Source organism: Haemorhous mexicanus, chromosome 16 (genome assembly GCF_027477595.1).
Source record: "Haemorhous mexicanus isolate bHaeMex1 chromosome 16, bHaeMex1.pri, whole genome shotgun sequence".
NCBI lineage: Eukaryota > Metazoa > Chordata > Aves > Passeriformes > Fringillidae > Haemorhous > Haemorhous mexicanus.
The window spans coordinates 16,863,679-16,924,626 of NC_082356.1; the positions used below are offsets into that span (position 1 = coordinate 16,863,679).

Below are 60,948 nucleotides of genomic sequence, written 5' to 3' on the forward strand. Positions count from 1 at the left end.
CAAATCCCCCCCGGAATTCCCGGGGTTCCCTGTCTTGGTTTGGATAAGACAGGTGCCTGCTAAAGAAGGCAGGAGCTTCCCCTGAAATGGAGAATGCAAACCCTCCCCACCCCTCCAAATTGCTATGAATTTTAAATTAAGGGGCTCTCAGGCAAAAAAAATACGGGAGCAGGAAATAACAGTTCTTTAATAGGGAAGGGGGGAAAAACCATAAAATGATAAAATAAAAACAATGCAGTACACTAAAATGACAGAGTCAGAACTCAACCTGACACCCTGTTGGTCAGGGTGCTGGCAGCAGTCCAGTTGGAAAAGTGGCTGCAGTCCTCCTGAGGTGTCAGGTGTGGTTCTGTTGGAGCAGGGGGTCCTGTAGAAAAAGGGTGATTCTTCCTCCGCAGATCCGTGGAAGAAGAAGCAGCTGCTGTTCCTCTGGTGAATCCAGTGGAGAAGCTGTGCTGGTGTGTCAGAATCTCCTGATTATATCTGGATAGCAATGCTCGGCTCCTCCCTCTGGGCGGAGCATCTCACAATGGGATGTTACAGTTCTTATCAGCCATGCAGTGACATTCAATAGCCTCTTATCACGGGATGCCCCCTGCTGAGGGAGGAGTGATTGTGATCTCGCAGGGAGAGAGATAAGGGGAAATTGCCCACTTAACACCTAGACAACTGCCATACAGATGGTAATAGAATACATCCTGCCTTGCAATCCAGAACATAATCCACCCCTTATTCTATTTCCATCTGCATCACAATGAATCCTTACACACAGTTCTCACTTAAGACTAGGTTTCCCTGTGGTACACAACGGCTTTCTCCATCTTTCTGCATTACCCACCAAGTGTAACCAGGTCCTTGAGCAAAAACAATTCCACGGATGGGTTTGTCTTTGCCTGAGGTGGGAGTAATCCAAACAGTCTTTCCTAAAATACCTTTCATGTGTACAACAGGGACTTTATCTCCATCTACAGTGTGCAGGGGTTCAGACTGGGCAGGACCAGCTCGATTGATAGACCCTCTGGTGTTGACCATCCAGGTGGCCTTTGCTAAGTTCATCTCCCAATTTCTAAAAGTCCCCCCACCAAGTGCCTTCAGGGTAGTCTTGAGTAGTCCATTGCACCGTTCAACTTTCCCGGCAGCTGGTGCATGGTAGGGGATATGGTATATCCATTCAATACCATGTTCCCTGGCCCAGGTGTTGATAAGGCCGTTCTTGAAATGGGTCCCATTGTCCGACTCAATTCTCTCAGGGGTTCCATGTCTCCACAGCACTTGCTTTTCCAGGCCCAGGATGGTGTTCCGGGCAGTGGCGTGAGGCACAGGGTGGGTCTCCAACCATCCCGTGGTGGCTTCCACCATGGTCAGCACGTAGCGCTTGCCTTGGCGTGTCTGGGGCAGTGTGATGTAGTCGATCTGCCAGGCCTCCCCATACTTGTACTTGGACCACCGCCCACCATACCACAGGGGCTTCACTCTCTTGGCGTGCTTGATGGCAGCACACGTTTCACAGTCATGGATAACCTGAGAAATACTGTCTTTGGTTAAATCTACTCCTCGGTCTCGTGCCCACCTATAGGTGGCATCTCTACCTTGATGACCTGAGGCATCGTGGGCCCATCGAGCTAGGAACAACTCCCCCTTATGTTGCCAATCTAAGTCTATCTTCGACACCTCTATTTTTGCTGCCTGATCTACCTGTTCGTTGTTTCGATGTTCCTCATTAGCCCGGCTCTTGGGGATGTGGGCATCTACGTGGCGGACTTTCACAGGTAGGTTCTCCAACCGAGCGGCAATTTCTTTCCATTCCTCAGCAGCCCAGATTGGTTTTCCCTTACGCTGCCAGTTGGCCTTTTTCCACCTTTCCAGCCAGCCCCACAGAGCATTGGCTACCATCCACGAATCAGTATAAAGATAGAGCCTTGGCCATTTCTCTCTCTCAGCAATGTCCAGGGCTAGCTGAACAGCTTTGAGTTCAGCAAGTTGACTTGATCCACCTTCTCCTTCGATAGCCTGAGCAACCTGTCGTGTGGGACTCCATACGGCTGCTTTCCACTTCCGGTTCAACCCTACGATGCGACAGGAACCGTCAGTGAAAAGAGCGTAGCGTGTTTCCTCTGCTGGGAGTTGGTTGTATGGTGGAGCTTCTTCGGCACGTGTTACTTGCTCTTGTTCCTCTTCATCAGAAAGACCAAAATCTTCACCTTCCGGCCAGTTTGTAATTATCTCTAAAATCCCAGGGCGATTCAGGTTTCCAATACGGGTGCGCTGTGTGATGAGGGCAATCCATTTACTCCATGTAGCATCAGTGGCATGGTGGGTGGTGGGAGCCTTTCCTTTGAACATCCACCCCAGCACCGGTAGTCGGGGTGCCAGGAGGAGTTGTGCTTCCGTGCCAATCACCTCTGAGGCAGCTTGAACTCCTTCGTAGGCAGCCAAGATTTCCTTTTCTGTGGGAGTGTAATTGGCTTCGGACCCTCTGAAGCTTCGACTCCAGAATCCCAGTGGTCGGCCTCGAGTCTCCCCAGGCACCTTCTGCCAAAGGCTCCAGGACAAACCATGGTTCCCGGCTGCAGAGTAGAGTACGTTCTTTACCTCTGGTCCCATCCTGACTGGGCCAAGGGCAACAGCATGAGCAATTTCTTGCTTAATCTGGGCAAAAGCTTGTTGCTGCTCAGGGCCCCAGTGGAACTCGTTCTTCTTGCGGGTGACCAGGTAAAGAGGGCTCACGATCTGACTGTACTCGGGAATGTGCATCCTCCAAAAGCCTATGGCACCCAGGAAAGCTTGTGTTTCCTTCTTGCTAGTTGGTGGGGACATCGCGGTGATCTTGTTGATGACCTCAATGGGAATCTGACGCCGTCCATCTTGCCACTTTACTCCCAGGAACTGGATCTCTCGAGCAGGTCCCTTGACTTTGTTCTTCTTGATGGCGCAACCGGCTTCTAGCAGAATCTGGATGATTTTCTTTCCTTTCTCAAATACTTCCACTGCCGTGTTCCCCCACACAATGATGTCATCGATGTATTGCAGATGTTCTGGGGCCTCACCCTTTTCCAGTGCAGTCTGGATCAGTCCATGGCAGATGGTGGGGCTGTGCTTCCACCCCTGGGGCAGTCGGTTCCAGGTGTACTGCACGCCCCTCCAGGTGAAAGCAAACTGAGGCCTGCACTCTGCTGCCAGAGGAATGGAGAAAAACGCGTTAGCAATGTCAATGGTGGCATACCACTTTGCTGCCTTGGACTCCAGCTCGTACTGGAGTTCCAGCATGTCTGGCACAGCAGCGCTCAGTGGTGGAGTCACTTCATTCAAGCCACGATAGTCCACAGTCAATCTCCATTCTTTGTCAGACTTGCGCACAGGCCAGATGGGACTGTTAAAGGGTGAGTGAGTCTTGCTAACCACCCCTTGGCTCTCCAGCTCACGGATCATTTTGTGGATGGGGATCACGGCGTCTCGATTCGTCCGATACTGCCGGCGGTGCACCGTCGAGGTGGCGATTGGCACTCGTTGCTCTTCCACATTCAAGAGTCCTACTGCGGATGGGTTTTCTGACAGTCCAGGCAAGGTGTTCAACTGCTTAATGTTCTCTGCCTCTACAGCAGCTATGCCAAAAGCCCATCTGAGTCCTTTTGGGTCTTTGTAATAGCCATTCCGGAGGAAGTCTATGCCTAGAATACATGGGGCCTCTGGGCCAGTCACAATAGGATGTTTCTTCCAGTCTTTCCCAGTCAGGCTCATCTCAGCTTCCAAAAGGGTCAATTGCTGTGATCCCCCCGTCACCCCGGCAATGGAAACAGGTTCGGCCCCCACATGTCCCGATGGTATCAGGGTACACTGTGCACCAGTATCCACTAAAGCATCGTACCTTTGTGGTTCTGATGTGCCAGGCCATCGGATCCACACCGTCCAGAAAATCCGATTTTCCCGTGCCTCTCCCTGGCTAGAGGCAGGGCCCCCCTAACCCTGGTTATTATTTCTTCCCTGGGCATACATGGTAGAGGTACCCTCAAGGGGATCTGACGGATCATACTCAGCAGCTCGGTCATGGGAGGTTGAGGCTACCTTCACTTTACTGGAGTTCTCTCGGTTAGTGTTTCCCTCCTTGAGTTGACGCACCCTTGCTGCCAGGACTGAAGTGGGTTTTCCATCCCACTTTCCCATGTCTTCCCCATGGTCCCTCAGAAAGAACCACAAGTCAGCCCGTGGGGTGTACCCTCTCTCTCTAGGTGGAAAATGTTGGGCTCTAACTCTGGGGCCTGTGACTCGCACTGGTGCAATATGGGAATTGTTCCTTCTCACCGCCTCCCTCATCTCCCTCATCTCCTCTCTGAGTTCTTGGACCACGGCAGAGACATGAGCTTGCATGGGGCCATTGATCATACTTTCATAATTTCTAAGTTTGTTTGCCACAGAACCCACTGTCTCTCGGTTGGTATCAGCATTGATCGTTGCAATGAAAGTGGTGTATTGAGATGGCCCCAGATTTGCCAGACTCCACAGCATCTGCCCTGTGCACCTGACCTGGTCGGGGTCATTATCATGCTGTCCATCTCTCCCAAAGAGTACCTCCAATACTGCCACTTCCCTCAGCTGTTGGATCCCTTCCTCAAGAGTCTTCCAGCGCATTCTGTGGTGCTGCTCCTGCATTCTTTCCCTGTGGACAAATCTCTCTCTGACACTTGTTAAAAGCCGCTCCCAGAGGGAAAGGGACCCTGGCTCCCTTACAAAAATCTGATTGATACCGGAGTCCTGAGTTAAGGGTCCCAGATTCCTTGCCTCACCACCATCCAGTTGCACACCTGTACCCATAAGGTCCCAGACCCGAAGTAGCCAGGTTGTATAAGCCTCACGTCCCCGTCGTACAATGTCTTTGTGTAGATTACGGAGACTTTCGTAAGTCAGGGACTCGGTGATGATTGCAACCTCTGGCTCCCCTGTGGGTTGTGAGGGCCCTCCCCTATCTGGGTGCTCTGCTTTTGTTTTAGATCTCCTTGTTTCTACAGGGGCAACTGCTGCTGGCTGTGACTGCCTCTGCAGTTCAGCTGGAACCTGGACAGTTGTAACATCTGTGGGTTCTGCTGCTGCACTATTAGATTCTCTCTCTTCAAAGCAGGGGGAGGGCTCTGCACCAGCTGGGGAAGTGTACTCCTTCAGGATCTGGCCTATCTCACGCATCTCCTTCACCAGACCCCCCACCCAATCTGGGTAGTTCACATCTGGCACGGGCTGTGGGGTAGGAGTAGGCTCTGGGGCAACAGCATCCCTGGACTCTGGTGGCGTGTTAGGTTCTGATGCAGGTGTCAGGGTAGTTATCCAGGTTAGTCTCTCTCTCTCTCTAAATGCTAAATAGAACAGGCCTATCAGCAACACCAGCCACTGTATGATATCATTAATGTTTAGATTGGATCTGAACCCTTCAAAAACTGGTGGGGTGGACCCAAAGAGGTGATTAAAGGGTTGGGAGAAAATTTCCCCTGGTGTAATTTCCTTACAGCAGGTGCCATTATTAAAGTAACCCCAAAAACACATAGTTAAGGTGTGATAGCTGTGAATCCATGTGCCTGCCTTCCAGAGGAAGTTAAAAATCCATGAATTCCTCACCTTATTCACCCATAAAACAAACCGGATAATAGCCACAGTAGCCTTGGTTATAGGACCCATGTTAAGATAAGGGCCTACAAATGGGAGAAATACAGCCATGATCACGTGCCACCCAAACCAGGGTAAACTGGACCACATGGTGTCACTTGATGAGGTTTGTATAGCCACACAAAAATTAGATTACTCAAGAACTGTTATTCCCTTTTTGTTTATTTGCCCTCGAGCCCCACGTTGGGCGCCAAAAATCTGTCTTGGTTTGGATAAGACAGGTGCCTGCTAAAGAAGGCAGGAGCTTCCCCTGAAATGGAGAATGCAAACCCTCCCCACCCCTCCAAATTGCTATGAATTTTAAATTAAGGGGCTCTCAGGCAAAAAAAATACGGGAGCAGGAAATAACAGTTCTTTAATAGGGAAGGGGGGAAAAACCATAAAATGATAAAATAAAAACAATGCAGTACACTAAAATGACAGAGTCAGAACTCAACCTGACACCCTGTTGGTCAGGGTGCTGGCAGCAGTCCAGTTGGAAAAGTGGCTGCAGTCCTCCTGAGGTGTCAGGTGTGGTTCTGTTGGAGCAGGGGGTCCTGTAGAAAAAGGGTGATTCTTCCTCCGCAGATCCGTGGAAGAAGAAGCAGCTGCTGTTCCTCTGGTGAATCCAGTGGAGAAGCTGTGCTGGTGTGTCAGAATCTCCTGATTATATCTGGATAGCAATGCTCGGCTCCTCCCTCTGGGCGGAGCATCTCACAATGGGATGTTACAGTTCTTATCAGCCATGCAGTGACATTCAATAGCCTCTTATCACGGGATGCCCCCTGCTGAGGGAGGAGTGATTGTGATCTCGCAGGGAGAGAGATAAGGGGAAATTGCCCACTTAACACCTAGACAACTGCCATACAGATGGTAATAGAATACATCCTGCCTTGCAATCCAGAACATAATCCACCCCTTATTCTATTTCCATCTGCATCACAATGAATCCTTACACACAGTTCTCACTTAAGACTAGGTTTCCCTGTGGTACACAACGGCTTTCTCCATCTTTCTGCATTACCCACCAAGTGTAACCAGGTCCTTGAGCAAAAACAATTCCACGGATGGGTTTGTCTTTGCCTGAGGTGGGAGTAATCCAAACAGTCTTTCCTAAAATACCTTTCATGTGTACAACAGGGACTTTATCTCCATCTACAGTGTGCAGGGGTTCAGACTGGGCAGGACCAGCTCGATTGATAGACCCTCTGGTGTTGACCATCCAGGTGGCCTTTGCTAAGTTCATCTCCCAATTTCTAAAAGTCCCCCCACCAAGTGCCTTCAGGGTAGTCTTGAGTAGTCCATTGCACCGTTCAACTTTCCCGGCAGCTGGTGCATGGTAGGGGATATGGTATATCCATTCAATACCATGTTCCCTGGCCCAGGTGTTGATAAGGCCGTTCTTGAAATGGGTCCCATTGTCCGACTCAATTCTCTCAGGGGTTCCATGTCTCCACAGCACTTGCTTTTCCAGGCCCAGGATGGTGTTCCGGGCAGTGGCGTGAGGCACAGGGTGGGTCTCCAACCATCCCGTGGTGGCTTCCACCATGGTCAGCACGTAGCGCTTGCCTTGGCGTGTCTGGGGCAGTGTGATGTAGTCGATCTGCCAGGCCTCCCCATACTTGTACTTGGACCACCGCCCACCATACCACAGGGGCTTCACTCTCTTGGCGTGCTTGATGGCAGCACACGTTTCACAGTCATGGATAACCTGAGAAATACTGTCTTTGGTTAAATCTACTCCTCGGTCTCGTGCCCACCTATAGGTGGCATCTCTACCTTGATGACCTGAGGCATCGTGGGCCCATCGAGCTAGGAACAACTCCCCCTTATGTTGCCAATCTAAGTCTATCTTCGACACCTCTATTTTTGCTGCCTGATCTACCTGTTCGTTGTTTCGATGTTCCTCATTAGCCCGGCTCTTGGGGATGTGGGCATCTACGTGGCGGACTTTCACAGGTAGGTTCTCCAACCGAGCGGCAATTTCTTTCCATTCCTCAGCAGCCCAGATTGGTTTTCCCTTACGCTGCCAGTTGGCCTTTTTCCACCTTTCCAGCCAGCCCCACAGAGCATTGGCTACCATCCACGAATCAGTATAAAGATAGAGCCTTGGCCATTTCTCTCTCTCAGCAATGTCCAGGGCTAGCTGAACAGCTTTGAGTTCAGCAAGTTGACTTGATCCACCTTCTCCTTCGATAGCCTGAGCAACCTGTCGTGTGGGACTCCATACGGCTGCTTTCCACTTCCGGTTCAACCCTACGATGCGACAGGAACCGTCAGTGAAAAGAGCGTAGCGTGTTTCCTCTGCTGGGAGTTGGTTGTATGGTGGAGCTTCTTCGGCACGTGTTACTTGCTCTTGTTCCTCTTCATCAGAAAGACCAAAATCTTCACCTTCCGGCCAGTTTGTAATTATCTCTAAAATCCCAGGGCGATTCAGGTTTCCAATACGGGTGCGCTGTGTGATGAGGGCAATCCATTTACTCCATGTAGCATCAGTGGCATGGTGGGTGGTGGGAGCCTTTCCTTTGAACATCCACCCCAGCACCGGTAGTCGGGGTGCCAGGAGGAGTTGTGCTTCCGTGCCAATCACCTCTGAGGCAGCTTGAACTCCTTCGTAGGCAGCCAAGATTTCCTTTTCTGTGGGAGTGTAATTGGCTTCGGACCCTCTGAAGCTTCGACTCCAGAATCCCAGTGGTCGGCCTCGAGTCTCCCCAGGCACCTTCTGCCAAAGGCTCCAGGACAAACCATGGTTCCCGGCTGCAGAGTAGAGTACGTTCTTTACCTCTGGTCCCATCCTGACTGGGCCAAGGGCAACAGCATGAGCAATTTCTTGCTTAATCTGGGCAAAAGCTTGTTGCTGCTCAGGGCCCCAGTGGAACTCGTTCTTCTTGCGGGTGACCAGGTAAAGAGGGCTCACGATCTGACTGTACTCGGGAATGTGCATCCTCCAAAAGCCTATGGCACCCAGGAAAGCTTGTGTTTCCTTCTTGCTAGTTGGTGGGGACATCGCGGTGATCTTGTTGATGACCTCAATGGGAATCTGACGCCGTCCATCTTGCCACTTTACTCCCAGGAACTGGATCTCTCGAGCAGGTCCCTTGACTTTGTTCTTCTTGATGGCGCAACCGGCTTCTAGCAGAATCTGGATGATTTTCTTTCCTTTCTCAAATACTTCCACTGCCGTGTTCCCCCACACAATGATGTCATCGATGTATTGCAGATGTTCTGGGGCCTCACCCTTTTCCAGTGCAGTCTGGATCAGTCCATGGCAGATGGTGGGGCTGTGCTTCCACCCCTGGGGCAGTCGGTTCCAGGTGTACTGCACGCCCCTCCAGGTGAAAGCAAACTGAGGCCTGCACTCTGCTGCCAGAGGAATGGAGAAAAACGCGTTAGCAATGTCAATGGTGGCATACCACTTTGCTGCCTTGGACTCCAGCTCGTACTGGAGTTCCAGCATGTCTGGCACAGCAGCGCTCAGTGGTGGAGTCACTTCATTCAAGCCACGATAGTCCACAGTCAATCTCCATTCTTTGTCAGACTTGCGCACAGGCCAGATGGGACTGTTAAAGGGTGAGTGAGTCTTGCTAACCACCCCTTGGCTCTCCAGCTCACGGATCATTTTGTGGATGGGGATCACGGCGTCTCGATTCGTCCGATACTGCCGGCGGTGCACCGTCGAGGTGGCGATTGGCACTCGTTGCTCTTCCACATTCAAGAGTCCTACTGCGGATGGGTTTTCTGACAGTCCAGGCAAGGTGTTCAACTGCTTAATGTTCTCTGCCTCTACAGCAGCTATGCCAAAAGCCCATCTGAGTCCTTTTGGGTCTTTGTAATAGCCATTCCGGAGGAAGTCTATGCCTAGAATACATGGGGCCTCTGGGCCAGTCACAATAGGATGTTTCTTCCAGTCTTTCCCAGTCAGGCTCATCTCAGCTTCCAAAAGGGTCAATTGCTGTGATCCCCCCGTCACCCCGGCAATGGAAACAGGTTCGGCCCCCACATGTCCCGATGGTATCAGGGTACACTGTGCACCAGTATCCACTAAAGCATCGTACCTTTGTGGTTCTGATGTGCCAGGCCATCGGATCCACACCGTCCAGAAAATCCGATTTTCCCGTGCCTCTCCCTGGCTAGAGGCAGGGCCCCCCTAACCCTGGTTATTATTTCTTCCCTGGGCATACATGGTAGAGGTACCCTCAAGGGGATCTGACGGATCATACTCAGCAGCTCGGTCATGGGAGGTTGAGGCTACCTTCACTTTACTGGAGTTCTCTCGGTTAGTGTTTCCCTCCTTGAGTTGACGCACCCTTGCTGCCAGGACTGAAGTGGGTTTTCCATCCCACTTTCCCATGTCTTCCCCATGGTCCCTCAGAAAGAACCACAAGTCAGCCCGTGGGGTGTACCCTCTCTCTCTAGGTGGAAAATGTTGGGCTCTAACTCTGGGGCCTGTGACTCGCACTGGTGCAATATGGGAATTGTTCCTTCTCACCGCCTCCCTCATCTCCCTCATCTCCTCTCTGAGTTCTTGGACCACGGCAGAGACATGAGCTTGCATGGGGCCATTGATCATACTTTCATAATTTCTAAGTTTGTTTGCCACAGAACCCACTGTCTCTCGGTTGGTATCAGCATTGATCGTTGCAATGAAAGTGGTGTATTGAGATGGCCCCAGATTTGCCAGACTCCACAGCATCTGCCCTGTGCACCTGACCTGGTCGGGGTCATTATCATGCTGTCCATCTCTCCCAAAGAGTACCTCCAATACTGCCACTTCCCTCAGCTGTTGGATCCCTTCCTCAAGAGTCTTCCAGCGCATTCTGTGGTGCTGCTCCTGCATTCTTTCCCTGTGGACAAATCTCTCTCTGACACTTGTTAAAAGCCGCTCCCAGAGGGAAAGGGACCCTGGCTCCCTTACAAAAATCTGATTGATACCGGAGTCCTGAGTTAAGGGTCCCAGATTCCTTGCCTCACCACCATCCAGTTGCACACCTGTACCCATAAGGTCCCAGACCCGAAGTAGCCAGGTTGTATAAGCCTCACGTCCCCGTCGTACAATGTCTTTGTGTAGATTACGGAGACTTTCGTAAGTCAGGGACTCGGTGATGATTGCAACCTCTGGCTCCCCTGTGGGTTGTGAGGGCCCTCCCCTATCTGGGTGCTCTGCTTTTGTTTTAGATCTCCTTGTTTCTACAGGGGCAACTGCTGCTGGCTGTGACTGCCTCTGCAGTTCAGCTGGAACCTGGACAGTTGTAACATCTGTGGGTTCTGCTGCTGCACTATTAGATTCTCTCTCTTCAAAGCAGGGGGAGGGCTCTGCACCAGCTGGGGAAGTGTACTCCTTCAGGATCTGGCCTATCTCACGCATCTCCTTCACCAGACCCCCCACCCAATCTGGGTAGTTCACATCTGGCACGGGCTGTGGGGTAGGAGTAGGCTCTGGGGCAACAGCATCCCTGGACTCTGGTGGCGTGTTAGGTTCTGATGCAGGTGTCAGGGTAGTTATCCAGGTTAGTCTCTCTCTCTCTCTAAATGCTAAATAGAACAGGCCTATCAGCAACACCAGCCACTGTATGATATCATTAATGTTTAGATTGGATCTGAACCCTTCAAAAACTGGTGGGGTGGACCCAAAGAGGTGATTAAAGGGTTGGGAGAAAATTTCCCCTGGTGTAATTTCCTTACAGCAGGTGCCATTATTAAAGTAACCCCAAAAACACATAGTTAAGGTGTGATAGCTGTGAATCCATGTGCCTGCCTTCCAGAGGAAGTTAAAAATCCATGAATTCCTCACCTTATTCACCCATAAAACAAACCGGATAATAGCCACAGTAGCCTTGGTTATAGGACCCATGTTAAGATAAGGGCCTACAAATGGGAGAAATACAGCCATGATCACGTGCCACCCAAACCAGGGTAAACTGGACCACATGGTGTCACTTGATGAGGTTTGTATAGCCACACAAAAATTAGATTACTCAAGAACTGTTATTCCCTTTTTGTTTATTTGCCCTCGAGCCCCACGTTGGGCGCCAAAAATCTGTCTTGGTTTGGATAAGACAGGTGCCTGCTAAAGAAGGCAGGAGCTTCCCCTGAAATGGAGAATGCAAACCCTCCCCACCCCTCCAAATTGCTATGAATTTTAAATTAAGGGGCTCTCAGGCAAAAAAAATACGGGAGCAGGAAATAACAGTTCTTTAATAGGGAAGGGGGGAAAAACCATAAAATGATAAAATAAAAACAATGCAGTACACTAAAATGACAGAGTCAGAACTCAACCTGACACCCTGTTGGTCAGGGTGCTGGCAGCAGTCCAGTTGGAAAAGTGGCTGCAGTCCTCCTGAGGTGTCAGGTGTGGTTCTGTTGGAGCAGGGGGTCCTGTAGAAAAAGGGTGATTCTTCCTCCGCAGATCCGTGGAAGAAGAAGCAGCTGCTGTTCCTCTGGTGAATCCAGTGGAGAAGCTGTGCTGGTGTGTCAGAATCTCCTGATTATATCTGGATAGCAATGCTCGGCTCCTCCCTCTGGGCGGAGCATCTCACAATGGGATGTTACAGTTCTTATCAGCCATGCAGTGACATTCAATAGCCTCTTATCACGGGATGCCCCCTGCTGAGGGAGGAGTGATTGTGATCTCGCAGGGAGAGAGATAAGGGGAAATTGCCCACTTAACACCTAGACAACTGCCATACAGATGGTAATAGAATACATCCTGCCTTGCAATCCAGAACATTCCCCAATCCCGGAATTCCCAGGGTTCCCCAATCCCCAAATCCCCCCCGGAATTCCCGGGGTTCCCCAATCCCCAAATCCCCCCCGCAATTCCCGGGGTTCCCCAATCCCCAAATCCCCCCCGGAATTCCCGGGGTTCCCCAATCCCCAATCCCGGAATTCCCGGGGTTCCCCAATCCCCAATCCCGGAATTCCCGGGGTTCCCCAATCCCGGATTTCCCGGAATTCCCGGGGTTCCCCAATCCCCAATCCCGGAATTCCCGGGGTTCCCCAATCCCCAAATCCCGGAATTCCCGGGGTTCCCCAATCCCGGAATTCCCGGGGTTCCCCAATCCCGGATTTCCCGGGGTTCCCCAATCCCGGAATTCCCGGGGTTCCCCAATCCCCAATCCCGGAATTCCCGGAATTCCCAATTCCTGATCCCCGATCCCGCAGAGGCCGAGGAGCTGCGCCTGGAGCTGGGTGAGAGCCCCGCCCGCTCCTTAATTACCCCCATTAATTAATTAATTACTCATTAGCCCTGCATCAGCCGTTTGCCCTCAGCAATCATTTATTAGCATTCAATTAATTCCTTATTAGCCTCTAATCAATGATTTATTGGCCTCTAATTAGCCCTGAATGAATGATTTATTAGCGTCTAATTAGCCTCTAAATAGCCTCTAAGTAACCCCTAATGAATGATTTATTAGCATCTAATTAGCCCCTAATTAGCCTCTCATTAGCCTCTAAATAGCCTCTAATTAGCCCCTAATGAATGATTTATTAGCATCTATTAGCCTCTCATTAGCCTCTAAATAGCCTCTAATTAGCCCCTAATGAATGATTTATTAGCGTCTAATTAGCCCTGAATGAATGATTTATTGGCCTCTAATTAGCCCGAACGAATGATTTATTAGCCTCTAATTAGCCCCGAATGAATGATTTATTAGCCTCTAATTAGCCCTTCAAGAATGATTTATTAGCCTCTAATTAGCCCTTAATGATTGATTTATTAGCGTCTAATTAGCCCCTCATGAATGATTTATTAGCCTCTAATTAGCCCTTAATGATTGATTTATTAGCGTCTAATTAGCCCCAATGAATGATTTATTAGCGTCTAATTAGCCTCTAAATAGCCTCTAAGTAACCCCTAATGAATGATTTATTAGCATCTAATTAGCCCCTAATTAGCCTCTCATTAGCCTCTAAATAGCCTCTAATTAGCCCCTAATGAATGATTTATTAGCATCTATTAGCCTCTCATTAGCCTCTAAATAGCCTCTAATTAGCCCCTAATGAATGATTTATTAGCATCTAATTAGCATCTCATTAGCCTTTAATAGCCTCCAATTAGCCCCTCATGAATGATTTATTAGCGTCTAATTAGCCTCTCATTAGCTTCTAAATAGCCCATCGTAAATGATTTATTAGCCTCTAATTAGCCTCTCATTATCCTTTAATAGCCTCCAATTAGCCCCTCATGAATGATTTATTAGCCTCTAATTAGCCTCTAAATAGCCTCTAAATAGCCTCTAATTAGTTCCTACTGAATCATTTAATATCCTTTAATTGGCCCCTAATTAATGATTTATTAGCTTCTAATTAGCGCTTATTTAATTCCTTATTATCCTCTAAATAGCCTCTAATTAGCCCTAATGATTGATTTATTAGCTTCTAATCAGCCCCAACTAATGATTTATTAGCCTCTAATTAGTCTGTAATTAGCATCTACTGAATGCTTTATTAGCCTTTAATTACCCTCTAATGATTTGTCTCTAATTAATGATTTATTAGGCTGTAATTAGCCTCTAGTTAGCCCCTTATGAATGATTTATTAGCCTCTCATTAGCCTCTAATTAGCCTCTTATGAATGATTTACCAGCCTCTAATTAACCGCTAATGAATGATTTTTTTAGCCTCTAATTAGCATCAAATAAATGATTTATTAGCCTCTATTAAGCCTCTAATGATTTATTCGCCTCTAATTAGCCTCTACTGAATGATTTATTAGCTTCTAATTAGCTTCTAATTAGCCTCTACGGAATGATTGATTAGCCTCTAATTAGCCTCTAATGAATGATTTAGTAGCCAGTAATTAATGATTGATTAGTCAGAGATTAATTATTTCTTTATTAGGCATAGACTGCTTAATTATTTATTAGTCATAAACTAATTAACAGGGACACTAATTATTAGCCTCCAATGCTTTATTAGCCCTATTCTAATTAATATTTATTTAATTATTAGTAATAATATTAATAGATTATTGCATTAATTAGAATTATAATTTTATCATTAACGATGTTGAAATGGTGAATAATTAATAATAATTATGGAATAATTGGTATTTAATTGTTAATTGTCAATAGAATAATAACGATTAATAATTAAATAATTGTATGAAAATATAACATAATAATTATTAATGATTATTTAATTAATAAAGTAAGTGTAGAAAGGTAATAAGAATAAATTTAAAAGAATCCAGTTATTAATAATTATTAGGACAATAATAATCACTAAAATAATGGCAATAATAATAAAAATTATAATAATAACTAGTATTTTCCCAATATTATTATCATAATAACGATTATTAATTATATTACTATAATTATTAATAAGATTATTGCTATTTTTATTAAGATTATTACTATTAAGAATAATATTAATAATGGTATTATTATTAATGGTATTGTTATTAATGGTATTATTATTAATGGTATTATTATTAATGGTATTATTATTAATGTATTATTATTATTATTATTATTATTATTATTATTATTATTATTATTATTATTATTATTATTATTATTATTATTATTATTATTATTATTATTATTATTATTATTATTTTATGGCCATGCCGGTCATTAATTAGTGCTAATTGCCCATTAATAATTGCCCGTGTTGGCTCTTGCAGAGGAGGTGACCGGGAAGCTCCAGAGGGGTAAACGCTGCTCATTAATGCCCTCATTAATGAATAATTAATTAACCCAGCAATCAGTTATCAGAGGGATAAATCCGGGATTTAAAGAGGAAATTTCCAATTAATTCAAAATTTCTTTGTAGCCTGAATTATTAATTAATTAATTAACATTCAAATATTCATCAACTGTTTTTAATATCGGGTAATTAATTTAATTTCCAAACCCTAATTATGACTAATTGATTGATTGGTGTAATTATCTCTTCATCAAATGAGGCTGATTAAACATTCATTAATTACCCCTCATTAACGACAATTAGCTTCATTTGCTGCTAATCAATTATCGAGAATAAATATTATTATTGACTAACAATAATTATTAGTCACTTGACTAATTATTGATGTTTTATTATTGACTAATTATTGATTTCTAATCTAATCAGTTTTTAATAATAAATGATCAATAATGAAATATTCTTTAATAATTATTAACCTCGAAGAAAATTAAGTTTCTATGAATTAATTAATAATTACGCAGTATTCATTAATAATTATTTCTATAGAATAAACCTACATCTCTAATAATAAATTATTAATGAAATAGCGATTAATAATTCTTCATTTTTAACCATCAATTGATTCTTTTCTAATGAACAATTAATAATAACAAATTTTTCATTAATAATGATTCATTTCTAACAAGAAATATTAAGGTGTTAATTAAACGGTATTAAAAAGTTATTAATAATTGTATTAATATTTTTCTGATAAATCAATAATTCTTTAGAATAATAATTAATAATTAATTCTAACGAATTAATAATTATGCATCATTTATTAGCAAATATAAATTATCAATAATTAATCAAATCATTGAAAACATTTACTGATTGATGTGATTTAATAACGTTTATTAATAATTAATAATCAATTAATTAATAACCCATTTCCTTTCCTGTCCCTGCAGAGAAACTGGAGATGGAGGCGAGACTGGGTGAGGCTGCAATTAACGAGTGATTGATTAGGGACTAATTAGTGATCGATCAGAGACTAATGAGTGATTGATTAGGGACTAATTAGTGATCGATCAGAGACTAATGAGTGATTAATCACGGACTAATTAACGAGATTAGAGACTAAAGATTGATTAGGGACTAATTAGTGATCGATCAGAGACTAATGAGTGATTGATTAGGGGCTAATTAGTGATCGATCAGAGACTAATGAGTGATTCATTAGGGACTAATTAACGATATTAGAGACTAATGAGTGATTAGGGACTAATTAGTGATCGATCAGAGACTAATGAGTGATTAATCACAGACTAATTAACGAGATTAGAGACTAATGAGTGATTAGGGACTAACTAGTGATCGATCACAGACTAATGAGCGATTCATTAGGGACTAATTAATGAGATTAGAGACTAATGAGTGATTGATTAGGGACTAATTAGTGATCGATCAGAGACTAATGAGTGATTAGGGACTAATTAGTGATGGGTTAGATACTAATGAGTGATTAGGGACTAATTAGTGATCGATTAGAGACTAATGAGTGATTAATCACAGACTAATTAATGGGATTAAAGACTAATGATTGATTAGGGACTAATTAGTGATCGATCAGAGGTTAATGAGTGATTGATTAGGGACTCATGAGTGATCGATTAGAGACTAATGAGTGATTGATTAGGGACTCATGAGTGATTAATCACAGACTAATTAGTGATCAATTAGAGACAATTGAGTGATTGATTAGGGACTAATTAGGGATCGATTAGAGACTAACGAGTGATTGATTAGCCAGAGTGTAATTAATGATTGGTGTCACTCAGGTGTCACTCAGGTGTCACAGGTGTCACTCAGGTGTCACTCAGGTGTCACTCAGGTGTCACTCAGGTGTCACTCAGGTGTCACACAGGTGTCACAGAGGTGTCACTCAGGTGTCACTCAGGTGTCACTCAGGTGTCACAGGTGTCACTCAGGTGTCACACAGGTGTCACAGGTGTCACTCAGGTGTCACACAGGTGTCACACAGGTGTCACTCAGGTGTCACAGGTGTCACTCAGGTGTCACTCAGGTGTCACTCAGGTGTCACACAGGTGTCACTCAGGTGTCACTCAGGTGTCACTCAGGTGTCACAGGTGTCACTCAGGTGTCACACAGGTGTCACAGGTGTCACTCAGGTGTCACACAGGTGTCACACAGGTGTCACTCAGGTGTCACAGGTGTCACTCAGGTGTCACAGGTGTCACACAGGTGTCACACAGGTGTCACACAGGTGTCACTCAGGTGTCACAGGTGTCACGCAGGGGTCACAGGTGTCACTCAGGTGTCGCTCAGGTGTCACTCAGGAGTCTCTCAGGTGTCACTCAGGTGTCCCTGAGGTGTCCCTCAGGTGTCACTCAGGTGTCCCTCAGGTGTCCCCACCTGCCCAGGTGTCCCCTCCCCTGAGCCTTTCCCCCGTTTCTGTTCCAGAGCAGCTCCACGCCCGGCTCGGTGAGTGGGACACGCCCCCTGGCGGTATGCAAATGAGGTGCCGCTCATTAGCGATAATCACTGTTCATTAGCGATAATCACCGTTCATTAGCGATAATCACCGTTCATTAGCGGTAATCACCGGTAATTAGCGATAATCACCGGTATTTAGCGATAATTACCGGTAATTAGCGATAATCACCGTTCATTAGCGATAATTACCGGTAATTAGCGATAATCACCGTTCATTAGCTGTAATTACCGGTAATTAGCGATAATCACCGTTCATTAGCTGTAATTACCGGTAATTAGCGATAATCACCGTTCATTAGCGATAATCACCGTTCATTAGCGGTAATTACCGGTAATTAGCGATAATCACCGTTCATTAGCGATAATCACCGTTCATGAGCGGTAATTACCGGTAATTAGCGGTAATCACCGTTCATTAGCTGTAATTACCGGTAATTAGCGATAATCACCGTTCATTAGCTGTAATTACCGGTAATTAGCGATAATCACCGTTCATTAGCGATAATTACCGTTCATTAGCGTTAATCACCGTTCATAAGCGGAAATTACCGGTAATTAGCGATAATCACCGTTCATTAGCGGTAATTACCGGTAATTAGCGATAATCTCCGTTCATTAGCGATAATCACTGTTCATTAGCGATAATTACCGGTAATTAGCGATAATCACCGTTCATTACCGGTAATCACCGTTCATTAGCGATAATTACCGGTAATTAGCGATAATCACCGTTCATTAGCGTTAATTACCGGTAATTACCGGTAATCACCGTTCATTAGCGGTAATTACCAGTAATTAGCGCTGCTTCCCCGCAGAGTTCCTACAGGCTCGGAGCCACGCAGGTGAGTCCGGCCCCAGCCCTGCCTCACCCTCCTCCTCCTCACCCTCCTCCTCCTCTTCCTCTTCCCATTCCTCTTCCTCCTCTTCCTCACCTTCCTCCTCCTCCTCCTCTTTTTCATCCTCCTCTTCCTCGTCCTCTTCCTATTCATCTTCCTCCTCTTCCTCCCCGACATCCCCTTCCTCCTCCTCCTCTTCCTCCTCCTCTTCCTCTTCCTCTTCCCATTCATCTTCCTCCTCTTTCTACTCCTCCTCCTCCTCCTCCTCTTCCTCTTTCCCTTCCTCCTCTTCTTCTTCCTGTTCCCACTCCTGTTCCTCTTCCTCCTCTTCTTCTTCCTTCTTTTCCTCCTCCTCTTCCTCTTTCCACTCATCTTCCTCTTCCTCCTCCTCTTCCTTTTCCTCCTCCTCTTCCTCTTCCCGTTCTCCTTCCTCTTCCCCTTCTCCATCCTCTTCCTCTTCCTGTTCCTCATCCTCATCCTTTTCCTCTTCCTCATCATCTTCCTGTCCCTGTTTCTCTTACTCCTGCTCTTCCTCTTCCTGTTCTCCTTCCTCTTCCCCTTCTTCATCCTCTTCCTCTTCCTGTTCCTGCTCCTCATCCTTTTCCTCTTCCTGTTCTCCTTCCTCTTCGTGTTCCTGCTCCTCTTCCTCTTCCTGTTCTCCTTCCTCTTCCTGTTCCTGCTCCTCATCCTTTTCCTCTTCCTGTTCTCCTTCCTCTTCCCCTTCTTCATCCTCTTCCTCTTCCTGTTCCTGCTCCTCATCCTTTTCCTCTTCCTGTTCTCCTTCCTCTTCCCCTTCTTCATCCTCTTCCTCTTCCTGTTCCTGTTCCTCATCCTTTTCCTCTTCCTGTTCTCCTTCCTCTTCCTGTTCCTGCTCCTCTTCCTCTTCCTGCTCTCCTTCCTCTTCCTGTTCTCCTTCCTCTTCCTCTTCCTGTTCCCGCTCCTCTTCCTTGTCCTCTTGCTCTTCTTCTTCCTGTTCCTCGTCCTCATCTTCTTCCTCATCCTCTTCCTCTTCCTCTTCCTCTTCCTCTTCCTCTTCCTCTTCCTCTTCCTCATCCTTCTCCCCATTTCCTTCTCTAATTTTCCTTTTCCAATTTTCCTTTCCATTTCCATTCCCGCTCCATTTCCCTTTTCCTTTTCCCCTTTTCCTTTTCTTTTCCTGTTCCCTTCTCCCTTCCCCCTGTCCTCCCAAAAGACATCACAGATATCAAATGATATCAAATAATATCAAACTAAATAAAATGATATCACACGAAATCAAATGATATCAAACTATATAAAATGATATCACACGATATCAAATGACATCACACGATATCAAATAATATCAAACTAAATAAAACGACATCACACGATATCAAATGATATCACACGATATCAAATGATATCAAATAATATCAAACTAAATAAAATGACATCACACGATATCAAATGACATCACACGATATCAAATGACATCACACGATATCAAATGATATCACACGATATCAAATGACATCACACGATATCAAATGACATCACATGATATCAAATGACATCACACGATATCAAAGGATATCACACGATACCAAATGATATCACACGATATCAAATGACATCACATGATATAAAAAACCCCAAATTCTATCAAATTACATTCTTCAGTATCGAACCCTTATCAAACCCCTATCAAACCCTATCAAACCCTTATCGAACCCTTATCAAACCCTTATCAAACCCTATCAAACCCTTATCAAACCCTTATCAAACCCTATCAAACCCTATCAAACCCTTATCAAACCCTTATCAAACCCTATCAAACCCTATCAAACCCTATCAAACCCTTATCAAACCCTTATCAAACCCTTACCAAACCCTTATCAAACCCCTATCAAACCCTTATCAAACCCTTATCGAACCCTTATCAAACCCTTATCAAACCCTATCAAACCCTTATCAAACCCTATCAAACCCTTATCAAACCCTTATCAAACCCCTATCAAACCCTTATCAAACCCTTATCAAACCCTTATCAAACCCTTATCAAACCCCTATCAAACCCTTATCAAACCCTTATCAAACCCCTATCAAACCCTATCAAACCCTATCAAACTCTATCAAACCCTTATCAAACCCCTATCAAACCCTTATCAAACCCTTATCAAACCCTATCAAACCCTATCAAACCCTTATCAAACCCTATCAAACCCTATCAAATCCTATCAAACCCTTATCAAACGCTATCAAACCCTTATCAAACCCTTATCAAACCCTATCAAACCCTTATCAAACCCTATCAAACCCCTATCAAACCCTATCAAACCCTATCAAACCCTTACCAAACCCTTATCAAACCCTATCAAACCCTTATCAAACCCTATCAAACCCCATCAAACCCTTATCAAACCCTTATCAAACCCTATCAAACCCTTATCAAACCCTATCAAACCCTTATCAAACCCTTATCAATTGCTCCCCCGCTCTCCCCCAGTCTCGCTGACGCTGGACGAGCGCTGCACGCACCCGGCCCTGCTGATCCTGGGCCGATCCCGGATCGTCCATCCCAATCCCGGATCCCAAATCCCCGGCCCCGATCCCGGATCCCAAATCCCCAGCCCCGATCCCGGATCCCAGATCCCCAGCCCCGATCCCAGATCCCAAATCCCCGGCCCCAATCCCAGATCCCAAATCCTCCATCCGAATCCCGGATCCCAGATCCCCAGCCCCAATCCCGGATCCCAGATCCCCGGCCCCGATCCCCGATCCCAGACCCCTGGCCCCGATCCCGGATCCCAGATCCCCGGCCCTGATCCCGGATCCCAGATCCCCGGCCCCGATCCCAGATCCCAAATCCCTGGCCCCAATACCGGATCCCAGATTCCCGGCCCCGATCCCAGATCCCAAATCCCCAGCCCCGATCCCGGATCCCAGATCCCCAGCCCCAATCCCGGATCCCAGATCCCCGGCCCCGATCCCCGATCCCAGACCCCTGGCCCCGATCCCGGATCCCAGATCCCCGGCCCTGATCCCGGATCCCAGATCCCCCGGCCCCGATCCCAGATCCCAAATCCCCGGCCCCAATCCCGGATCCCAGATCCCCAGCCCCAATCCCGGATCCCAGATTCCCGGCCCCGATCCCAGATCCCAAATCCCCAGCCCCGATCCCGGATCCCAGATCCCCGGGCCCGATCCTGGATCCCAAATCCCCAGCCCCGATCTCGGATCCCGGCCCCGTCTCGGGGCCCTGGCCGTGGCTCGGGAGGGATTTTCCCATGGGAAGCACTACTGGGAAGTGGAGCTGGGGGACAGCAGCGACTGGGAGCTGGGCGTGCTCCGGGAGGAGGTCCGGGATTCCATCCGGGATTTCCTGCGGGATTCCCTCAGGGATCCCCTCCCAGATTCCCCGCAGGATGATTCCCTGCGAGATTCCTTTCGGGATCCCATCCCGGATTCTCTGCAGGATCCCCTGCAGAATTCCACCCCCGATTCCATCCCAAATTCCATCCCAGATCCCACCCCAAATTCCATCCCGGATCCCATCCCCGATTCCATCCCGGATCCCATCCCCGATTCCATCCCAAATTCCATCCCGGATCCCATCCCAAATTCCATCCGGGATCCCATCCCCGATTCCATCCCAAATTCCATCCCGGATCCCACTCTGAATTCCATCTCAGATCCCGTCCCCAGTTCCCTCAGGGATCCCATCCCAGATCCCATCCTGGATCCCATCCTGGATCCCCAGTGGGATTCCATCCGGATTCCCATCCCAAATTCCATCCCGAATCCTACCCCGGATCCCCTCCCCAATTCCCTGTGGGATCCCATCCCAAATCCCACCCTGGATCCCATCCCAAATCCTACCCCAGATTCCATCCCGGATCCCATCCCGGATCCCACCCTGGATCCCACCCCGGATCCCACCCTGGATCCCATCCTGGATCCCACCCTGGATCCCACCCCGGATCCCAGCCCGGATCCCACCCCGGATCCCACCCCGGATCCCACCCCGGATCCCACCCTGGATCCCATCCCAGATCCCACCCCGGATCCCACCCTGGATCCCATCCCAGATCCCACCCTCCCATCCCTTTGGGACGGATCCCTGCCCTCCATCCTGGCGGAGGCGGCTCCAGGGCTGGTCTGTTCCCGGGGGGAGCTCCGGCTGCGGGCCGGGAGGCTGGCGCGGCGCCCCGGTTCCGGTTCCGGTTCCGGTGCCGGTTTCGGTTCCGGTGCCGGTTTCGGTTCTGGTTCCGGTTCCGGTGCTGGTTCCGGTTTCGGTTCCGGTGCTGGTTCCGGTTCCGGTGCCGGTTCCGGTTTCGGTTCCGGTGCTGGTTCCGGTTCCGGTGCCGGTTTCGGTTCCGGTGCTGGTTCTGGTTCCGGTGCCGGTTTCGGTTCCGGTTCCGGTGCTGGTTTCGGTGCCGGTTCCGGTTCCGGTTCCGGGCGCTGCCGCGTGCTCGGGGTGCTGCTGGACCAGGAGCGGCGCCGGCTCCGCTTCTTCGACGCCGAGGAGCAGCAGCTGCTGGGATCCGTGTCCCTGAGCGCTCCCGGGAAGCTCTTCCCGTTCTTCGGGCCGGGACCCGGCGGGAACGCTCTGGGGATCCGCCCCGTGAGGGCCTGAGAGCGCCGGGGCCGGAGCTGGGAATGTCCCGCTTTAATCACTGATTTACGGCTCTGTAGTCAAATTAGTCTCCTTTGAAAATTCTAATCATCTCCTAGAACAAACCCTTTGAAATGTTTGTATATACAAGTTGAATTCCCTGTTAAATATTCAAATTATTCTCGATTTAAAATTCCAGTTATCCCCTAGCCCAAACCCTTTGATACATTCACACTTAAAAAATAAATTCCCTGTTAAATATTCAAATTATTCTCGATTTAAAATTCCAATTATCCCCTAGCACAACCCCTTCGAAATAGTCACACTTAAAAAATAAATTCCCTGTTAAATATTCAAATTATTCTCAATTTAAAATTCTAATCATCTCCTAGAACAAACCCTTTGAAATGTTTGTATATACAAATTAAATTCCCTGTTAAATATTCAGATTATTCTCGATTTAAAATTCCAGTTATCCCCTAGCACAACCCCTTCAAAATATTCACACTTAAAAAATAAATTCCCTGTTAAATATTCAAATTATTCTCCTTTTAAAATTCTAATCATCTCCTAGAACAAACCCTTTGAAATGTTTGTATATAAAAATAAATTCCCTGTTAAATATTCAAATTATTCTCGATTTAAAGTTAAAATTATCCCCTAGCACAACCCCTTCGAAATAGTCACACTTAAAAAATGAATTCCCTGTTAAATATTCAGATTATTCTCGATTTAAAATTCCAGTTATCCCCTAGCACAACCCCTTCGAAATAGTCACACTTAAAAAATAAATTCCCTGTTAAATATTCAAATTATTCTCATTTTATTATTTCAGCTACTCACTGACATCAACCCAAACACTAACACTTGGCCTAACCCTAACTCTAACCCTAATCCTTACCCAAACCCAAATTAGAATTTAAATATTCAAATTATTCCTATTTGAATGTTACAATTATCCCCCAACCCTGACCCTGACCCTGATGATGACCCAAACCCAAACCACGACCCTAACCCTAACATTTGTATATTCAAATTACTCTCAATTTAAAATTCCAATTATCCCCTAGCACAATCCCTTTGATACATTCACACTTAAAAAATAAATTCCCTGTTCAATATTCAAATTATTCTCATTTTAAAATTCCAATTATCCACTAGCAAAAACACTTTGAAATGTTCACATATAAAAATTGAATTCCCTGTTAAATATTCAATTATTCTCATTTTAATATTTCAAATATTCATTTATGCTAACCCAAACACCAACCCTAACCCTAACCCTAACCCTAACCCTAATCCTTACCCAAACCCAAATTAGAATTTAAATATTCAAATTATTCCCATTTTAATGTTCCAATTATCCTCCAATCCTGACCCTGATGATGACCCAAACCCAAACCAAAACAGTAAATGGAACAAATAAATGGAATAGTGACATTTAAAAATTAAATTTCTGGTTAAATACACAAATAATTGTCAATTTAATATTCTGGATTTTCACTGATTGTAACACTAAACCTAACCCTGGCCCTTTGGAATAATCACTCACAAGAATTAAACTGCCAGTTAAATATTCAAACATTCACTGACCATAAACCTCACCCTAAACCCAGCCCTAATCCTAACCCTAAATATGACCCTAACCCAAACCCAAACCCAACCCCAAATTCAAACATTCAAATTATTCCCATTTTAATATTGCAATTATCCCCCAGCCTTCCCCTGACACTGACAATGACCCTAAACCTGACCCTAACCCTAAACCTACGGAATATTTGCATTTAAAATTAAATATTCCAATTACTCTCATTTTAACATTCCAGTTATCCCCTAAGCCTAAACAGAACCCTTTGGAATATTCGGTTTAAAAATTAAATTCCCTGTTAAACACTCCAATTATTCTTTAATTCTTCAATTTTCTTTTATTCTTCAGTATTCTTTTATTCTTCAATTATTTTAATTTTCCAGTTATCCCCTAATCCAAATCCTAACCCTAAGCCTAAACCTAACCCTTTGGAATATACACTTTTAAAAATTAAATTCCCAGCTAAATATTCAAATAAATCTCATATTTTAATATTTTAATATTCCAGATATTCACTGACTGTCACCCTGACCATGACCCCAACACTGACCCGTTGGAATATTCCGATTAAAAATTAAATTCCCTGTAAAATATCCAAATTATTGTAATTTTAAAATTCCAATTATCCCCTAACCCAAATACTAACCCAAACCCTAACCCTAATACAAACCCGTTGGAATATTCGTGTTTAAAAATTAAATTACCTGGTAAATATTCAAGATATTCTCAACCAAAACCTCAACCCTAAACCTAAACCTAACCCTAATCCTAACCCTAAACATAAACTTAACCCAAATTCATATTTAAATATTCAAATTCTTTGCATAACCCTAATCCTACCCCTAAACATAAACTTAAGCCAAATTCATATTTAAATATTCAAATTCTTTGCATTTTAATATTCCAAATATTCCCTGACCATAACAGTGACCCTAATTCTAACCCAAACCCTAACCCAATTTGCTTAAAAAAATTATTTTAAAATTATTATATAAAATATGGTATTAAATAAAAATATTATATAATAAAAATTTTAAATTATTCTCATATAAATAAACCAATAATCACCTTACCCTAGGTGACAGTGAGGGGGATGGACACGGAGACAGCAGCAGGAGAGGAGGAATCGAGAGAAAAATCCAAATTTGGGGTGGGAAACATGAGGGGAGAAAAGGGCAGAAAAAATGAGGTAAAAAATGGGAAAAAAAAGGGGAAAAAGGGCAGAAAATGTGAGAGGAAAAATGGCGGGAAACGTGAGGGGAGAAAATGGAGGGGAAGTGAGGGGAGAAAATGGAGGGAAAGTGAGGGGAGAAAATGGAGGGAAACGTGAGGGGAGAAAATGGAGGGAAATGTGAGGGGAGAAAATGGAGGGAAATGTGGGGAGAGAAAATGGAGGGAAATGTGAGGGGAGAAAATGGGGGGAAACGTGAGGGGGGAAATGGAGGGAAAGGTGAGGGGAGAAAATGGAGGGAAATGTGAGGGGAGAAAATGGAGGGAAAGGTGAGGGGAGAAAATGGAGGGAAATGTGAGGGGAGAAAATGGAGAGGAAGTGAGGGGAGAAAATGGGGGGAAACCTGAGGGGAGAAAATGGTGGGAAAAGTGAGGGGAGAAAATGGGGGGAAATGTGAGGGGAGAAAATGGGGGGAATGTGAGGGGGGAAAATGGGAAATGTGAGGGGAGAAAATGGGGGGAAATGTGAGGGGAGAAAATGGAGGGAAATGTGAGGGGGGAAATGGAGGGAAATGTGAGGGGGGAAATGGAGGGAAATGTGAGGGGGGAATGGAGGGAAATGTGAGGGGAGAAAATGGAGGGAAAGTGAGGGGAGAAAATGGGGGGAAACGTGAGGGGGGAAAATGGGGGGAAACGTGAGGGGGGAAATGGAGGGAAATGTGAGGGGAGAAAATGGGGGGAAACATGAGGGGAGAAATGGAGGGAAATGTGAGGGGAGAAAATGGAGGGGAAGTGAGGGGAGAAAATGGGGGGAAACGTGAGGGGAGAAAATGGTGGGAAATGTGAGGGGGGAAATGGAGGGAAATGTGAGGGGAGAAAATGGGCGGAAATGTGAGGGGAGAAAATGGGGGGAAACGTGAGGGGAGAAAATGGGGGGAAACGTGAGGGGAGAAAATGGAGGGAAAGTGAGGGGAGAAAATGGAGGGAAATGTGAGGGGAGAACATGGAGGGAAATGTGAGTGGAGAAAAAGGGGGGAAATGGGAGGGGAGAAAATGGAGGGAAATGTGAGGGGAGAAAATGGAGGGGAAGTGAGGGGAGAAAATGGAGGGAAATGTGAGGGGAGAAAATGGAGGGACATGTGAGGGGAGAAAATGGAGGGACATGTGAGGGGAGAAAATGGAGGGAAATGTGAGGGGAGAAAATGGGGGGAAATGTGAGGGGAGAAAATGGAGGGAAACGTGAGGGGAGAAAATGGAGGGAAAGTGAGGGGAGAAAATGGAGGGAAACGTGAGGGGGGGAAATGGTGGGAAAAGTGAGGGGGGAAATGGAGGGAAATGTGAGGGGAGAAAATGGAGGGAAATGTGAGGGGGGAAAATGGGAAATGTGAGGGGAGAAAATGGAGGGAAATGTGAGGGGAGAAAATGGTGGGAAAAGTGAGGGGAGAAAATGGAGGGAAATGTGATGGGGGAAAATGGGGGGAAATGTGAGGGGAGAAAATGGAGGGAAAGGTGAGGGGAGAAAATGGGGGGAAACGTGAGGGGAGAAAATGGAGGGAAATGTGAGGGGGGAAATGGAGGGAAATGTGAGGGGGGAAATGGAGGGAAATGTGAGGGGAGAAAATGGTGGGAAAAGTGAGGGGAGAAAATGGAGGGAAATGTGAGGGGAGAAAATGGGGGGAAATGTGAGGGGGGAAATGGGGGGAAATGTGAGGAGACAAAATGGAGGGAAATGTGAGGGGGGAAATGGGGGGAAATGGGAGGGGAGAAAATGGGGGGAAATGTGAGGGGAGAAAATGGGGGGAAATGGGAGGGGGAAAATGGGGGGAAATGTGAGGGGAGAAAATGGAGGGGAAGTGAGGGGAGAAAATGGAGGGAAATGTGAGGGGAGAACATGGAGGGAAATGTGAGTGGAGAAAAAGGGGGGAAATGGGAGGGGAGAAAATGGAGGGAAATGTGAGGGGAGAAAATGGAGGGGAAGTGAGGGGAGAAAATGGAGGGAAATGTGAGGGGACAAAATGGAGGGACATGTGAGGGGAGAAAATGGAGGGAAATGTGAGGGGAGAAAATGGAGGGAAATGTGAGGGGACAAAATGGAGGGAAATGTGAGGGGATAAGGGCAGAAAAGGTGAGGTAAAAAATGGGAAAGATAAGGGGGAAAAGGGTGGAAAATGTAAGAGGAGAAAGAGTGGGGAACGTGAGGGGAGAAAAGGGCGGGAAAACGTGAAGGGGGAAAAGGGCGGGAAAACGTGAGGGGAGAAAAGGGCGGGAAAACGTGAGGGGAGAAAAGAGCGGGAAAATGTGAGGGGAGCAGGGGGTGACGCATGAAGGAAAAGGACAGAAAATATAAGGTAAGAAAATGGGGAAAAAGAGGGAGAAAGAGGGTGGAAAACGTGAGGCAAAAAATGGGAAATAAGAGGGTGAAAATGGTGGGAAGCGTGAGGGCAGAAAATGTCAGGAAACAGGAGGGTGAAAATGTCCGGAAATATGAGGGGGGAAAAGGGTGGGAAACGTGAGGTAAAAAATGAGAAATAAGTGGGTGAAAATGGAGGGAAGCCTGAGGGGAGAAAATGTTGGGAAATGTGAGGGTGAAAAAGGGTGGAAAATGTGAGGTAAAAAATGGGAAGTAAGAGAGGGAAAATGGCAGGAAATGTGGAGGGAGACTTTTGGGAAATGTGAGGGGGAAAATGTGAGGAAATGTGAGGGGGGAAAAGGGTGGGAAACATGAGGTAAAAAATGGTAAACCTGAGGGTGAAAATGGCAGGAAGCACGAAGTTAAAAAATGTTGGGAAATGTGAAGGGGGAAAAGGGAGAGAAATGTGAGGTGAAAAATGGGAAATAAGAGGGTGAAAATGGCAGAAAACATGAAGGGGGAGAAAATGTTGGGAAACATGAGGGGAGAAAATGCTGGGAAATGTGAGGGGGGAAGAAGGTGGAAACTGTGAGGTAAAAAATGGGAAACGTGAGGGAAAAAATGGGAAATAAGAGGGTGAAAATGTTGGGAAATGTGAGCAGTCTGTGCTGAGCGGCCTCTGGCAAGGGCCTGTCCTCCAGTGGTCCTTGTGGGGGATATAATAATAATAATAATAATAATAATAATAATAATAATAATAATAATAATTATAGTAGATTTATAAATTTTATTGCTATATTATGATATATTATATTTTAATTTTATTATATAAATTTATTCTTATAATTGTAACTATTATAATAATTATTGTTATTATTATTATTAATAATAATTGTAATAGTAATAGTAAAAAAATTATTTTGGGGTAAATCCTGGAAATCCCTCACTCGGGGAGGAGGAAGGCAACACACAGCTCTTGGGGTTTTTTTGGGAAAAACCCAAATCAAGTTATTTCTCTATTCCCCTGCACGGAAATGCGTTTGTGGGGAGAGCTGAGGGCTTCTGGCGTTAAATTCGACCAAAAATCTCCAACTCTGTATTCGGTTCTCTGTCTGGGGCAGCCCTGCCGCCTCCCTGCCCCAACCTCGGCGAGTTAAAATCCCCCAAAACTTCGAGTTTCTCCCCAAAACATCGGGATTTTCAAAAAAAATCGTGTTTCTCCCGAAAACCTCGTGTTTCTCCCTAAAATCTCGGATTTTCCCCTAAAACCGCTAGATTTTTCCCCCAAAACTCGGGTTTCCCCACAAACTCCCCTAAAACCTCGGGTTTTTCCCTAAAATGTCGGGTTTTCCCCTAAACCCTGGGTGTTTTCCCTAAAACCTCGGGGTTTTCCCTAAAACCTCGGGTTTTCCCCTAAAATCTCAGGTTTTTTCTCTAAAATCTCGGGTTTTTTCTCTAAAATCTCGGGTTTTTTCCCTAAAATCTCGGGTTTTCCCCTATAATCTCGGTTTTTTTCCTCTAAAATCTCAGGTTTCTCCCTAAACCCTCGGGTTTTTCCCCAAACCTCGGCTTTCTCCCTAAAGCCGCTAGATATTTCCCAAAACCTCGGGGTTTTCCCCTAAAATCTCGGGTTTTCCTCAAAACCGTGGGTTTTTCCCCAAATCCTCGTGTTTCTCCCTAAAGCCGCTAGACTTTCCCCCCAACCTCGGGTTTCTCCCCAAAAACCTCGGGTTTTTCCCCAAAACCTCGGGTTTCTCCCCAAAAACCTCAGGTTTTTCCCCAAAACCTCGGGGTTTCCCATTGAAAGATCGGATTATTCCCTAAAAACATGGTTTCTCCCTAAAATCGCGGATTTTCCCCCAAAACCTCGTGTTTTTCATTAAAACCTCGGTTTTCTCCCGAAAACCTCGGGGTTTTCTCCAAAACTTCAGTTTTTCTCCCCGAAACCTCGTGTTTCTCCCTAAAATCTCTTTTTTTCCTCAGAATCCCCTTTTTTCCCCCTCAAACCTCGGGTTTCTCCCTAAACCCTCTTATTTTTTTCCCCAGAACCGCTCGATTTTTCCCCACAACCGCGAGTTTTTTCCCCAAATCCTCGGGCTTTTCCCCAAAACCGCGAGGTTTCTCCCCAGATCCGCGGGTTTTTCCCCAAATCCTCTCGATTTTCCCAAAACCCCGAGGTTTTTCCCCAATCCCCTTGGTCCCACCCCGCGGCCCTCCCCGGCAGAGCCCGGATAGCTCAGTCGGTAGAGCATCAGACTTTTAATCTGAGGGTCCAGGGTTCAAGTCCCTGTTCGGGCGAATCTCTTTTTCGTCTTCTTTTTTCTATTTTTTTCCCTTTTCCCCCCTTTTTCCCCTTTTTTCCCCTTTTCCCTCTTTTCCCAGCCCACCCCGGGGGTCTCCCCGCCCCCTCCCGCCGGCGCGGCCCGCGGTCTCTTTTTCCTGGCGGAGGGAGCGGCGCGGAGGGATCCGGGCGGTCCCATGGTGTAATGGTGAGCACTCTGGACTCTGAATCCAGCGATCCGAGTTCGAATCTCGGTGGGACCTGCGTCCTCTTTTGCGGGAGGCACCCGCCCTGGGGTGTCCCCGGGCTGTCCCTGCTTTGTGGTGTCCCCAAGGTGTCCCCGGGCTGTCCCTGCTTTGGGGAGTCCCCAAGGTGTCCCCGGGCTGTCTCTGCTTTGGGGTGTCCCCAGGGTGTCCCTGCTTTGGGGTGTCCCCAGGATGTCCCAGGGCTGTCCCTGCTTTGGGGTGTCCCCAGGGTGTCCCCAGGCTGTCCTTGCTTTGGGGTGCCCCCAGGGTGTCCCTGCTTTGGGGTGTCCCCAGGGTGTCCCAGGGCTGTCCCTGCTTTGGGGTGTCCCCAAGGTGTCCCCGGGCTGTCCCTGCTTTGGGGTGTCCCCAGGATGTCCCAGGGCTGTCTCTGCTTTGGGGTGTCCCCAAGGTGTCCCCGGGCTGTCCCTGCTTTGGGGTGTCCCCAGGATGTCCCCGGGCTGTCCCTGCTTTGGGGTGTCCCCAGGGTGTCCCTGGGCTGTCCTTGCTTTGGGGTGTCCCCAGGGTGTCCCCGGGCTGTCCCTGCTTTGGGGTGTCCCCAGGATGTCCCAGGGCTGTCCCTGCTTTGGGGTGTCCCCAGGGTGTCCCTGGGCTGTCCCTGCTTTGGGGTGTCCCCAAGGTGTCCCCGAGCTGTCCCTGCTTTGGGGTGTCCCCAGGGTGTCCCCAGGCTGTCCCTGCTTTGGGGTGTCCCCAAGCTGTCCCTGCTTTGGGGTGTCCCCAAGGTGTCCCCAGGCTGTCCCTGCTTTGGGGTGTCCCCAGGGTGTCCCCAGGCTGTCCTTGCTTTGGGGTGCCCCCAGGGTGTCCCTGCTTTGGGGTGTCCCCAGGGTGTCCCTGAGATGTCCCCAGGGTGACCCCGAGGTGTCCCTGCTTCAGGGGTGTCCCTGCTTTGCGGCGTTCTTGCAGTGTCCCCAGGGTGTCCCTGAGGTGTCCCCAAGGTGTCCCAGACGGACAGCTGGGCTGGCAGAGGCCGGACAGAGGGACAGCCATGATGGCCCATGCTGGATGGCCGGACAGAGGCCGGACAGACGGACAGAGGCTGGACAGAGGGACAGAGGCTGGACAGACGGACAGAGGCTGGACAGAGGGACAGAGGCTGGACAGATGGACAGAGGCTGGACAGATGGACAGAGGCTGGACAGACGGACAGAGGCTGGACAGAGGGACAGAGGCTGGACAGACGGACAGAGGCTGGACAGATGGACAGAGGCCGGACAGACGGACAGAGGCCGGACAGATGGACAGAGGCCGGACAGGTGGACAGAGGCTGGACAGATGGACAGAGGCCGGACAGATGGACAGAGGCTGGACAGATGGACAGAGGCCGGACAGAGGGACAGAGGCTGGACAGATGGACTGGCAGAGGCCGGACAGCCTGATAGAGGCCGGACAGATGGACAGAGGCTGGACAGACGGACAGAGGCTGGACAGATGGACAGAGGCTGGACAGAGGGACAGAGGCCGGACAGAGGGACAGAGGCTGGACAGAGGGACAGAGGCTGGACAGAGGGACAGAGGCCGGACAGATGGACAGAGGCCGGACAGATGGACAGAGGCCGGACAGAGGGACAGAGGCCGGACAGATGGACAGCTGGGCTGGCAGAGGATGGACAGCCGGACAGCCGGACAGCCGGCCGTGCGGACAGACATGCAGGCAGGCAGGCAGGCAGAGCCAGCGGGCCGTGGCAGCCGTGCCCACGGAGCCGCTCCCGGGGGCGGGGAGGCCAAAGGGAAGGGAGCAGCCGGGGAGGAGGAAGGAAAACAAACAGAGAGCACGAACCAAAGAGCAGCGACCTCGGCCCCCGGCATGGCCCAAAGGTCACCCGGCGGACCTTGGCCAGCGGCCCCGCCGCGCTGGTGGCCATGGCGGTGCTGCCGGCCCTGGTGGCCCTGCTGGCCGTGCTGCTGGTGCTGGTTCCTCTGGTGGCGGCGCGCTCGGCGCCCTTCCTGTGGCGGGACCTGGCCTTCTTCGGCACCATGGCGCGGTCGTCGCTGCGCTGCCGCCGGCGCCTGGCCGCCCGGCCGGCCACCACGCTGCTGGACGTGTTCCGGCAGCACGTCCGGCTGCGGCCGCGCCACCCGCTGCTGCTCTTCCAGGACCAGGTGTTCACCTTCGAGGACCTGGAGCGCCGCAGCAACCGCGCCGCCTGGGCGCTGCGGCGGCGCGCGGGGCTGCGCGGCGGCCGGACGGTGGCCGTGTTCCTGCCCAACGAGCCGGCCTACCTGTGGACGTGGCTGGCCTTGGCCAAGCTGGGCTGTCCCATGGCGTGTCTCAACTGCAACGTCCGCGGCCGCGCGCTGCGGCACGCGCTGGAGGCGGCCGAGGCCACCGTGGTGCTGGCCAGCCCTGGTGAGAGGGGACAACGCGGGGTTCGGGGGGTTTGTGGCCACCAAGGCCACCGTGGTGCTGGCCAGCCCTGGTGAGAGGGGACAACAGAGGGTTTGGAGGGGTTTGGGGCCACCAGGGTCACTGTGGTGCTGGCCAGCCCTGGTGAGAGGGGACAACGGGGGGTTTGGGGCCACCAGGGTCACCGTGGTGCTGGCCAGCCCTGGTGAGAGGGGACAACGCGGGGGTTGGGGCCACCAGGGTCACCATGGTGCTGGCCAGCCCTGGTGAGAGGGGACAACAGAGGGTTTGGAGGGGTTTGGGGCCACCAAGGCCACCGTGGTGCTGGCCAGCCCTGGTGAGAGGGGACACTGCGGTGTTTGGAGGGATTTGGGGACGTGAGGGGGTTGTGGCCACCAAGGCCACTGTGGTGCTTGCCACCAAGGCCACCCTCATGTGTGCCAGCCCTGGTGAGAGGGGACAGCGCAGTGTTTGGGGGGTTTGTTCGGGATCTTGGTGGGTGTGTGGCCACCAAGGCCACCCTGGTTGGAGGGGACAATGTGGCATTTGAGGGGGTTTGGGGACTCAGTGGAGTTGTGGCCACCAGGGTCACTGTGGTGCTGGCCAGCCCTGGCGAGAGGGGACAACGGGGGGTTCAGGGGGGTTTGTGGCCACCAAAGCCACCATGGTGAGAGGGGACAATGTGGTGTTGGGAGGTTTGGGGACGAGAGGGCCACCAAGGCCACCAGGGTCTGTGCCAGCCCTGGTGAGAGGGGACAGTGTGGTGTTCGGGGGGGGTTTGTGGCCACCAAGGCCACTGTGGTGCTGGCCAATTCCAGTGAGTGACCATAGGGTGGGGGGATTTACACGTGTGTCACTGTCCCCAGGAGTGTCCCTGTCCCTGTGTGTGTCCCTGTCCCTGAGTGTCACTGTCCCTGTGTGTGTCACTGTCCCTGTGTGTGTCCCTGTATGTCACTATCTCTGTGTGTGTCCCTGTGTGTGTCCCTGTCCCTGTGTGTGTCACTATCTCTGTATGTGTCCCTGTGTGTGTCACTGTGCCTGTGAGTGCCACTATCCCTGTCCCTGTGTGTGTCCCTGTGTGTGTCACTGTGTGTCACTGTCACTCTGTATGTCCCTGTCCCTGTGTGTGTCCCTGTGTGTCCCTGTCCCTGTCCCTGTCCCTGTGTCACCCTCAGGTGCTCCCACAGGACCGGGGCTCCCTTGGGGGTGACCCTGTTTGGGATCCCTGAGGGGGCCTGGCTGGCTGGGACCCCCTTGGGGTGCTGGGGGTCTGGGGGGGTCACAGGACCCCTTTGGGGTGCTGGGGGTCTGGGGGGGTCACAGGAGCCCCCTTGGGGTGCTGGGGGTCCGGGGGGTCACAGGACCCCTTTGGGGTGCTGGGGGTCTGGGGGGGTGACTGAGGGTCACAGGACCCCCTTTGGGGTGCTCTGGGTGCCCCTCGGGTTTTTGTGGGTTTTTTTGGGGTGCTCTGGGTGCTCTTTGGGCAGGTTTGGGGTGCTCTGGGTGCCCCTGGTGGTTTTGGGGTGTCTGTGGGGTCAGGGAGCCCTTTTGGGGTGCTCTGGGTGCCCCTCGGTTTTGGGGGGTCAGGGAGCCCTTTTGGGGTGCTCTGGGTGCCCCCCAGGGTCCCGCAGGGAACCCGCTGGGTGCCCGGGGCCCTTGGGTGCCCCTCCTGGGTGGGTCTGGTGCCCACCTGAGCAGGTGCCCATTTGGGATTCCAGCTGTGCCCACCTGAGAATCTTTACCCATCCACCCATTCCCGGGGTGCCCACCTGGGCAGGTGCCCACCTGGGGGTACGCTGGGGTGCCCACCTGAGAACCTCGACCCACCCGTGATTCCAGGTGTGCCCACCTGACCAGGTGCCCGTTTGGGATTCCAGCTGTGCCCACCTGGGAACCTTGCCCTGCCCACCCATTCTGGGTGTGCCCACCTGGGCAGGTGCCCATTTGGGATTCCAGCTGTGCCCACCTGACCCGGTGCCCATCTGGGGATACCAGGGGGGTCCACCTGGGGCCCTTGGATCCCCATCCCTCATTCCCGGGGTGCCCACCTGCCCAGGTGCCCATTTGGGGCTCCAGCCATGCCCACCTGCCCATTTGGGGCTCCAGCCATGCCCACCTGCCCATTTGGGACTCCAGCCATGCCCACCTGCCCAGGTGCCCATTTGGGGTTACCTTGAGGTGCCCACCTGGGGTTCTTGGACCCCCACCCATTCAGGCTGTGCCCACCTGCCCAGGTGCCCATGTGGGACTCCAGCTGTGCCCACCTGCCCAGGTGCCCATGTGGGACTCCAGCCGTGCCCACCTGCCCAGGTGCCCGTGCAGGCTCAGCCCCGTGTCCGTGTGTCCCGCAGAGCTCCGCGAGGCCGTGGAGGAGGTCCTGCCCGACCTGCGGCGCGATGGCGTCTCCGTGTTCTACCTGAGCGCGGCGTCGCCCACGGCAGGTGTGGAGGCGCTGCTGCCCGCCATCGAGGCCGCACCTGCCGAGCCGCCGCCCGCCGGGCACCGCGCCGGCGTCGGCGCCAACTCCAAGGCCATGTACATCTACACCTCGGGCACCACAGGTGAGTGCGCGGCTTGGGGGGGCGTGGGCACCTTGGGGGGCTTCCTGGACCATCGTGGGTTCACCTGGGCCAGGTGTGTCCTGGCTGTGCCCACATGGGCAGCTTGGAGGGGCTTGGGGAGCTTCCTGGACCATGGTGGGTCCACCTGGGCCAGGTGTGTCCTGGCTCTGGCCACACGTGGGCAGGTAAGCGTTGGAGGAGTCCTGGGGGGCTTCATCCAGCCCTGACCATGGGGGGCCCACCTGGGCCAGGTGTGTCCTGGCTGTGTCCAGATGGGCAGGTTGGAGGGGCTTGGGGGGCTTCCTGGACTGTGGTGGGTCCACCTGGGCCAGGTGTGTCCTGGCCGTGTCCATGTGGGTCAGTCGGCATTGCTGGAAAGGGTCTTGGGGGTCTTTCTGCTACCCTGACCATGGTAGGTCCACCTGGGCCAGGTGTGTCCTGGCCGTGTCCAGATGGGCAGGTTGGAGGGGCTTGGGGGGCTTCCTGGACCGTGGTGGGTCCACCTGGGCCAGGTGTGTCCTGGCTGTGTCCACATGGGCAGCTTGGAGGACCTTGGGGGGCTTCCTGGACCGTGGTGGGCCCACCTGGGCCAGGTGTGTCCTGGCTCTGGCCACACGTGGGCAGGTAAGCGTTGGAGGAGTCCTGGGGGGCTTCATCCAGCCCTGACCATGGGGGGTTCACCTGGGCCAGGTGTGTCCTGGCTGTGTCCACAGGAGCCCCCACAACCCCCAGGACCCCCCAGACCCCCCAGGAGCCCCAGGAGCCCCCAGGACCTCCAGGACCCCCAGGAGCCACAGGAAGCCCCAGGACACCCAGGACCCCCCACGACCCCCAGGACCCCCAAGACCCCCCAGGACCCTCCAGGACCCCCAGGATCCCCCGGGACCTCTAGGACCCCCAGGAGCCCCAGGACCCCCAGAACCTCCCAGGACCCCCAGGACCCCCAGGACCCCCCAGGAGTCCCAGGAGCCCCAGGAGCCCCAGGACCCCCAGGACCCCCCGGACCCCCCAGGACCCCCCGGGACCTCCAGGACCCCCAGGAGCCCCAGGACCCCCAGAAGCCCCCAGGACCCCCAGGACCCCCCAGGACCCCCAGGACCCCCCGGACCCCCAGAACCCCAAGGACCCCCAGGAGCCCCAGGACTCCCAGGACTCCCAGGAGCCCCAGAACCCCCCAGGACCCCCCGGACCCCCAGGACCCCCAGGACCCCCAGAACCCCCCAGGACCCCCCGGACCCCCAGGACCCCCAGGACCCCCAGGAGCCCCCAGGACCCCCAGGAGCCCCCAGGACCCCCCAGACCCCCAGGAGCCCCAGGAGCCCCAGTACCCCCAGGAGCCCCAGGAGCCCCAGGACCCCCAGGACCCCCAGGACCCCCAGGAGCCCCCAGGAGCCCCCAGGAGCCCCAGGACCCCCAGGAGCCCCAGGACCCCCAGGACCCCCAGGAGCCCCCAGGAGCCCCAGGACCCCCCAAGACCCCCAGGAGGCCGCGAGGTCCCACCCAGGCCGTTGTCCCCGCAGGGCTGCCCAAGGCCGCGGTGATCACGGAGATGAAGATGATGATGGTGGCCAGCCTGGCGCGCATCTGCGGGCTGCGGCCCCACGACGTCGTCTACACCACGCTGCCGCTCTACCACTCGGCCGGGCTCCTGGTGGGGCTGGGAGGGTGCCTGGACGTGGGTACGGACACGGAGGGAGCGACGGACAGACGGACGGCGTGGAGGGATGGAGGGATGGATGGGGGATGGATGGATGGATGGATGGATGGATGGATGGATGGATGGATGGATGGATGGATGGATGATGGATGGATGATGGATGATGATGGATGGATGGATGGATGGATGGGGGATGGATGGGGGATGGATGGATGATGGATGGATGGATGATGGATGGGGGATGGATGGATGATGGATGGATGGATGGGGGATGGATGGATGATGGATGGATGGATGATGGATGGATGGATGGATGGATGGATGATGGATGGGGGATGGATGGATGGATGGATGGATGGATGGATGGATGGATGGATGGATGGAGGGATGGATGGATGGATGATGGATGGATGATGGATGGATGGATGGATGGATGGGGGATGGATGGATGGATGGATGGATGGATGATGGATGGATGATGGATGGATGGATGGATGGGGGATGGATGGATGGATGGATGGATGGATGATGGATGGATGATGGATGGATGGATGGATGGATGGATGGATGATGGATGGATGATGGATGGATGGATGGATGGATGGATGATGGATGGATGATGGATGGATGGATGATGGATGGATGGATGGATGATGGATGGATGGATGGATGGATGGATGGATGGATGATGGATGGATGGATGGATGGATGGATGATGGATGGATGATGGATGGATGGATGGATGGATGGATGATGGATGGATGATGGATGGATGGATGGATGATGGAGGGATGGATGGATGGATGATGGATGGATGGGGGATGGATGGATGGATGATGGATGGATGATGGATGATGGATGGATGGATGGATGGAAGGATGGATGGATGGATGGATGGATGATGGATGGATGGATGGATGGATGGGGGATGGATGGATGATGGATGATGGATGGATGGATGGATGGATGGGGGATGGATGGATGATGGATGGATGGATGGATGGATGGGGGATGGATGGATGGATGGATGGATGATGGATGGATGGATGGATGGATGGATGGATGGATGGATGGATGGATGATGGATGGATGATGGATGGATGGATGGATGGATGGATGATGGATGATGGATGGATGGATGGATGGATGATGGATGGATGGATGGGGGATGGATGGATGAATGGATGATGGATGGATGGGGGATGGATGGATGGATGATGGATGGATGGATGATGGATGGATGGATGGATGGATGGATGGATGGATGATGGATGGATGGATGGGGGATGGATGGATGGATGGATGGATGGATGGATGGATGATGGATGGATGGATGGATGGATGGATGGATGATGGATGGATGGATGGATGGATGGATGGATGGATGATGGATGGATGGATGGGGGATGGATGGATGGATGGATGGATGGATGGATGGATGGATGATGGATGGATGGATGGATGGATGGATGATGGATGGATGGATGGATGGATGGATGGATGATGGATGGATGGACGGACGGACGGACGGATGGATGGATGGAGACAAGGAGGAAAGTGAAGCTGGGCTCTGTCACCGTCCCCTGCCGTGTCCCCAGGTGCCACCTGTGTCCTGCGCTCCAAGTTCTCGGCCTCCCAGTTCTGGCCCGACTGCCGGCGCTACAACGTCTCCGTCATCCAGTACGTGGGCGAGCTCATGCGCTACCTGTGCCACACGCCCCAGGTGAGGCCCCGCCCTCCCCAAACCCCCCCCGAGGTGTCACCAGCTCCCCCGTCACACCCCACGGTGGCCCTGTCCCCGTGTCACCCCCCAGCGCGCCGACGACCGCGAGCACGGCGTGCGCATGGCGCTGGGCAACGGCCTGCGGGCCGAGGTGTGGCGGGAGTTCCTGCGGCGCTTCGGGCCCGTGGCCGTCTGGGAGTTCTACGGCGCCACCGAGGGCAACGCCGGCTTCATCAACTACACCGGCAAGGTGGGCGCCGTGGGCAGGGCCAACCCCTTCATCAAGGTGAGCACGTCCTCTTTGGAGCACACCAAGGTAGCCCCTCAGGTTGGGTTTCAGCCAAGGAAAGGCTTGGTTGAGTCTTGGATGGAGCTCTTGGCGGTGGAGCACACGGTGGCATCTCCAGGGAAGCCAACACCATCCATCAGGGTGGGCTGGCACCACGGCAGAGTCTCCAGAAGGGCCTTGTCACACCCAAAATGAGTCCCCTCCAAACGGTTGGCCAGGCTGACCCAACAGTGCTGACGTGCAGGTTTGGGGGTGTCCACGGGGACCTGGTCATCTCCAGGGCCCTCTGGTGCCACCTCTCAGCCAGCACCCACCTGTGGAGCTAAAGCTCAAAAATCAGATTTGGACCAAAAGTTGGGACAGAGCAAAAGCTCAAAAATCAGATTTTGGACCAAAAATTGGGACAGAGCAAAAGTTGCAAAAATCAGATTTTGGACCAAAAGTTGGGACAGAGCAAAAGGTCAAAAATCAGATTTGGACCAAAACTGGGACGGAGCAAAAGCTGCAAAAATCCGATTTTGGAGCTAAAGTTGGGACAGAGCAAAAGTTGCAAAAATCAGATTTTGGACCAAAAGTTGGGACGGAGCAAAAGCTCAAAAATCAGATTTTTGAGGAAAAGCTTGAAGGGACCAAAAGCTCAAAAATCAGATTTTGGACCAAAATTGAGACAGAACAAAATTTGCAAAAATCAGATTTTGGAGCTAAAGCTGGGATGGGGAAAAGCTGCAAAAATCCGATTTTTGAGCAAAAGAGCAAAAGCTCAAAAATCGGATTTTTCCCCCTTTTCCCCACGGGGTTTCCCCCAGCTCCTGGATTTGGAAGGTGCCACCAATGAGTTCATTGCCTTTAGAATGGATGGGATCAAATATTTAAATAACTCATTTAAATAACTTTAAATCAGATTTAAGTTTGGTGATTTCAAGTAAAAAAATTTAAATTAAAGGCAATTAAAAGCAAATGGTTTTTAACAGGCAGAATGCTGGGATTGGGGGCGTGCCCGTGGGTTGGAACAGACCAATCACAGCACGGCACACCCGGAAGGGGGAGGAAATTCTGGAACTTTCCACAGGAAGGAAATTCTGGACATTTCCATGGGAATTAAATTGGCCCAGAAATCAAATTCTGGAACTCTCCACGGGAAGGAAATTCTGGAAATTTCCACGAGAGGGAAATTCTGGAAATTTCCATGGGAGGGAAAGTCTGGAAATTTCCATGGGAATGAATTCTGGAAATTTCTATGGGAAGGAAACTCTGGAAATTTCCACGGGAAGGAAATTCTGGAAATTTCCACGAGAGGGAAATTCTGGAAAATTCCATGGGAAGGAAATTCTGGAAATTTCCACGGAATTAATTCTGGAAATTTCTATGGGAGGGAAATTCTGGAAATTTCCAAAGGAAGAAAAATTCCACGGGAATGAATTCTGGAAATTTCCATGGGAAGGAAACTCTGGAAATTTCCACGGGAAGGAAAATTCCACGGGAAGGAAATTCTGGAAATTTCCATGGGAAGGAAATTTCCACGGGAGGGAAACTCTGGAAATTTCCACAGAATGAATTCTGGAAATTTCCATGGGAGGGAAATTCTGGAAATTTCCACGGGAAGGAAATTTCCATGGGAAGGAAATTCTGGAAATTTCCATGGGAAGGAAATTTCCATGGGAGGGAAACTCTGGAAATTTCCACGGGAAGGAAATTCTGGAAATTTCCATGGGAAGGATATTCTGGAAATTTCCATGGGAAGGAAATTTCCATGGGAGGGAAACTCTGGAAATTTCCACAGGAATGAATTCTGGAAATTTCTATGGGAGGGAAATTCTGGAAATTTCCACGGGAGAGGGAAATTCTGGAAATTTCCACGAGAGGGAAATTCTGGAAATTTCCATGGGAAGGAAATTTCTGTGGGAGGGAAACTGGAAATTTCCACGGGAATGAATTCTGGAAATTTCTATGGGAGGGAAATTCTGGAAATTTCCACGGGAAGGAAATTCCTACAAGAAGGAAATTCTGGACATTTCCACGGAATGAATTCTGGATATTTCTATGGGAGGGAAACTCTGGAAATTTCCATGGGAAGGAAATTCTGGAAATTTCCATGGGAAGGAAATCCTGGACATTTCCACGGGAAGGAAATTCCTACAAGAAGGAAATTCTGGACATTTCCACGAGAGGGAAATTCTGGAACTTTCCATGGAGGGAAGTCCCCCTCCCTGTCCTACCGCGGTTCCTCCCTGCCCTGCAGCTCTTCGCGCCCTTCGAGCTGGTCAGGTACAACGTGGAGCTGGACGAGCCCGTGCGCGACCACCGCGGGCTCTGCGTCCCCACCAAACCCGGTGAGGGCGGCCGGCGACGCGCCCAAACCTCCTCTCCACGGAGGCCACCAGGAGCCCCTGGAAGAAGCCACGGGAAGGGGGCTGGGCAGCCTCCAACCTTCCTCTTCCTCGCTCAGGTGAGACGGGGCTGCTGGTGATAAAGATCACCAAGAACACGCCGTTCCACGGCTACGCCGGCGACGCGCAGAAGACCCAGAAGAAGATCCTGAGGGACGTCTTGGCCAAGGGCGACGCCTTCTTCAACAGCGGCGACCTCCTCATGATGGACGCAGAGGGGTTCATCTACTTCCAGGACCGCGTCGGCGACACCTTCCGGTAACTGCGGGCGGCCGGGTCCCCCCTTGGGGTCCCCCAGGAGCAGGGGATGATGAGGAGGATCTTCATCCACCTTTCATAGGCTGATGGATTATTTTATGGTCGATATCGTACGAAAAGGAAATGAGAGATGGAAATTGTACAGGGAGAGCAGGAGGAAGGGTTTCACTAGAGGGAGAAGGGAAGGAGCCATGATCAAATCTGGTGGCTGCTCACCCGGCTGGGGCTGGGATTGGCCATCGAGTCAAAAACCATGTCACAGTAAACGATTCTCCAGAGCACATTCCACAGCAGCCAAAGGTGGAGAGGCTGAAGGAGCTGCTCAGGAGGAAAGGTCCTGGCAGGAGGATTTTCCCTAAAATATCCCAGCCAGGCCCCTGACGGCCCCGTCCCTTCTCCTCCCCAGCTGGAAGGGCGAGAACGTGGCCACGACGGAGGTGGAGGCCACGCTGGCCCTGGTCAGCTTCATCCAGGAGGTCAACGTCTACGGCGTGGCCGTGCCGGGTGAGTCCCACCAAAATGAGGACCTGGGGGGGGTTGAGGTGGGTGAGGTGTCCCCAGGTGTGTGAGCCACCACCAGGAAGGTTCCAAAGGGGTTTTTTAGCACCCGGAGGAGCTCTGAGCACAAAACATCCCCCACACAACGGCCCAAGGATGGCCCAAAGTGGTGAAAACGGGACTTGGTTGCCCAAAGCGAGTGTCGGGCGCCGGGTTGGGTCCGTGTGGCCACGAAGGAGGCAGAAACCGGGAGATTTCACCCAAAATGGGCACCCAGGATGGTTCTGGGCACCCCCAGAACATCTCCACCACCATCCCAAACTGGGACAAACCCACCCAACACCCCCCCCCAGTAGCCCAGGGGGCTCCAAGAAGGCCCCGAGGAGATGAGGTCGCCCCAGGTGACCCCAGGTGAGCCCAGGTGACGTCGGCAGGGTGCGAGGGCCGCTGTGGCATGGCCGCCGTGCGCCTCAAGGACGGGGCCGCCTTCGACGGGGACAAACTCTTCGCCTTCACGCAGGACACGCTGCCCGCCTACGCCGCCCCCCGCTTCATCCGCATCCAGGTCAGCGCTGGGGGCGGGGCTGGCCTGGCGGGGGGAGGGCCCAGCACTGCAACGGCCAATCGTGGCCGGGTGGAGCCATGGGAGGGTTTGGGATGGAAGAGGCACTGGAGCTCCTCCAGATCTGGTCATGGCCAGGTGGAATCATGGGAGGGTTTGGGTTGGAGGGGACTTTGGAGCTCATGGAATGGTGGAACTCATGGAATCATGGGAGGGTTTGGGTTGGAGGGGTCTTCAGAACTCATCCAGATCTGGTCATGGTGGGGTGGAATCATGGAGTGGTTTGGGTTGGAGAAGGCTTTAGAGTTCATCCAGTTCCATCACGGCAGGATGGAGTCATGGAATGGTTTGGGTTGGAGGGGACTTTGAAGCTCCTCCAGTTCCATCATGGCCAGGTGGAGTCATGGGTTGGAGAAGGCTTTAGAGCTCTTCCAGTTCCATCCTGGCAGGAGGGAGTCATGGGAGGGTTTGGGTTGGAGGGGACTTTGGAGCTCATGGAATGGTGGAACTCATGGAGTCATGGGAGGGTTTGGGTTGGAGGGGACTTCAGAACTCATCCAGATCTGGTCATGGCAGGGTGGAATCATGGGAGGATTTGGGTTGGAGGGGACTTTGGAGCTCCTCCAGTTCCACCCTGGCCAGGTGGAATCATGGAAGGGTTTGGGTTGGAGGGGACTTTGGAGCTCCTCCAGTTGTGGCCATGGCCAGGTGGAATCATGGGAGGGTTTGGGTTGGAGGGGACTTCAGAGCTCCTCCAGTTCCATCCTGGCCAGGTGGAGTCTTGGGTTGGAGAAGGCTTCAGAGCTCTTCCAGTTCCATCATGGCCAGGTGGAGTCATGGGAGGGTTTGGATTGGAAGGGTGTTCAGAGCTCTTCCAGATCTGGTCATGGCGGGGTGGAATCATGGGAGGGTTTGGGTTGGAGAAGGCTTCAGAGTTCATCCAGTTCCATCATGGCAGGATGGAGACATGGGAGGGTTTGGATTGGAGGGGACTTTGGAGCTCATGGAATGGTGGAACTCATGGAATCATGGGAGGGTTTGGGTTGGAGGGGAGTTTAGAACTTCAGAGCTCCTCCAGTTCCATCCTGGCCAGGTGGAGTCATGGAGTGGTTTGGGTTGGAGGGGACCTCAGAGCTCCTCCAGTGAACCACCTGGTGCCAGTGGTGGTCACCTGGTGCCAACGGGGGTCACCTTCTGACAAAGGTAGTCACTCTGTGCCAGCTAGTGTCACCTGGTGCCAGCGGGGTAACCTGCTGCCAAAGGTGGTCACCTGGAGACAATGGGGTCACCTGGTGCCAACAAGAATCACCTGGTGCCACCAGGGGTCACCTGGTGCCAATGGGGTCACCTGGAGCCAATGATGGTCACCTGGTGCCACCAGGGGTCACCTGGTGCCAACGGGGGTCACCTGGCGCCAACGAGAATCACCTGGTGCCACCAGGGGTCACCTGGTGCCAATGGGATCACCTGGAGCCAGTGATGGTCACCTGGTGCCAATGGTGGTCACCTGGTGCTAATGGTGGTCACCTGGTGCCAATGAGGTCATCTGGTGCCAACGGGGGTCACCTGGTGCCAATGAGGTCACCTGGAGCCAATGATGGTCACCTGGTGCCAGTGGTGGTCACCTGGTGCCAATGAGGTCATCTGGTGCCAATGGGGGTCACCTCGTGCCAATGGTGGTCATCCGGTGCCAAAGGTGGTCACCTGGAGACAATGGGGTCACCTGGTGCCAACGAGAATCAGCTGGTGCCACCAGGGGTCACCTGGTGCCAGCGGGGGTCACCTGGTGCCAATGATGGTCACCTGGTGCCAATGGGGATCACCTGGTGCCAACAAGAATCACCTGGTGCCAATGGGGGGGTCACCTGGTGCCAGCGGGGGTCACCTGGTGCCAATGATGGTCACCTGGTGCCAACGGGGGTCACCTGGTGCCAATAAGAATCACCTGGTGCCAACGGGGGTCACCTGGTGCCAGCGGGGGTCACCTGGTGCCAGCGGGGGTCACCTGGTGCCAACAAGAATCACCTGGTGCCAACGGGGGTCACCTGGTGCCAGCGGGGGTCACCTGGTGCCAACGGGGGTCACCTGGTGCCAGCGGGGGTCACCTGGTGCCAAGAATCACCTGGTGCCAACGGGGGTCACCTGGTGCCAATGGTGGTCACCTGGTGCCAACAAGAATCACCTGGTGCCAACGGGGGTCACCTGGTGCCAACGGGGGTCACCTGGTGCCAAGAATCACCTGGTGCCAACGGGGGTCACCTGGTGCCAACGGGGGTCACCTGGTGCCAAGAATCACCTGGTGCCAATGGGGGTCACCTGGTGCCAATGGGATCACCTGGTGCCAATGGGGGTCACCTGGTGCCGCCGGGGGTCACCTGGTGCCACCAATGTCCCTGTCCCCAGGAGGCGCTGGAGGTCACGGGCACCTTCAAGCAGTGCAAGACCCACCTGGTGCAGGAGGGCTTTGACCCCACCCAGGTGCGGGACCGGCTGTTCCTGCGCGACCCCGCGCGCCGAGCCTACGTCCCGCTGAGCGCCGCCGCCTTCCGCGACATCCAGGAGGGGAGGCTGCTGCTCTAATTAGCCACAGCGGCTCATTAGGGGCTAATTAAGCACTTCGGGCAGGTCGGGAGCCCCTCGGAGCTGCTGGAAATGAAACCCTCCGTTCCCATTTTTGAGTTTTCTTTGGGATTGTGGCGGCTCCTCTGGGCGCTCCTCGGTGGCCCCAGGGCGCTGATGGCCCCGCGGTCATTAGCAACGGCTAATTAGTGGCTAATTAAGCACTTTGGGGAGGTCTGGAGCACCTTGGAGTTGCTGGAAATTAAACCCGTCATTCCCATTTTTGGCTGCCAAAGGTTTTGGGTCTTCTTTGGGATTGCGGCGGCTCCGCGGCGGCCCCAGGACGCTGATGGCCCCGCGGTAATTAGCAGAGGTTAATTAGGAGCTAATCAGGCACTCTGGAGTTGGCCTTAGCCCGGAAATGAAACCCTTAATTCCCAGGTTTGGAGGTTTTTTGGGATTGTAGCGGCTCCTCCGGGGGCTCCGCGCTGGCCCCAGGGCGCTGATGGCCCCGGAGTAATTAGCAAAGGTTAATTAATTGTTAATCCCTTCCCTCCGGAGCTCCACCAGCCGCACCCGCACGGCGAAATCTTTTCTTTCCAAACCTCCGCGCCACCTCCGAGCCTCGGAGCTCCTCCAAGCCCTCAGCGCCCTCCTCCTCCTCCATCTCTGAGCAGCTCCGGGCGCTCCTTGGAGCTCCTCCGCTATCCCCTCCCTGTGGAGCTCCACGGGCTCCTTGGAGCTCCTCCGCTCTCCCCTTCCCCTGGAGCTCCACCAGCCGCAGCTCCACCGGCTCCTTGGAGCTCCTCCGCTCTCCCCTCCCACTGGAGCTCCACGGGCTCTCCTTGGAGCTCCTCCGCAGCTCAGCCCCCTCTCCCCTCCCTCTGGAGCTCCACCAGCCGCACCTCCGGGCGCTCCTTGGAGCTCCTCCGCGGCTCGGAGCCCGCTCTCCCCTTCCCCTGGAGCTCCACCAGCCGCAGCTCCGCGGCTCGGAGCCCGCTCTCCCCTCCCTGTGGAGCTCCACGGGCTCCTTGGAGCTCCTCCGCGGCTCGGAGCCCGCTCTCCCCTGACTCTGCTCCTTGGAGCTCCTCCGGGGACTCTCTGTGGAGCTCCACGGGCTCCTTGGAGTTCTCCGCTCTCCCCTCCCTCTGGAGCTCCACCAGCCGCACCTCCGGGCGCTTCTTGGAGCTCCTCCGCGGCTCGGAGCCCGCTCTCCCCTTCCCCTGGAGCTCCACCAGCTGCAGCTCCGCGGCTCGGAGCCCGCTCTCCCCTTCCCCTGGAGCTCCACCAGCCGCACCTCCGGGCGCTCCTTGGAGCTCCTCCGCGGCTCGGAGCCCGCTCTCCCCTTCCCCTGGAGCTCCACCAGCCGCACCTCCGGGCGCTCCTTGGAGCTCCTCCGCGGCTCGGAGCCCGCTCTCCCCTGACTCTGCTCCTTGGAGCTCCTCCGCGGACTCTCTGTGGAGCTCCACGGGCTCCTTGGAGTTCTCCGCTCTCCCCTCCCTCTGGAGCTCCACCAGCCGCACCTCCGGGCGCTCCTTGGAGCTCCTCCGCGGCTCGGAGCCCGCTCTCCCCTTCCCCTGGAGCTCCACCAGCTGCAGCTCCGCGGCTCGGAGCCCGCTCTCCCCTTCCCCTGGAGCTCCACCAGCCGCAGCTCCGCGGCTCGGAGCCCGCTCTCCCCTCCCTGTGGAGCTCCACGGGCTCCTTGGAGCTCCTCCGCGGCTCGGAGCCCGCTCTCCCCTGACTCTGCTCCTTGGAGCTCCTCCGCGGACTCTCTGTGGAGCTCCACGGGCTCCTTGGAGTTCTCCGCTCTCCCCTCCCTCTGGAGCTCCACCAGCCGCACCTCCGGGCGCTCCTTGGAGCTCCTCCGCGGCTCGGAGCCCGCTCTCCCCTTCCCCTGGAGCTCCACCAGCTGCAGCTCCGCGGCTCGGAGCCCGCTCTCCCCTTCCCCTGGAGCTCCACCAGCCGCACCTCCGGGCGCTCCTTGGAGCTCCTCCGCGGCTCGGAGCCCGCTCTCCCCTTCCCCTGGAGCTCCACCAGCCGCACCTCCGGGCGCTCCTTGGAGCTCCTCCGCGGCTCGGAGCCCGCTCTCCCCTGACTCTGCTCCTTGGAGCTCCTCCGCGGACTCTCTGTGGAGCTCCACGGGCTCCTTGGAGTTCTCCGCTCTCCCCTCCCTCTGGAGCTCCACCAGCCGCACCTCCGGGCGCTCCTTGGAGCTCCTCCGCGGCTCGGAGCCCGCTCTCCCCTTCCCCTGGAGCTCCACCAGCTGCAGCTCCGCGGCTCGGAGCCCGCTCTCCCCTTCCCCTGGAGCTCCACCAGCCGCACCTCCGGGCGCTCCTTGGAGCTCCTCCGCGGCTCGGAGCCCGCTCTCCCCTTCCCCTGGAGCTCCACCAGCCGCACCTCCGGGCGCTCCTTGGAGCTCCTCCGCGGCTCGGAGCCCGCTCTCCCCTGACTCTGCTCCTTGGAGCTCCTCCGCTCTCCCCTTCCCCTGGAGCTCCAGTACCCGCAGCTCCGGGCGCTCCTTGGAGCTCCTCCGCTCTCCCCTCTCACTGGAGCTTCACGGGCTCTCCTTGGAGCTCCTCCGCAGCTCAGCCCCCTCTCCCCTCCCTCTGGAGCTCCACCAGCCGCACCTCCGGGCGCTCCTTGGAGCTCCTCCGCGGCTCGGAGCCCGCTCTCCCCTTCCCCTGGAGCTCCACCAGCCGCAGCTCCGCGGCTCGGAGCCCGCTCTCCCCTCCCACTGGAGCTCCACGGGCTCATTGGAGCTCCTCCGCTCTCCCCTTCCCCTGGAGCTCCACCAGCCGCAGCTCCGCGGCTCGGAGCCCGCTCTCCCCTCCCCCTGGAGCTCCACCAGCCGCACCCTCGGGGTAAAATCCTTTATTTACAAACCTCCAACTCCTCACCGCCCTCCTCCTCCTGCAGCATCTCCGAGCAGCTCCGGGCGCTCCTTGGAGCTCCTCCGCGGCTCGGGGCGCTCTCCCCTGACTCTGCTCCTTGGAGCTCCTCCGCGGACTCTCTGTGGAGCTCCACGGGCTCCTTGGAGTTCTCCGCTCTCCCCTCCCTCTGGAGCTCCACCAGCCGCACCTCCGGGCGCTCCTTGGAGCTCCTCCGCGGCTCGGAGCCCGCTCTCCCCTTCCCCTGGAGCTCCACCAGCCGCAGCTCCGCGGCTCGGAGCCCGCTCTCCCCTCACTCTACTCCTTGGAGCTCCTCCGCGGACTCTCTGTGCAGCTCCACGTGCTCCTTGGAGCTCCTCCGCTCTCCCCTCCCACTGGAGCTCCACGGGCTCCTTGGAGCTCCTCCGCTCTCCCCCTGGAGCTCCACCAGCCGCAGCTCCGGGCGCTCCTTGGAGCTCCTCTGCGGCTCGGAGCCCGCTCTCCCCTTCCCCTGGAGCTCCACCAGCCGCACCTCCGGACGCTCCTTGGAGCTCCTCCGCGGCTCGGAGCCCGCTCTCCCCTTCCCCTGGAGCTCCACCAGCCGCAGCTCCGGGCGCTCCTTGGAGCTCCTCCGCGGCTCGGAGCCCGCTCTCCCCTTCCCCTGGAGCTCCACCAGCCGCAGCTCCGCGGCTCGGAGCCTGCTCTCCCCTGACTCTGCTCCTTGGAGCTCCTCTGCGGACTCTCTGTGGAGCTCCACGGGCTCCTTGGAGCTCCACCAGCCGCAGCTCCGCGGCTCGGAGCCCGCTCTCCCCCTTCCCCTGGAGCTCCACGGGCTCCTTGGAGCTCCTCGGCGGCTCGGAGCCCGCTCTCCCCTCCCCCTGGAGCTCCACCAGCCGCAGCTCCGCGGCTCGGAGCCCGCTCTCCCCTCCCCCTGGAGCTCCACGGGCTCCTTGGAGTTCTCCGCTCTCCCCTTCCCCTGGAGCTCCACCAGCCGCAGCTCCGCGGCTCGGAGCCCGCTCTCCCCTCCCCCTGGAGCTCCACCAGCCGCACCCTCAGGGTAAAATCCTTTATTTACAAACCTCCAACTCCTCACCGCCCTCCTCCTCCTGCAGCATCTCCGAGCAGCTCCGGGCGCTCCTTGGAGCTCCTCCGCGGCTCGGGGCCGGCTCTGCGCTCCCTCTGCAGCTCGGCCAGCCGCAGCCGCAGCCGCTGCTCGCGGCGTTTCCCGGCCTGGAGCTGCCTCTGGGCTTTGTCCAGCGCGTCCAGCGCGGCCTCGGCGCGGCGCTTCCAGAGCAGCGCGCTGCCCACCTGGTAGCTGTGCTCGCTCTGGATGTACGCGCCGGCCCGCGGCGGCAGCCGCAGCATGAACAGCGACGGCGACGGCGGCGCCGGGGGTGCCGCGGGGGCCGCGGGGCTCGGGGGGGCTCCCTCGGGCAGGGCCGGGGTGCTGGTGGCCACCCCGTCGCCCGTGGCCACCAGCAGGGTCTCTGGGATGGAGCCCGAGGGGCCGGGCAGCGCCGGGACCCCGCCGTGGTCGCCGGCCGGGGGCGGGCCGGGGTCTTTGGAGTCCCGCGGGAAGCAGGAGACGTCCGAGGGTAACGGGGGGGGCGGCGGGGCCGGGGGGGGGTCCCGTCTGTGGGGAGAGGGGACAGGGGTCAGCTCGGAGAGACCCCACCCCAAAACAGCCCCGGAGAGAGCCCAAAATACTATCGGGGAGACCCCCTAAATACCCCTGGAGAGACCCCAAAATAGCCCCGGGGAGACCCCAAAATATCCCCGGAGAGACCCCCTAAATACCCCCGGAGAGACCCCAAAATATCCCCGGAGAGACCCCAAAACATCCCCGGAGAGACCCCAAAATATCCCCGGGGAGATCCCCAAAATATCCCTGAAGAGACCCCCTAAATACCCCCGGAGAGACCCCAAAATATCCCCGGAGAGACCCCCTAAATACCCCTGGAGAGACCCCAAAATATCCCCGGGGAGACCCCCAAAACATCCCCGGAGCATCCCAAGAGTTCCAGCGTGGGAGGGGTCGAGGGGAATTGGGGGGTGGTCCCAGGGGTCAGAAAGGTCAGGGGGAATTGGGGGGGGGTCTCACAGGTCTCACAGGTGGGAGGGGTCAGGGGAAATTTGGGGAGGGTCCCAGGGGTCAGAAAGGTCAGGGGGAATTGGGGGGGGTCCCACAGGTAGGAGGGGTCGGGGGGAATTGGGGGAGGGTCCCAAAGGTGGGAGGGGTCAGGGGGAATTGAGGGGGGTCCCACAGGTGGGAGGGGCCAGGGGGAATTGGGGGGTGGTCGCAGGAGTGGGAGGGGTCAGGGGAAATTTGGGGAGGGTCCCAGGGGTCAGAAAGGCCAGGGGGAATTGGGGGGGGGTCTCACAGGTGGGAGGGGTCAGGGGGAATTGGGGGAGGGTCGGGGGGGGTCCAGGGAAAATGGGGGGGAGGGGTCTGAGGGAAATGGGGGGTCCAGGGCTGGGGGGGGTTGGGAAAATGGGGGGGGGTCCAGGGGAATATGGGGGGTGCGGGCAGGGGGATTCGGGGAAAATGAGGGGGGGGGTCCATGGGAAATGGGGGGGTCCGGGGGTGATGGGGGGGGTCTGGGTAAAATGGGGGGGGGTCAAGGAAAATGTGGGTCCAGGGGCGGGGGGTCCCAGGGGCGGGAGGGGTCCGGGGGTCCCGCAGGGAGGGGATGGCTCCGGCTGTACTGGGATGAACTGGGGAGCCCCGAGCCCCCCCAGACCCCCCCCAAATTCCCCCCAGACCCCCCCCAGACCCCCCCGCTCACCTCCACCTGCGGGCGGCCCGCGGGGGTCTCGGGGGGTCGCGCTCCGGGGGGGGCCTGGGCCGGGGGGGCCGCGAGGGGCCGGGGGCGAACACGGTGGGCACGGCCCCCTCCTTCAGGCGGTGGTAGCCACTGGGGGGGGAGCGGGGGGTCAGGGGGACCCCAAAATACCTGGGGGGGGGGACCCCAAATACCTGGGGGGGGTCAGGGGCACCCCAAATACCTGGGGGGGGCTCGGGGGGACCCCAAATACCTGGGGGGGGTCAGGGGCACCCCAAATACCTGGGGGGGCAGGGGGACCCCGAAATACCTGGGGGGGGGACCCCAAATACCTGGGGGGGTCAGGGGGACCCTGAAATACCTGGGGGGGGCAGGGAGACCCCAAATACCTGGGGGGGGGGACCCCGAAATACCTGGGGGGGGGGTCAGGGGCACCCCAAATACCTGGGGGGGGGGCAGGGGGACCCCAAATACCTGGGGGGGGCTCGGGGGGACCCCAAATACCTGGGGAGGGGGGTCCCCAAATACCTGGGGGGGGTCAGGGGCACCCCGAAATACCTGGGGAGGTCAGGGGGATCCTAAAATACCTGGGGGGGCAGGGGGACCCCAAAATACCTGGAGGGGGAGGGGGACCCCAAATACCTGGGGGGGCAGGGGGACCCCAAAATACCTGGGGGGGGCTAAAATACCTGGGGGGAGAGGGGCACTCCAAAAATACCTGGGGAGGGGGACCCTAAAATACCTGGGGGGACCCTAAAATACCTGGGGGGGTCAAGAGCACCCAAAAATACCTGGGGGGACCCTAAAATACCTGGGGGGGGGGGTCAGGGGCACCCCAAAATACCTGGGGGGGGGAGGGGCACCCCAGAAATGGGGGGAGAGATCCCAAAATGGGGGGCAGGGGCACCCCAACACCTGGGGGAGACCCTGAAATACCTGGGGGCGAGCCCAACACCTGGGGGGCCTGGAATACCTGGGGGGGGACCCCAACACCTGGGGGGGACCCCAACACCTGGGGGGCCTGGAATACCTGGGGGGGGACCCCAACACCTGGGGGGGCCTGGAATACCTGGGGGGGAACCCCAACACCTGGGGGGGCCTGGAATACCTGGGTGTTTCCCTCACCTGCAGCCCCCCCAACTCACCTGGAGCCCCCCCAGCCCCACCTGTGTCCCTGCTCACCGGTAGCACACTCCAGAACACACCTGGAGCCCCTGGACACACCTGTGTCACCTGGACACACCTGTGTCACCTAGACACACCTGTGTGTCACCTGGCTCACCTGGAGCCCCTGGACACACCTGTGTCACCTGGACACACCTGTGTCACCTAGACACACCTGTGTGTCACCTGGCTCACCTGGAGCCCCTGGACACACCTGTGTCACCTGGAACACACCTGTGTCACCTGGACACACCTGTGTCACCTGGCTCACCTGGAGCCCCTGGACACACCTGTGTCACCTGGATGCACCTGTGTTACCTGGACACACCTGGAGCCCCTGGACACACCTGTGTCACCTGGACACACCTGTAACACCTGGCTCACCTGGAGCCCCTGGACACACCTGTGTCACCTGGCTCACCTGGAGCCCCTGGACACACCTGTGTCACCTGGACACACCTGTGTGTCACCTGGACTTACCTGTCACCTGGCTCACCTGGAGCCCCTGGACACACCTGTAACACCTGGAAACACCTAAAGCCCCTGGACACACCTGTGTCACCTGGACACACCTGTGTCACCTGGACACACCTGTGTGTCACCTGGCTCACCTGGAGCCCCTGGACACACCTGTGTCACCTGGAACACACCTGTGTCACCTAGACACACCTGTGTCACCTGGAACACACCTGTGTCACCTAGACACACCTGTGTCACCTGGATGCACCTGTGTCACCTGGATGCACCTGTGTCACCTGGACACACCTGTGTCACCTTGACACACCTGTGTCACCTGGAACACACCTGTGTCACCTGGATGCACCTGTGTCACCTGGACACACCTGAAGCCCCTGGACACAACTGTATCACCTGGACACACCTGTGTCACCTGGCTCACCTGGAGCCCCTGGACACACCTGTGTTATCTGGACACACCTGTGTCACCTGGCTCACCTGGAGCCCCTGGACTCACCTGTGTCACCTGGCTCACCTGGAGCCCCTGGACACACCTGTGTTATCTGGACACACCTGTAACACCTGGCTCACCTTTGTCACCTCGACACACCTGTGTCGCCTGGCTCACCTGTAACACCTGGCTCACCTGTGTCACCTGGAACACCTGTGTCACCTCGACACACCTGTGTCACCTGGCTCACCTGTGTCACCTCGACACACCTGTGTCACTTGGCTCACCTGTAACACCTGGCTCACCTGTGTCACCTGGAACGCCTGTAGCCCACCCCAGCCCCACATGCAGCCCCCCCCCCCCCCCCCCCAGCTCACCTGTATCCTCACCTGTACTCCCAGGACACACCTGTACACCCAGCATACACACCTGAGAACAGCTATACACACTCATACACACCTGTACCCACCTGTACCCACCTGAGCACACCTGTACACACCTGAGTACACACCTGAGCACACCTGTACACACCCATACACACCTGTACACACCTGAGCACTCAACTGAGCACACACCTGAGCACACACCTGAGCACTCACCTGTAGCCCACCAGCTCGAAGCAGGTGCTCTCCAAGTGCTGCGAGCAGAAGTAGATGTATTTGGAGCTCACCTGAGCACACCTGTACTCACCTGTACACACCCATACACACCTGAGCACACCTGTACTCACCTGTACACACCTGTACACACCCATACACACCCATACACACACCTGAGCACACCTGTACTCACCTGTACACACCCATACACACCTGTACTCACCTGTACACACCCATACACACCCATACACACCTGTACACACCCATACACACCTGTACACACCTGTACACACCCATACACACCTGAGCACACACCTGAGCACACCTGTACCCACCTGTACACACCCATACACACCTGTACACACCTGTACACACCCATACACACCCATACACACACCTGAGCACACCTGTACCCACCTGTAGCCCACCAGCTCGAAGCAGGTGCTCTCGAAGTGCTGGGAGCAGAAGTAGATGTATTTGGAGCTCACCTGTACCCACCTGTACACACCCATACACACCTGTACACACCCATACACACCTGAGCACACACCTGAGCACACCTGTACACACCCATACACACCTGAGCACACACCTGAGCACACCTGAGCACTCACCTGTAGCCCACCAGCTCGAAGCAGGTGCTCTCGAAGTGCTGGGAGCAGAAGTAGATGTATTTGGAGCTCACCTGAGCACACCTGTACCCACCTGTAGCCCACCAGCTCGAAGCAGGTGCTCTCGAAGTGCTGCGAGCAGAAGTAGATGTATTTGGAGCTCACCTGTACCCACCTGTACCCACCCATACACACCTGTACCCACCTGTACACACCTGTACCCACCTGTACACACCCATACACACCTGTACACACCTGTACCCACCTGTAAACACCTGTACCCACCTGTACTCACCTGTACACACCCATACACACCTGTACTCACCTGTACACACCCATACACACCCGTACTCACCTGTACTCACCTGTACCCACCTGTACACACCTGAGCACACACCTGAGCACACCTGTACACACCCATACACACCTGTACCCACCTGTACACACCCATACACACCCATACACACCTGTACACACCCATACACACCCATACACACACCTGAGCACACCTGTACCCACCTGTACCCCACCAGCTCGAAGCAGGTGCTCTCGAAGTGCTGCGAGCAGAAGTAGATGTATTTGGAGCTCACCTGAGCACACCTGTACCCAGCTGTACACACCCATACACACCCATACACACCTGTACACACCTGAGCACACCTGAGCACACACCTGAGCACACCTGTACCCACCTGTAGCCCACCAGCTCGAAGCAGGTGCTCTCGAAGTGCTGGGAACAGAAGTAGATGTATTTGGAGCTCACCTGTACCCACCTGTACCCACCCATACACACCTGTACTCACCTGTACACACCCATACACACCTGAGCACACACCTGAGCACACACCTGAGCACACCTGTACCCACCTGTAGCCCACCAGCTCGAAGCAGGTGCTCTCGAAGTGCTGCGAGCAGAAGTAGATGTATTTGGAGCTCACCTGTACCCACCTGTACCCACCTGTACACACCTGTACACACCCATACACACCCATACACACCTGAGCACACCTGTACCCACCTGTACCCAACCAGCTCGAAGCAGGTGCTCTCGAAGTGCTGCGAGCAGAAGTAGATGTATTTGGAGCTCACCTGTACCCACCTGTACACACCCATACACACCTGTACACACCCATACACACCTGAGCACACACCTGAGCACACCTGTACACACCCATACACACCTGAGCACACACCTGAGCACACCTGAGCACTCACCTGTAGCCCACCAGCTCGAAGCAGGTGCTCTCGAAGTGCTGGGAGCAGAAGTAGATGTATTTGGAGCTCACCTGAGCACACCTGTACACACCTGAGCACACCCATACACACACCTGAGCACACCTGAGCACTCACCTGTACCCAACCAGCTCGAAGCAGGACTGCTCAAAGTGCTGGGAACAGAAGTAGATGTATTTGGAGCTCACCTGTACCCACCTGTACCCACCCATACACACCCATACACACCTGAGCACACACCTGAGCACTCACCTGTAGCCCACCAGCTCGAAGCAGGTGCTCTCGAAGTGCTGCGAGCAGAAGTAGATGTATTTGGAGCTCACCTGTACCCACCTGTACACACCCATACACACCCATACACACCTGTACACACCCATACACACCCATACACACCCATACACACACCTGAGCACACCTGTACCCACCTGTAGCCCACCAGCTCGAAGCAGGTGCTCTCGAAGTGCTGGGAGCAGAAGTAGATGTATTTGGAGCTGGGGTCCCAGCGCCCCCCCCCGGCCGGGTCCCGCCGCCGGCTGTTCTCCAACCACTGCGCCCGCCGGGGGTCGTCCCGCCGCGGCAGCCTGGGGACAGGGACAGTGGGGACATTAACGGGGACATGGGGACACTGAGGGGACATGGGGACATCGGGGACACTGGGGACACTGAGGGGACATTGCATGGGGACACTGCCACTGCGCCCGCCGGGGGTCGTCCCGCCGCGGCAGCCTGGGGACATGGGGACAATGGGGACATTAACGGGGACATGGGGACATCGGGGACATTGGGGACACTGAGGGGACATGGGGACAGCAATGGGGACACTGCCACTGCGCCCGCCGGGGGTCATCCCGCCGCGGCAGCCTGGGGACATGGGGACATTAATGGGGACACTGGGGACACTGAGGGGACATCGGGGACATCGGGGACATTGGGGACAGCAATGGGGACACTGCCACTGCGCCCGCCGGGGGTCATCCCGCCGCGGCAGCCTGGGGACATGGGGACATTAATGGGGACACTGGGGACACTGAGGGGACATCGGGGACATCGGGGACATTGGGGACAGCAATGGGGACACTGCCACTGCGCCCGCCGGGGGTCGTCCCGCCGCGGCAGCCTGGGGACAGTGACAGTGGGGACATTAGCGGGGACATGGGGACATTGAGGGGACATGGGGACATTGGGGACACGGGACACTGAGGGGACATGGGGACACTGGGGACACTGAGGGGACACTGCCACTGTGCCCGCCGGGGGTTGTCACACCACAGCAGCCTGGGGACAGTGGGGACATCAATGGAGACATCAGTGGGGACACAGGGACATCAATGGGGACAATGGGGACATTAACGGGGACATGGCGGACACTGGGACAGCAACAGGGACATGGGGACACTGGGGACATTGCGTGGGGACATCAGTGGGGACATCAATGGGGACATCAATGGGGACACTGGGGACACTGTGTGGGGACTCTGTACGGGGACAGGGACATTGCGTAGGGACAGCAGTGGGGACACTGGGGACACTGGGTGGGGACACTGGGTGGGGACAGGGACATTGCGTGGGGACAGCAATGGGGACACTGGGGACAGAGAGGGGACACTGTGTGGGGACACTGTACGAGGACAGGGACATTGTGTGGGGACAGCAATGGGGACATTGGGGACACTGCGTGGGGACAGGGACATTGGGGACCACGCCCACCGGGGGTCGTCCTGCCGCGGCAGCTGGGGACATGGGGACAGTGACAGGGACACTGGGACAGCAACAGGGACATGGGGACAGTGACAGGGACATTGGGGACACTGAGGGGACATGGGGACACTGAGGGGACATTGGGGACACTGGGACAGCAACAGGGACATGGGGACACCAACAGGGACATGGGGACACTGAGGGGACAGCAGGGACACTGGGGACACCAACAGGAACACTGGGGACACTGAGGGGACATGGGGACACTGTATGGGGACCTTGGGGACATTGGGGACAGGTATATGGGCAGAGGGCACACGTGAGGGGACACGAGAGGGCGGGGACATGGGGGACACAGGTGGCACAAGTGACAGAGGTGACACAGGTGGCACACAGTGACACAGATGGCACAGGTGACAGAGGTGGCACAGGTGATGGGTGACAGGTCACAAAGGTGACACAAGTGACACAGGTGACACGGGTGACAGAGGTCACACACAGGTCACACACAGGTGACACAGTGACACACACAGGTGACACACAGGTGGCACACAGGTGGCACACAGCTGAGCCGCCAGGGCTGAACCCTCCCCCCCCCCCCGCACACCTGGGAATGGAACGGTCCGGCCAGGCCCTTACAGGGGGACAGGGCCGAACCATCCCTCAAACGGGGGGGGACAAACACACCTGGGACACCCTGGGACAGCCCATTGCTTCAAGGGGGGGGACGGACACACCTGGGACAGCCCAGACACACCTGGGACAGTCCATTCCTTGGTGGGGGGGGAGGTGACACCTGGGACAGCCCATTGCCGGGGGTGGGGGGAGGTGACACCTGGGACAGCCCATTCTTTAGGGGGGGTGTGACAGCTGGGACAGCCATTGCTACGGACAGGTAACACCTGGAACAGTCCATTCCTGAGGAGGGGGTGACACCTGGGACAGCCCATTCCTGAGGAGGGGGTGACACCTGGGACACCTGGGACAGTCCATTCCTGAGGGGGGGGGGGTGACACCTGGGACACCTGGGACAGTCCATTCCTGAGGGGGGGGGGGGGTGACACCTGGGACACCTGGGACAGTCCATTCCTGAGGAGGGGGTGACACCTGGGACACCTGGGACAGTCCATTCCTGAGGGGGGGGGGTGACACCTGGGACACCTGGGACAGTCCATTCCTGAGGAGGGGGTGACACCTGGGACAGTCCATTCCTGAGGAGGGGGTGACACCTGGGACACCTGGGACAGTCCATTCCTGAGGAGGGGGTGACACCTGGGACAGTCCATTCCTGAGGGGGGCGGGCTGCCAGCCGTTGCTAAGGGGAGGTGACAGCGGTGACAGGAAGGCGGACACGGTGGCTGCGGGGGCTCGGCGGGGCGGGGGGTGTCCCTGCCCTCCCCGGGGGTCGCTCACCGGTGGAAGGAGATGCCTCTGCCGCGCGTGTCGCGGGTGTCGCGGGTGCAGCAGCCGGCGGCGGAGCAGTGCCGGGGCATCTGCGGGTACACGGGTGTCACTGAGCCCCCCAAAACCCCGGGACACCCCGAACCCCCTCGGTGTCACCCCTGAGCCCCCCCGGCCCCTCCCCCCTCGGCGCGGCCCTGCCCCCCCCACTCCCTCTCGCACGGCCTGCCCCGCTCCCCCCCCGCAACGGGCCTGACATCTCCCCATAACGGCCTGACCCGCCTCCGCGCGCCCCCTCCCGTCCCGCTCGGCCGCTTTTTCCCGCTTTTTGCCCGTTTTCCCCCGGTTTTGCCCCGTTTCCCCCCCCCCCTTTCCGGGCCCCACCTCGGCGCTCCCATCCCGCCGCCGCCGCGGCCTCCCCGGAAGTCTCGCGAGAACTCGCGGGGGCCGCGAGAACGGCGCCCGCCGGCCGAGGCCGCGCCCCATTTGGATGCCGCGCTGTGATTGGTCAGATGAGCCGCGCCCCCGCCTCATTAGCTATGCAAGCCCCGCCCCTCCCCGCCGCGTTTTCGCGCGCCCTCCCGACGGCTTTTGGGGGGATTTTGGGGGGTTTTGGGGATTTTTGGGGGGTTTTGGGGGATTTTGGGGGATTTCACCGCCCCAGTTGGAATAAAAAGGGTCTTGCCCACCCCCCCGAACAGACTGCGGAGGGTTTGGAGAAACCGTGGGGTTTTATTGCGGGGTTTCAGCCCCCACAATAAGGATAACGACAGTTTTGGGGTGACCCAGCGGATTTTGGGGTCTCTTGGGGGGTTTTGGGGGATTTCACCCCCCAAGTGGGATAAAAAGGGTCTTGCCCACCCCCCCGAGCAGACTGGGGGGGTTTGGAGAGATCCTGGGGGGTTTCAGCCCCCCCAGTCGGGGTTTAGACAGTTTTGGGGTATCCCAGCAGATTTGGGGGGATTTGGGGGGATTTCACCCCAAAAAACGGCGCAGAGTTGTTTTTGGGGTCCCTCCCCCCCGCTCTGGGGTCTCTGAGCCTCTCCAGACTCCGGAATATTCCAATCCCCCCCAAACTCAGCACGGGCCCCCCCAAAAGGGACCGAGGGTGGTCCCAAACCCCCCCGACCCCAAAATCGGGGAGGGACCCCCAAATCCCTTCTTGGGGGCGCGGCCCCCCCGGCTTTGGGGTCCCTCCCCGGTTTTGGGGTCCCCTCCCGGTTTTGGGGTCCCTCCCCGGTTTTGGGGACCCTCTGGAGGCGCCCCAATGGCTTTGGGGACCCCCGCCCCAAATCCCCCCGGGGGGGTTCAGGGTCAGGGTCGGGGTTTTGGGGCGCGTTTTGGGGTCGGGGGGTTCAGGGGGTGCGCCCAGCGCTGGGGGCGGGGCCTGGGTGGGCGTGGCCGCTGTCGCCGCTGTCGCTGTCGCCGCTGTCGCTGTCGCTGTCGCTGTCGCTGTCGCTGTCGCGCAGCATCCGCCGCACCGTGCGGGACAGGTTCATGGGGTCACACCTGGGGGGGACGGGGTGAGACCCCACAGACCCCACAGGGACCCCACAGACCCCACAGGGATCCCATAAACTCCACAGACCCCACAGGGACCCCACAGGGACCCCAATACCCCACAGAGACCCCACAGACCCCACAGGGACCCCAATATCCCACAGAGACCCCACAGACCCCACAGGGACCCCAATATCCCACAGAGACCCCATAGATCCCATAGAGACTCCCAATACCCCACAGAGACCCCACAGAGACCCCACAGACCCCATAGATCACATAGAGACCCCCAACATCCCACAGAGACCCACAGAGACCCCACAGACCCCACAGGGACCCCACAGACCCCACAGAGACCCCACAGACCCCACAGGGACCCCCAATACCCCACAGAGACCCCACAGACCCCACAGACCCCACAGGGACCCCACAGGGACCCCACAGACCCCACAGACCCCACAGAGACCCCACAGACCCCACAGGGACCCCCAATACCCCACAGAGA

General features: G+C 54.4%; 2 protein-coding genes and 2 non-coding genes across 9 annotated transcripts; 3 read left to right on the plus strand and 1 right to left on the minus strand.

Annotated features, from left to right (window-relative positions):
• Positions 1–30,523: 30,523 nt before the first annotated feature.
• TRNAK-UUU (transfer RNA lysine (anticodon UUU)) lies at positions 30,524–30,596 on the plus strand. Its single transcript has one exon. It is a non-coding gene; the product is annotated as a tRNA-Lys (tRNA).
• A 174-nt stretch (positions 30,597–30,770) lies between these two features.
• Positions 30,771–30,842, plus strand: TRNAQ-CUG (transfer RNA glutamine (anticodon CUG)). Its single transcript has one exon. It is a non-coding gene; the product is annotated as a tRNA-Gln (tRNA).
• Positions 30,843–32,369: 1,527 nt separating this feature from the next.
• Positions 32,370–45,962, plus strand: SLC27A5 (solute carrier family 27 member 5). Its single transcript, XM_059860800.1, has 10 exons — positions 32,370–33,189; positions 35,538–35,747; positions 37,268–37,426; positions 39,003–39,127; positions 39,219–39,413; positions 41,656–41,746; positions 41,863–42,061; positions 42,468–42,565; positions 42,994–43,124; positions 45,525–45,962. The coding sequence occupies exons 1-10, from the start codon at positions 32,385–32,387 to the stop codon at positions 45,699–45,701; spliced, it is 2,190 nt and encodes a 729-aa protein (XP_059716783.1). The 5' UTR covers positions 32,370–32,384; the 3' UTR covers positions 45,702–45,962.
• A 3,637-nt stretch (positions 45,963–49,599) lies between these two features.
• On the minus strand, positions 49,600–59,415 carry THAP7 (THAP domain containing 7). 6 transcript variants are annotated; one of them, XM_059860858.1, is made up of 5 exons: positions 59,328–59,415; positions 58,956–59,035; positions 56,270–56,425; positions 51,334–51,462; positions 49,600–50,180 (listed from the first exon to the last, which is right to left on the minus strand). In XM_059860858.1, exons 2-5 carry the CDS (start codon positions 59,033–59,035, stop codon positions 49,637–49,639), a joined length of 909 nt encoding a protein of 302 aa, XP_059716841.1. In that variant the 5' UTR covers positions 59,328–59,415; the 3' UTR covers positions 49,600–49,636. The 6 variants fall into 6 exon arrangements, with proteins under 6 accessions (XP_059716841.1, XP_059716840.1, XP_059716843.1 ...); XM_059860857.1 differs by lacking the exons at positions 56,270–56,425; positions 58,956–59,035; positions 59,328–59,415 and adding exons at positions 54,418–54,592; positions 54,686–54,802; XM_059860860.1 differs by lacking the exons at positions 56,270–56,425; positions 58,956–59,035; positions 59,328–59,415 and adding an exon at positions 55,962–56,071.
• Positions 59,416–60,948: the final 1,533 nt, after the last annotated feature.

Excerpts from the sequence above, each read along its gene's own strand:
- SLC27A5 (XM_059860800.1), top strand. The coding sequence starts at position 32,385 with ATGGACAGAGGCCGGACAGAGGGACAGAGGCCGGACAGATGGACAGCT. Across the intron at positions 33,190-35,537 it reads CGTGGTGCTGGCCAGCCCTG|AGCTCCGCGAGGCCGTGGAG; the intron begins GTGAGAGGGGAC and ends TGTGTCCCGCAG. Across the intron at positions 37,427-39,002 it reads GGGAGGGTGCCTGGACGTGG|GTGCCACCTGTGTCCTGCGC; the intron begins GTACGGACACGG and ends CCGTGTCCCCAG.
- THAP7 (XM_059860857.1), bottom strand. The coding sequence starts at position 54,800 with ATGGGTGGGTACAGGTGGGTACAGGTGAGCTCCAAATACATCTACTTC. Across the intron at positions 54,593-54,685 it reads GTGGGTACAGGTGTGCTCAG|GTGTGTGCTCAGGTGTGTAT; the intron begins GTGAGCTCCAAA and ends AGGTGTGCTCAG. Across the intron at positions 51,463-54,417 it reads TTCGAGCTGGTGGGCTACAG|TGGCTACCACCGCCTGAAGG; the intron begins GTGGGTACAGGT and ends CTCCCCCCCCAG.